At 34.8% G+C, this 51,295-nt stretch overlaps 2 protein-coding genes and 1 pseudogene across 2 annotated transcripts; all 3 read left to right on the forward strand.

Moving 5' to 3' along the window:
• Positions 1 to 9,464: 9,464 nt before the first annotated feature.
• Positions 9,465 to 10,157, forward strand: LOC149260109 (bidirectional sugar transporter SWEET3b-like). Its single transcript, XM_089456672.1, has 3 exons — positions 9,465 to 9,611; positions 9,733 to 9,855; positions 9,957 to 10,157. The coding sequence occupies exons 1-3, from the start codon at positions 9,465 to 9,467 to the stop codon at positions 10,155 to 10,157; spliced, it is 471 nt and encodes a 156-aa protein (XP_089312798.1).
• A 9,879-nt stretch (positions 10,158 to 20,036) lies between these two features.
• On the forward strand, positions 20,037 to 21,660 carry LOC149260110 (bidirectional sugar transporter SWEET3b-like). Its single transcript, XM_089456677.1, has 7 exons — positions 20,037 to 20,073; positions 20,252 to 20,288; positions 20,452 to 20,674; positions 20,814 to 20,975; positions 21,097 to 21,219; positions 21,321 to 21,515; positions 21,601 to 21,660. Exons 1-7 carry the CDS (start codon positions 20,037 to 20,039, stop codon positions 21,658 to 21,660), a joined length of 837 nt encoding a protein of 278 aa, XP_089312803.1.
• Positions 21,661 to 42,910: 21,250 nt separating this feature from the next.
• Positions 42,911 to 43,716, forward strand: LOC149260111 (bidirectional sugar transporter SWEET3 pseudogene; annotated as a pseudogene).
• Positions 43,717 to 51,295: the final 7,579 nt, after the last annotated feature.

Below are 51,295 nucleotides of genomic sequence, written 5' to 3' on the forward strand. Positions count from 1 at the left end.
TACAGTCAAGGATTTAGAGGCATAGCTGAGAATGCAAGGAATGGCTAGCACCAGCATTAGCATGGGCATGTTTAATACTCAGCTCCCACTATTAAATGGGAAAAACTATGACTACTGGGAAATAACCATGAGAGCCCTATTTGTCTCACAAGATCTATGGGAACTTGTTGACTATGGGTTTGAAGAACCAGCAGATAAAAATCAAATTAACAGCTTAACTCAGGGAGAGAAGGATCTGTTGAAGAGCAATAGGAAGAAGGATTCAAAATCCCTTGTATTTTTGTATCAAGCAATGGACCAGAGTGTGTTTCCAAGGATAGCAGCAGCTAAGAGATCCAAAGAAGCATGAAAAACCCTCAAGACAGCCTATCAAGGCATGGAGAAAGTGAAGAAAGCAAAACTACAATTGCTGAGCAAAGATTTTGAGAATCTGAACATGAAGGAGTCAGACAACATTGACTCATTCTTCACAAATGTAATTGGTCTGGTCACACAGATAAGGACTCATGGAGAGACTCTTGAAGAAAGGAGGATTGTGGAGAAAATATTGAGAGTCCTACCCTCAAGGTTCCATGTGATTGTCACCACCATACAAGAGACAAAGGATCTCTCAAACTTTTCAGTTGATGAGCTACATGCATCACTGATAACACATGAGCAGAGGTTGAGTAGAAATGAAAACTCATCTCTAGAGCAAGCCTTCAAGACCCAGATGTCATTTAGAAGAGGAAGAGGCAGAAGCCAAAACAGAGGTGGAAGGAATAGTCCAGCAAATGCTCAAGGAAGAGGCAACAATCCAAATCAGAACCAAGGCCAAGGCAGCAACCAACAAAGAGGACAACATCATGCTCAAGGACAAAGGTATGAAAATCCAATGTCCAATGTTATTGCTTTAAAAAATATGGGCATTATGCAAATGAATGTAGGAAAAAGCAGCATGATATGAGTAATAGACCAAATGCAAATATCACTAGAGAAAATATCAGCCAAGATAATGTGTTTTTAGCTTGTAACATGGCTGAAACAAACAGTGAAGATATATGGTTTTTAGATTCCGGCTGTAGTAACCATATGACAGGAAACATAGCCCTGCTTTCAAACTTAGATCAGAGTGTGAAATCACAAGTCACACTTGGGACTGATAGCAAAATTTCTGTTATGGGAAAAGGAGAAGTAAAAATATTTACAAAGAAAGGTGAGAAGAAAACCATAGCAGATGTCTACTATGTCCCTGGAATGAGATGTAACCTCTTGAGTATTGGACAGCTTGTTCAGAAGGGGTACAATGTTTTCTTTGAGAATGATGTATGCACCATCATGGATAGAGCACCCAGCAAAAGATGTATTGCTGAAGTAAAGATGACAAGGAACAGGATGTTCCCTCTCAGAATAAGGGCAGATTTGAAAAACAAAGAAGTAATTGCAGCAGTTACCCAAGAGGCTTTCCAAAGTGTACCAAAGGATGAAAATTGGTTGTGGCACTTGAAATTTGGACATGTCAACTTTGGAGGTGTTAACCTGTTAAGTAGGAAAGGAATGGTAAGAGGATTAGCATTGATAGAGAAACCAGACAACCTTTGTGAAGGTTGTATCTTGGGGAAACAACACAGAGAAAGTTTTCCATCAGGGAAAAGCATAAGGGCAAAGGCACCCTTAGAGATTGTCCACTCAGATTTATGTGGACTGATGCAAACCCCATCATTAGCAGGCAGCCAATATTTTCTAACATTCATTGATGATTTCACCAGAAAAACTTGGCTCTATTTCCTTAAGAACAAAAGTGAAGTGTTTGAAAAATTCTGGAATTTCAAGGCACTTGTGGAAAACCAAAGCGGGCTGCATGTCAAAGTTTTGAGAACAGACAAAGGAGGTGAGTATATCTCCAAGGAATTCCTACAGTTTTGTAGAGAAAATGGAATTCACAAGCAAATCACAGCTAGGTACACCCCGCAGCAGAATGGAGTTGCCAAAAGGAAGAACAGGACCATCATGGATATGGCGAGGAGCATGTTGAAGGCAAAGCATTTGCCAAATGATTATTGGGTTGAAGCTGTACATTGTGCATTATATATCTTGAATAGGTGTCCCACAAAAGCAGTGATGAACAATGTGCCGGAAGAAGCATGGAGTGGGAGAAGGCAAAGAGTCACCCACATGAAAATTTTTGGATGTGTGGCCTATGCACACATTCCGGATCAGCTAAGGAGGAAGTTGGACAGCAAAGGGGAGAAATGCATTTTCATTGGATACAGTGAGGAATCCAAAGCTTACAGGTTGTATATCCCATCTACCAAAAAGTTTTTTGTGAGTAGAGATGCTCAGCTCATTGAGGAGGAAGCTTGGGTTGGAAGCATAGAGAAAACAGTGAATGTTAAAAACTGTTTGTCTCATGATGAAGATGATGAGGAGGTGGCTGAAATACATCCCCAAATAGCAGTGCCAACACAAGGACAGCAAGGAACACCCTTGAGGATAAATGAGAGTGCTTCTCCAAACACACCACAAGGAGGAAATTCAAGTGCATCTTTAAGCACCTGCACTCCAAATGAAAGAGATAAGAACTTTAGAAATCTAAGTGATATTTATGATGAAGGAATGAATTCCTTATTTGCCTTGTATTTTCATGTTGATGACCCTATTCATTTCGAAGATGCAATTAAGGATAGGAAATGGATAGAAGCTATGGATGAGGAGATCAATGCCATAGAAAGAAACAAGACATGGGATTTGGTTAAGCTACCAAAAGGTAAAGAAGTCATTGGAGTCAAATGGATCTACAAGACCAAGTGCAATGCCGAAGGCAAGATAGAAAGGGACAAGGCAAGACTTGTTGTCAGAGGATACAAGCAGCAGTATGGGAGAGATTATGAGGACACTTTCGCACCGGTTGCAAGTATGGAAACCGTGAGAGCAGTGTTATCCATAGCAGCTCAAAACAAGTGGAAGTTTAACAAATGGATGTGAAGTTAGCATTCCTAAATGGACTGTTGATGGAAGAGGTTTACATTGAACAAACTCTAGGCTATGAAAAGAAAGGCGAAGAGCACAAAGTGTGCAAATTGAAGAAAGCTCTTTATGGGCTGAAGCAAGTGCCAAGAGCATGGTACAGTAGGATAGATTCCTATCTACTGGAGAATGGATTTGACAAATGTGAGGGATAACCCACTATCTACGTCAAAGAAAAGGATGGTAAATTGCTAATTGTTGTGGTATATGTTGATGATCTGATTTTTACAGGTAATGATGACTACCTCATTGAACAGTTCAAAACAGTCATGAAAGAAGAATTTGAAATGATTGACATGGGTTTGCTGAGATACTTCTTAGGAATAGAAGTAGATCAAAATGAAAATGGAATTTTTATCTCACAGGCAAAATATGTAAATGAAGTGTTGGAAAGATTCCATATGCAAGAGTGTAAGGAAGCAATCACTCCCACAATAATGGGATTAAAACTCAGCAAAGAGGACAGCAGCAAGGACTTTGATCCTAGTTTGTACAAGAGTATAGTTGGCAGCCTAATGTATTTGACTGCACTAGGCGTGACATAATGTTTGTTGTTATTTTAATTTCCAGATTCATGGAGAGACCAAAGGAAGCACATTGGCAGGCAACAAAAAGAATTCTGAGGCGTGTTAAAGGTACTAAGGTTTGGCATTTTATATACAATCTCAGAATGTTCAAATTTAGTTGGGTACACTGATAGTGATTGGGCTGGAAGTGTAGATGATCGGAAAAGCACTTCTGGTTATGTCTTTCACATGGGTTCTGGAGCCATTTCATGGGCTTCTAAGAAGCAGTCCATTGTAGCATTGTCTACAGCAGAGGCAGAATATGTGGCAGCTACAGTAGCAGCATGTCAAGCAGTTTGGATGATAAGGATGTTGAGGAGCTTAGGCCAAGAACAGGCAAAAGCAACAGTGATTTTTTGTGACAATAGCTCTGCTATTGCATTATCCAAGAATTCAGTGTTTCATAAGAGAACGAAACACATTGACACAAGGTTTCATTACACCAGGGAATTGGTGAGCAATGGAGAAATTGTCTTAGAACATTGGAGGACTCAGGAACAGGTTGTAGACAATTTGACCAAGCCATTGGATCAGAAAAGCTTCAAATTTTTGAGGAAGTGTTTGGGTATGACTGATAACCCAGCAACTGAAATTAAAGGGGAGTGTTGAAACAATTAATTTCACCTGCCGTGCGGAAGCATTAAACGGCAACCGAAAACCACTTCAGAAAACCATTGTCCCTTATCGCACCGCCTTTTTTCAAAGGCTATTTTTCCCTGTAGGCCTCCGACACAATCCGCTCCAGCCATGCGTCCACTGTACAAACACAAAATTGCCCATCTCCCGGACATTAAAGTTCGTTTAGGTTGTGTGGTTGTAGGACCCGAAAAGTGTCTGATCAAGTCAACGCACTTCGATCTCATTCAACCTACCAGAACATTAGTTTTTATTTTTACCGCCCGTTTCATTTAATGCATTTAATGCTTTGTCATAGTTTTAGGTAAAATATTTAAAGTTTTCATACGGCATGTATTTTTTTGTTAACCCATATGATGTGTGAGTGTTGACTTTTAATAGTAATTGCACACGGGAAGAAAAAAAACTGGTTCGCGGCAGTGAATAGAAAACTAGGGAAGAAGAGGGCTCGCGGATGCAAAGGAAATAACAGGAAAATCAATGCACAGCAGTGCGAATTCTTGAGGAGTATATGCATTGAAATGCATAATTAAATTTATGGTGTGGAGCACCAGCATAAATGAAAACTTTGGTTAAATGGGATGTGAAAAACCAGCAAGGCATGTAAGAAATTCTTCTTGGGTGAATGTGAAAGTTTTTTTTTTATTTTACAGCAGTAAACCCATGTAAGAAAATTATTTTTTACAGCAGTAAATCAATGTAATAATTTTTATTCTACAACAGTAAATGTAAAAACCCTTTTTACAGCAGTAAATGTGAATGAAAATTTTACACAGCAATGTAAAAATCAGTTGTAAAAGAGGCAGAGTTTTTTTTTTTGGTGAAAGTTTTTGGTGAATCCCTCTGAGAGAGAGGAATAAAATTGTATCAAGTAGTTTATAAATTAATATAAGTTTATTTTAGCTGAGAAACTCTGCTTTACCCATAATTTTTTTTTGGGGCTTCCCTATGTGAAAGATCCTGAGGAGAAAAACAGAGCATTGCTCTGTATTCAGTTAATTTGTGTTTGAAATTACCAGAAATTTTGAATAGTGTATCAGAGCAGATCCACGCTCTTTGAATGTGATAAAGAAGCTGAAGGAAGGTTCCTTTTGTTGCAGCAGTAAATCCTCTCCAGCAAAGTGAAGTCTGAGGCAAAAGAACCCAGGTATTCCTCAAAGTTTTTTTGTGTTACTGCTGAAAGAAACAATCAGTTTTTAAATATACAGTCAAGGATTTAGAGGCATAGCTGAGAACGCATGGAATGGCTAGCACAAGCATTAGCATGGGCATGTTTAATACTCATCTCCTACTGTTTAATGGGAAAAGCTATGACTACTGGGCAATAACCATGAGATCCCTGTTTGTCTCACAAGATCTATGGGAACTTGTTGAATATGGGTTTGAAGAACCAGCAGATGAAAATCAATTTAACAGCTTAACTCAGGGAGAGAAGGATCTGTTGAAGAGCAATAGGAAGAAGGATTCAAAATCCCTTGTATTTTTGTATCAAGCAGTGGACCAGAGTGTGTTTCCAAGGATAGCAGCAGCTAAGACATCCAAAGAAGCATGGAAAACCCTCAAGACAGCCTATCAAGGCATGGAGAAAGTGAAGAAAGCAAAACTACAATTGCTGAGCAAAGATTTTGAGAATCTGAACATGAAGGAGTCAGACAACATTGACTCATTCTTCACACGTGTAATTGGTCTAGTCACACAGATAAGGACTCATGGAGAGAATCTTGAAGAAAGGAGGATTGTGGAGAAAATATTGAGAGTCCTACCCTCAAGGTTCCATGTGATTATCACCACCATAGAAGAGACAAAGGATCTCTCAAACTTTTCAGTTGATGAGCTACATGCATCACTGATAACACATGAGCAGAGGTTGAGTATAAATGAAAACTCATCTCTAGAGCAAGCCTTCAAGACCCAGATTTCATTTGGAAGAGGAAGAAGTCAAGGCAGAGGAAGCAAGAGAGGAAGTGGCAGAAGCCAAAACAGAGGTGGAAGGAACAGTCCAGCAAATGCTCAAGGAAGAGGCAGCAATCCAAATCAGAACCAAGGCCAAGGTAGCAGCCAACAAAGAGGACAACATCATGCTCAAGGACAAAGGTATGAAAAATCCAATGTCCAATGGTATTACTGTAAAAAATATGGGCAATATGCAAATGAATGTAGGAAAAAGCAGCATGATATGAGTAATAGACCAAATGCAAATATCACTAGAGAAAATATCAGCCAAGATAATGTGTTTTTAGCTTGTAACATGGCTTAAACAAACAGTGAAGATATATGGTTTTTAGATTCCGGCTGTAGTAACCATATGACAGGAAACAAAGCCCTGCTTCCAAACTTAGATCAGAGTGTGAAATCACAGGTCACACTTGGGACTGATAGCAAAATTCCTGTTATGGGAAAAGGAGAAGTAAAAATATTTACAAAGAAAGGTGAGAAGAAAACCATAGCAGATGTCTACTGTGTCCCTGGAATGAGATGTAACCTCTTGAGTATTGGACAGCTTGTTCAGAAGGGGTACAATGTTTTCTTTGAGAATGATGTATGCACCATCATGGATAGAGCACCCAGCAAAAGATGTATTTCTGAAGTAAAGATGACAAGGAACAAGATGTTCCCTCTCAGAATAAGGGCAGATTTGAAAAACAAAGAAGTAATTGCATCAGTTACCCAAGAGGCTTTCCAAAGTTTACCAAAGGATGAAAATTGGTTGTGGCACTTGAAATTTGGACATCTCAACTTTGGAGGTGTTAACCTGTTGAGTAGGAAAGGAATGGTAAGAGGATTAGCATTGATAGAGAAACCAGACAGCCTTTGTGAAGGTTGTATCTTGGGGAAACAACACAGAGAAAGTTTTCCATCAGGGAAAAGCATAAGGGCAAAGGCACCCTTAGAGATTGTCCACTCAGATTTATGTGGACCGATGCAAACCCCATCATTAGCAGGCAGCCAATATTTTCTAACATTCATTGATGATTTCACCAGAAAAACTTGGGTCTATTTCCTTAAGAACAAAAGTGAAGTGTTTGAAAAATTCTGGAATTTCAAGGCACTTGTGGAAAACCAAAGCGGGCTGCATGTCAAAGTTTTGAGAACAGACAGAGGAGGTGAGTATATCTCCAAGGAATTCCTATGGTTTTGTAGAGAAAATGGAATTCACAAGCAATTCACAGCTAGGTACACCCTGCAGCAAAATGGAGTTGCCGAAAGGAAGAACAGGACCATCATGGATATGGCAAGGAGCATGTTGAAGGCAAAGAATTTGCCAAATGATTATTGGGCTCAAGCTGTACATTGTGCAGTATATATCTTGAAAAGGTGTCCTATAAAAGCAGTGATGAACAAAGTGCCGGAAGAAGCATGGAGTGCGAGAAGGCAAGGATTCACCCACATGAAATTTTTTGGATGTGTGGCCTATGCACACATTCCGGATCAGCTAAGGAGGAAGTTGGACAGCAAAGGGGAGAAATTCATTTTCATTGGATACAGTGAGGAATCCAAAGCTTACAGGTTGTATATCCCATCTACCAAGAAGTTTTTTGTGAGCAGAGATGTTTAGTTCATTGAGGAGGAAGCTTGGGATGGAAGCATAGAGAAAACAGTGAATGTTAAAAACTCTTTGTCTCATGATGAAGATGATGAGGAGGTGGCTGAAATACATCCCCAAACAGCAGCGCCAACACAAGGATAGCAAAGAACACCCTTGAGGATAAATGAGAGTTCTTCTCCAAGCACGCCACAAGCAGGAAATTCAAGTGCATCTTCAAGCACTTGCACACCAAATGAAAGAGGTAAGAAATTTAGAAATCTAAGTGATATTTATGATGAAGGAATGAATTCCTTATTTGCCTTGTATTGTCATGTTGATGACCCTATTCATTTCGAAGATGCAATTAAGGATAGGAAGTGGATAGAAGCTATGCAATTAAGGATAGGAAGTGGATAGAAGTGGATAGAAGCTATGGATAGAAGCTATGGATTTAGTATCATCAAAAGTCATGAGCCACCAAAATTTTAGAGCTCGATATCAAAAACTATGGGCGGCCAAAATTTTAGAGCTCGACAACTCTAACCTATATTTACAAAAAAATTTGCCTAATTTTACCAAAATCATATAGAAATTTTCATAATTTTCTAGGTGGGAAAATTTGAAACCTAATTAGACTAAACAAAACGGAACCAAACCAGATGAACCTAACCTAGTTGAATATCATAATCGATGCGGATCTATGTTTTCTTACCTTACTGTACTCGAATATTTACCCAGCATTTGTGATATTTTTATGCTACCATCTCATCTTTTGCTCTGTTGTGGAACAGGTGACAATATACGTGCAAGGACCCGCAGAGATCACGTTCCCGGAACACTTCAACGAATGGAAGTAAAATTTACACGAGAGCTATAAGTATGCACCCCACACTATAGTATCTTCACCCCCTCGTTTTTCACTTTTAAGTTTAACCATCCCGCAGACACAGAGTTTCGCGTTTCCAGAACATAGAAACGATGAATAACTTTATACGTCTAGGGGTTGGCATTTTAGGTTCGTCAATGCTACCATACTCCACAATATTATGTTAGCTCTCTTTTCTCTGTTATTATAAACGTCATAGTTTTCCAGTTGGACATATAGATTGAATGTTTAGATTCTAGTTCCTATTAAACTTACATGACTTTACAGGAAGTGCCATTTCTCTTCTTATGTACGGAGCATCAATGTAAGTGTAATAGTTATCACCGCATAACCCATATTATTAATTTCTGATATTATTTTAGTGTAATCGCCCTGAATAGTACTAGGTTGAAGCGAGTTATTCAAATGAGAAAGGCAAAGAGGCTCATGGTATTAATAAACGATGATAATAATTTAACCCTGAACAGAACCACATTCAAGAAGGTGATCCAAATGAGAAGTACAGAGAGTTTTTCAGGCTTTCCATACGCAATAGCGTTGTACAACTGCATTCTGTACACGTGGTATGGATCGCCTCTAATCAGCAATGGGTGGGAAAACATTGTTGTTATGGTTATCAATGCTGTTGGATTCCTACTTGAGTGCTGCTTTATTTGCATCTATCGCACTTTCGCTCCACCTAAGCCCAAGGTATTATCTTGTCATATTTATTTGCTGCAAATAGTTTTGAGGTTCCATAAGACCTATTTTTGTCAATCAACATGACATAGATCCTTGGTATCATTTGGCAGTTCAAAATCAGTTATTGTTCAATGAATATTTCTTGTAGAGGAAAATGGTAGGAATGGTTATAGGCATGTTGATGGTGTTTGGAACTATTGCAATAACTTCCTTTTTGGCTGTCCATGATCACAACAAAAGGAAGGCCGTTGTAGGAACTGCAGGATTAGTGGCAACTTCCATTCTCTACGCTTCTCCACTATCTGTAATTGTAAGCTTTACACTGCATTAGCTCTTTATAATGGCGCATACAACGTTTAGATTTAGTTATTGTTACGTGTACAACATGGCATTTATTATTAATATTTCCTACCGAGTTTCTTAAACTGCAGAGAACGGTAATTCAAACCAAGATCGTGGAATTCATGCCAAGCTCCTATTTCTCCTTCTTTGCTTTCCTTGCGAATGTGCTGTGGATGGTATATGGCGCTCTTAGCAAGGATATGATCATCATGGTAAGGTTACTACTTTATATCAGAGAATTCCTCTGTCGTATAGTGTTTCTTGTTCTCACTGACGTTATAAGATACAACTGAATCATACTTTGTTTTTGCAGGCACGAAACTTTGTCGGTGTGCCATTAGGGTTGGCTCAGATGATTTTATTCTGTGTTTATCGAGCCAAAAAGAGCCAACGCGTTGAAAACGAAAAGATGGATGGAGGCAAACAACGGGACTTTATCAAAGAGAGGAGCGACGTGGAAAAACCAAAATGCTCCTTGGATGACCAAGATATCGAAATGCAGTTGAATGTATGACCTCGTCGAAGCCGACCAAACTCTTTATCCTCTGCGATAAAATTTGCATCGTATTTTTGTTATTTTACACACTTGCTAGTGTGCAGCCATATTGAATTATGACTCGGCTTTCAGTCGGTGCATGATACCGAAGTGTGATAAGTTCATGTAAAATTATGTGGACTCTATGATTTATTAAAACAGTCCAGTTTCCATATCTGTCATTCAGCAATGTCCATAAATCTTGTGCAGTGTCCGTAAATCTTGTGATATCTATATAGAAGAATGTAAAATTTAAATCTATTATCATAGAATTTAATTAAATTTTGAACCAACGAAGCACAAAACATTTGGGGTATCCATATGCGTAAAGCGAAAGCAACTTTAGTGCAACTCTCACCTTCGAATGCGATGCACGCCCAAACTCGAATTTCAAACAAATTGCTTACAAATGCATGACGAAATCATGACTGAAATATGCCAGATAGAATAATGGAAAGTGAAAAACAGTAGGCTTGATGTAACATATGCAAGAGGACAAATGCCCTCGGCTATAGAACTCAAATAAATTATTAGCTATCCTTAAACATTAAATAACTTTTTAAAAGAAGTGACATGTAAAGTTCATATAATTTTCACAACTGCAGTATGTTGTTTTTTTGGAATTAGAAATGTATTAATTATTTCTTTTATATAGGTTTTGGTGGGTTATGTGGAGTTTAGAGTCTAAATATTGACAGTTAGTAAAGCATGTGAATTAATATTGGTATAAATATTATTAGCATTTAAAAAAAAATTCTACACTGTCGAATTCAACAACATTGTTGTGTGTTATTATAGGGGTTTATGGTTACTAATTTAGTGTTTAATTACTATAGCAATTTAATTTCCTCCTATGTCTAAGGAATTTGAAGAATCTTTTATCTAGGAATGATGGATGTTCTTGTAGAGTTGTTACCCAACCATTGCACTTAAGAGCCTCTACCAAGAACCATAGTTGTAATAGTGGAGCCCCCATCTTAAGCTGTAGCTCCATCTTAAGTTGTAGTCACGAGCCTAGAGCCTCGATTGTAAGCTGCTTCCCTAAAGTGTTGTCATGGTGAGCTTGAGTCATAGTAGTCACTTCATCATCAATAAGAACTTTATGTGACTCAACTTAATGCTGGGAAGTGTTTCAAAAACCATTGTTGAATGGGCCATTTGCAGAGAAAACTCTACCACTTTGAGCAAGGGGCTACCATCATATGTAGGAAGGAAACAATGGAACAAAGCAAGCAATAGAGAGATAAACCGAATCAAGGGTTTGTAAACCCACACTACTACATGTGGTGGGTGTTTTCAGACAATATTTAAGACAATTTTCGAGTCAATTGTCTTAACTTGAGAAAAAAGCAAACTTGTGTATTGTCTTAATTATTGTGTTTAAGCGGGTTTCTCAAAATTATTGTCTTAAAAATTTGTCTCTATAAAGACAATATAGAACATATATTATTCTTGTCTCTATAAAGATAGAGACATTAGTGCCTCTTAAGAGACAGTTTCATTTGTCTCTATAGAGAGACTTTCATTTTTGTCTATAGAGGGACTTTCATTTTTGTTTCTTTAGAGACAATTACATTTTTTTCTCTTCAAGGACAGTAGCTGAGATGAAAAACATACTATTTCTATATAGACTCTAAGTCCATAATTCCAACTATTGTTTCTCTAGAGAGAATATGAAAAAATATAAAAAAAAAAACAGAATCATTTCAAATTTTATTTTGAGGTGGTTTCAACATTTAATGTTCGCAAATAGTGATTTTAATTACTTGAAATATCTGTTCTTTATGGAAAAAAAAGGAATAAATTCCAATCTTTTTAAAGCTAACAATAAAGTCATTTTAAATATAAATGAAAAAACAATTTCCAAAACTTTACAGCTTTGGAAAGAAACCCTGAAAATCAGAAGGCAACGCACGTATATTTGTTGAAAATACATTCATGTCATTGAATTCGAACATGCAAGATCCTTAGTAGGAACTTCATTTCATAACATATTATGATGCAAAAAAAAAATGTTAAGGATTTCTCCAATATATAAGAGAGTTCACTCTCCAACATTTAAATCTGAAATCCTGAATCCCATTAAAAAAAATCAAAATTCACATTTCCTTAATTTCCTATCATCCCCTAAGGCCTAGTAGATTGTAGCATACAATTTAATTATAGTTCCATGCTACCTGAATGCTTCTGCTTTTTCAGTTAAAATGATCATAAATTTCATAATCCATAAAAATTTATTATGTTCTTAAGAATGCTTGCTTGGTTATTATCACTTCATCCTAGGAGACAAATGCATGGCAGAATGATGGCCACCCGACAGAATATTGGGAAAACAATGGGCTCGATGTCGTAGATGCAGAAGTTCAACTGCCCTCTCGCTATAGAAGACAAATACATTATTAATTCTGCATAAACATTTAATAACCTTTTAACATAGGTGACATGTAAAGTTCATATAATTTCCACCACTTAGGTTGCCCACACAAAAATTTACTATCTATTTTTAATGTCATTTAATTTGTCATGGGATATGTAAGGTATAATTATGAGGTGCACTTAACTTGCCTTAAACACTGCACAAGCAACCTTTCCTCCTCAAATTCTGAATCCATGTCGACTCCTACATCCCAACCATCATTTGAATTTTTAAGTAAATTTAGATAAACAAATTCATATAGTGATATCTACGTCGGGGGAACAAAAGGGTTTTTATAACAAAGGTGGTTTCAATTTCATCATTTACATGTGTATCTTCAATTTCTTCACCATGTTTTCTCTCTTCATCTCATACAAAATCATTATTTTCTTCGAAAATTTCTTTATTAAATTTGTTTATATTGTTTATGACAACTACACTCTTCATGTCTTACATTTATTATTCTACATCGATAGGCCCTTCCATGACTTCTTAAATTAATATTGCAATATCAAAATCCTCTAGTTCTTTTGTCACAATAATCACTTCGTCAACAACTGCAATCCTCTATTGATCGGTGTTGCTGACATTTTCACTTTATGTCCTTTGTAGAATATTTCAAGCTTCTTTGGATGTGGTTTTTGTAGCAATATTAGGAAGCATCCTCTCATCCAAGCCTTTTTGAATAAGAAACAATGATGTTTCATACTCCTTGTTCTCTTCAAGTTTCTACCTCTAACCTTGAGTCATGGCCTCATAGGCTACCTGGCTTGAGGGTTCTTCAAACCCATTCAAAAAAATGTCCCATAAATAATCTATTAGTATCTTAATTTCCCACAATTCATAATTTCTACCAAAGAAAATAGGAGGGGGTGGAAGATAAGGACCACTAAAAATATCCATTCTTTGATGAATATGATATTTTCCAGTATTTATCATGGTCTTGAGCTTGCAAAAAACCTTCAAACAATTACAATTTATATGCAAAACAAATGAGAGTTGTAGATTCCACTCTAGCAAACAACTAGGGCTCACAATGCTCATCCTTTCGATATGGTGGCTTCCTCAAATACCAAATGTTTCTCATCGCCCCCTCAACAAAAGAGTCTATGAAAGTAACATAACTAGGAGATTTTAATGGATATGGGTTTCCAAAATCCTTGATTTGGTGTATCTCTCAAATGAATTTGAAAATGGTCCTCTATACTAGGGTGTTTTTAATGGAAATGGGTTTACAAACCATTGTTTTGCTTTACCTCTCTATTTCTTTCTTTGTTGCATTGCTGGCTTCCCACATATGATGGTAGCCCCTTGCTCAAAATGGTAGAGGTTTCTATGAAAATGGTTCATTCAACAGCTGTAGTTAAAACACCTATCAATATCAAGTTGAGTCACTTAAAAGTTTTTGTAAATGATAAAGTGACTATTGTGATGCAAGATCACAATGGAAACACTTAGGGAGTTGACTTACAATCGAGGCTGTAGGCTCGTGACTACAATTTAAAATGGGGGCTCGAGTATTGCGACTATGGTTCTTGGTAGAGGATATTATCTCCAATGGTTGGGGTAGCAACTCTACAAGAGCATGATTCATTCTTAGGTAGAGGATTCTTCAAATTCCCTAGCCTGGTACCATTATGGGAGACATAGGAGAAAATTAAGTTGCTATAATAATTAAACACTAGATAAGTCACAACAACATCCTATAATAACACACTACAATGTTGTTGAATTCCACAATTTAGAAGAATCTTTAAAATGCTAATAATAATTATATCAACTTTAACTCACATGCTTTAATAACTATCACTTTATTTAGACTTGAAACACCACATAACCTACCAAAACCTATACAAAAGAAGCAATTAATACATTTCTAACTCCAACCAAAAACAACCTTGTACAATTGTGGAAATCATATGAACTTTACCTGTCACTTATGTTAAAAGGTTATTAAATGTTTAGGGATAGCTAATAATTTATTTGACTTCTATAGCTACAGGGAACTTGAACTTTTGCATCTACGGCATCGAGCCCATTGTTTTCCCATTATTGTGTCGGGAAGCCATGATTGTCTAGAAGGAAGTTATTTTCATCTTCCACCTTCTTAGTATTGCAAATCTGGAAAATTCTATGATCCTAGGGAGTCTTGGGAGTAGACGATCGCTTGGTGTCACTCTGAAGTTCACGAGATTTATTTCTAATCCTAGCAATATTCACTTTACTCTTAGATAATTTTGGTTATCAACGGTGGGGTTGATCACCTCCTTATAGTACCTTAGCTTCCTTTTATCCTCCATCTTCTTAACATCCCACATCTTGTCCCTAAAATTGGGGTTAATGGTATCTTTGATATTGTCCTTGCTTCCCATGATGATCTCCTCCTTAATCCCCCAAAGTTTTAGAAAATATTGAGCATCCTAATGCCACCCAAGCTTGGGGCACATGTGTGGGTTTTGACTAAAGTTAGAAGCAATTTTTGGGGGCCTCTTGGATTCCATATTGTGAAGATTCTTCTTATACATCAGATATGTAAACATAGTCGCACTTTCAATGGGGGACAGGCCAACTTCGATAAAGAGGATATGATACGGAGTATTTCCCTTCAAGTTGAGGTTGTAGGTTATGAACTGCTTTTGGATCATCTCAATATTTCTCCACAACTCCCTAGATATACTGCACACCCAAACTTCACATATCTATAAGATAACAGAGATGATGAGAGTCTCAAAGAGGAAATTTTTTTACTCCAAATGAAAAGATCAACTGCCTTACAATTGTTTTCTAGCACATAACAAGCTTTGAAACCTCCAATAATTCTTTTCTTGATGCTATAATTTGAGTGGAGCTGATGAGGAAAGTTAATACCCAAATATTTATAAGAAGAAACCTACTCAAGAAAATTGTTATCATAGACACAACTACCACGGGTGATGTTTTTACACTAGCCTTTAGTTGACTCGATTTTTTTTCCTCTCTCCTCCTCCTAGCACAAGGAAAAACCGCCCCCTGGTTCGACTTGCTGATGAGGCCCATACTTTAATATTTATATTATTATTTTAAATAATATTATTAATAATATTATTATTTTAAATAATAATGATAATAATAATACTTTTATTAGTATAAATCAGTAATATTCATTCATTTGTTAATTCAAGAAAATTTTAGGAAAAAATCACATAGAGAGTATTTGGTCAATGCATTTCGAACCACCGAGTGTGGTCCATCTACAGGACAAGATGAAGAGGCAGATCTCGGAGGAAGTTTAAATAAGATGATAGGTCAACCTAACGGTTAGAGGAAAACGACTATATTTGAATGGGGAGCGAAATTTATATATATATAATATTATAAACGAACCAAAATTCTAATTACATTAAATTTCTTAAATAATTAATAAATAATAATTTAATTATTTGAAATAAATATTTAATATATTAATTAGCTTATTCATTCCTTATTTATTAATGTATTTATTTATTTGATTATCCAAATAGGAAAAATTGTGTATAATAAAATAAAATAAAAATATAAAATAACTAAATAACTAAACTAAATAAAATATAAATAAATAAATAATAAAGAGGATAAATAAATATATAAAAATAAAAAGTGAGGGTGTGCATTAAAAAGAATAAAAATAAAAATATAACCAATTATTAATATATATATATATATATATATATATATATATATATATATATATATATATATATAGATATATACACACAAAATAAATAATAAAAGGGGATAAAAAAACAATAATAAAATGAAAACTATTTAAAATTATATAGAAAATAAGAAAGACGGTGTTAAGAAAAAAACATATTATTAATAATAATAATAAATGTTAATAGTAATAATTGAAATTCATCACAAATACATAATATTACTAAAAAACAATAAAAATAAATAATAAGAGAGGGGGAATCCTCTATAAAACAAAAAGGGATAAAAAGCTCAGAAAAAGAGGGGAAAGAGTAAGAGGAGAGGGTAGAAATCCAACAGTTACTAATTTTGAAGTCATCATCCCTACTAACGTTATTAGAGGATCCCTCAATTCCAATGGCTTCCTTAAACTTGCATTGATGAAATGAGAAATTTTTGCGAAGAGCTTAACCTCCACAATGCATATGTGATGCTTGGTCCTCCCAAGTTTGTTAGCAAAAACATGTTCTTTAACCCTTTGGTCAATAGACCAACCCATTTCTCCTATGTATGAGGACCCACACGAACATGTGATGACAAAAACACATTTCAAAATCCATAGGGTTCACCTGGTCTTTAACCGATTTTAGGGACCCTCTAATGGTGTTTAGGGGTCTAGAGGTCGAGTGAAAATTATGTTTCCTCAAGATTCTCACAATATTTTCTGTCGTCCCTTGGATGAAGCGGAGGTGAGCTTCTGAATGTCGATCAAATGTGTCAGTGTTAACCTTACGACCCTTACCATTTTTGACGAAAGCTTTAACAAACCTCTCTTCCTTGGGCTATTTTTAACAATTATAAATAATAAGTCAAAATTTGATAACTTCAATTCAAATTAAAAAAATAATTTCTATAACATGCAAATATTTACTATTATAATAATATTATTTACTATCCTAGGAAATTAAATTATTGAATTGTTTGAAAGTAGAAAAATAAATAAACACAAAATTTCATGGAAACATTCTTTAAAATTTTATGAAAAATTCTTTCAAATCTTTCAAATCACTATAAATTGTTTTTTAATATATTTCTAGGCTTTTATGAATCATATTTACAAAATTAAAGGGTTTATAATACTAATCCTATTAATATTATCAACATTTAATATATTAATCCTAGTGTTTAATATTCATGTTAGGGTTTACCCTGAATATGTATAATATTAATATTCCCTCTAGTTTATAATATTAATACCTTGTGTTCTCAATATTAATCTCTTGAATTTTTAATATTAGACTATTGGATTTATTAATCTCTTAGATTTTCTATAATAATTGGTTAGATTGATAATATTAATCCTTTAGATTTAATATTATTACATGGGTTTATAATGCATTGGATTTATATTGATATAGATAATATTATCATATTATTATAATATAATAATTATTTTTATAAATTGTAATTATAATTATTATAATTATTTCATTAATATTATAATATTATTTTATTATTATGGATATAATAATATAATAATAATTATTAAATTTATACCATTAATATCTATCAATATTTCAACCAAATTTATTAATATAATTGATATAATATATCAATTATATTTATCATAGTACGTATCACATGAAAAATTGTTTGTGTAATAGCTTTTACGATTGTTCATGGAATAGCTTTTACTTTGTTAGTGGGTAACATGATGGTAACATAAAACTGATTCAGAATGAAATATAATATAATATACTATATATTACCATTGATAGTATTTACATGTTTAAGGTGGACTCCTTAATTTCATAAGCATATTCTTATATTATTCTTTATTATCCCATAACTATTTTCTCAAAATATGGGGGTGACCCAAATCAAATATTCTGGGCTATTACCCTACCCATTTCGTGAACTATGCTACCTCGCCTTCTTTCTCACTACCCTGAATCCCACGCCTACCTTGGAGAATAGAGAACTTAGTTATAATTTGTATAGCCACATAAGAGCTAAGTTAGTTATAATTCCCAGATAAGAGCTCACTTACTCTCTCACCACCTTAACTTGGATATAATTCCCGGATAAGAGCTCAATTACACTCTCGCGACCTTACCTTTTTCAATGACATGAGGGAACACAAACTATGTGATTTTAGAATTTTATATCCTTTCATGCTTTACATTTCATGTTGTTTGAGTGTTGCGTGTACAATACTTGAAGGGTAATTAGATTTTATGATTTAGGAAAATAGGATTTTATGATTTAGGAAATGATGATTTTTATGATTAGGAATATTTGTTGTCGGGATAATGAGAGGACTACGTAAATTTTTAGGTTTATAATAACATGCTTTTTAATAGTTTTATGGTGAGTGTTTATAATAACCCATTTTACTTGGTAGTTGTATATCACGAGTAAAATACATTTCAATGTTTTAGGCTATGTTCTAAAAAATTAGTATGTAAACAATTTAATTTAAATGTAGCATAATGTTGAAACTAATTGGACGACATAGAAAATTTATAGTTATGATGATTTTAAATTTAAAGTGGATTAGTTTAAGATTTTAAGTCAAATTGATATTTCATCAAGAATGGGAAGACATATATACTTAATTTGAGCTACATAAATTTTATTTCAAAAAATTTAAATGTAAACTAATTAAATTTTTTGATCTATATTTCTTATTTTTATCATCAATAAATTTTATTATTTACAATATAATATAGGGGATATCATACTACTCAAAACCTTAATTTTATTGATTTCTATTTTTTTAATTGGGATTATAAGCTTATAAGGTAAAAAACCATACATAAAGGCACCAAAATAATAAAAATGAATAGAAAACATTTTTAAACTCCCAATTGAATGAAAATAATGCTTATGCGTACCTAGGCACAATGACGTAAAGAAAAGCCACGGGAAATTAAAAGGCAACAACCATCAAAGCATTCCTAAAGGCAGCACTCAGTGGCATTTCCAAACTAGAGCAAACCCTAGACAATAAACTAAAATCTGGGACACTAAACCCTAGACATTTGTAAAATTGTGGAGTTTGATATCATAAACTCTTGGCCACCAAAATTTTAGAGTGTTCTAATTGTTTTTATGTGAAAAATGGATTTAGTATTATTGAAAACTTTGGGCCACCAAAATTTTGGAGTTTGACATCAAAAACTCTTGGCCATGAAAATTTTGGAATTTGACATAAAAAATTCATGGCCACCTAAATTTTAAAGCTTTCTAATTGTGTTTTTGATAATGTAAATGGATTTAGTATCACCAAAATCCATGAGCCACCAAAATTTTAGAGCTCGATATCAAAAACTATGGGCGCCCAAAATTTTAGAGCTTGACAACTCTAACCTATATTTACAAAAAAATTTGCCTAATTTTACCAAAATCATATGGAAATTTTCATAATTTTCTAGGTGGGAAAATTGGAAACCTAATTAGTCTAAACAAAACCGAACCAAACCAGATGAACCTAACCCAGTGGAATATCATAATCGATGCGGATCTATGTTTTCTTACCTTACTGTACTCGAATATTTACCGAGCCTTTGTGATATTTTTATGCTACCATCTCGTCTTTTGCTCTGTTGTCGAATAGGTGACAATATACGTGCAGGGACCCGCAGAGATCACGTTCCCGGAACCCTTCAACGAATGTAAGTAAAATTTACACCATAGCTATAAGTATGCACCCCACACTATAGTATCTTCACTTTTAAGTTTAACCATCCCGCAGACACAGAGTTTCACGTTTCCAGAACATAGAAACGATGAATAACTTTGTACGTCTAGGGGCTGGCATTTTAGGTTCGTCAACGCTACCGTACTCCGCAATATTATGTTAGCTCTCTTTTTTCTGTTATTATAAACGTCATAGTTTTCAAGTTGGACGTATAGATTGAATGTTTAGATTCTAGTTCCTGTTAAACTGTAGCTGAACTATATAGCAACGTCACCGTCCGGTTAATCTTACATGACTTTACAGGAAGTGCCATTGCTCTTCTTATGTACGGAGCATCAATGTAAGTGTAATAGTTATCACCGCATAACCCATATTATTAATTTCTGATATTATTTTAGTGTAATCGCCCTGAATAGTACTAGGTTGAAGCGAGTTATTCAAATGAGAAAGGCAGAGAGGCTCATGGTATTAATAAACGATGATAATAACTTAACCCTGAACAGAACCACATTCAAGAAGGTGATCCAAATGAGAAGTACGGAGAGTTTTTCAGGCTTTCCATACGCAATAGCGTTGTACAACTGCATTCTGTACACGTGGTATGGATCGCCTCTAATCAGCAATGGGTGGGAAAACATTGTTGTTATGGTTGTCAATGTTGTTGGCTTCCTACTTGAGTGCTGCTTTATTTGCATCTATCTCACTTTCGCTTCACCTAAACCCAAGGTATTATCTTGTCATATTTATTTGCTGCAAATAGTTTTGAGGTTCCATAAGACCTATTTTTGTCAATCAACATGACATAGATCCTTGGTATCATTTGGCAGTTCAAAATCAGTTAATGTTCAATGAATATTTCTTGCAGAGGAAAATGGTAGGAATGGTTATAGGCGTGTTGATGGTGTTTGGAACTATTGCAATAACTTCCTTTTTGGCTGTCCATGATCACAACAAAAGGAAGGCTGTTGTAGGAACTGCAGGATTAGTGGCAAGTGCCATTCTCTACGCTTCTCCACTATCTGTAATTGTAAGCTTTACACTGCATTAGCTCTTTATAATGGCGCATCCATCGTTTAGATTTAGTTATTGTTACGTGTACAACATGGCATTTATTGTTAATATTTCTTACCGAGTTTCTTAAACTGCAGAGAACGGTAATTCAAACCAAGAGCGTGGAATTCATGCCCAGCTTCTATTTCTCCTTCTTTGCTTTCCTTGGGAGTGTGTTGTGGATGGTATATGGCGCTCTTAGCAAGGATATTATCATCATGGTAGGGTTACTACTTTATATCAGAGAATTCCTCTGGCGTATAGTGTTTCTTGTTCTCACTGACGTTATAAGCTACAACTGAATCATCCTTTTTTTTTGCACGCACCAAACTTTTTCGGTGTGCCATTAGGGTTGGCTCAGATGATTTTATTCTGTGTTTATCGAGCCAAAAAGAGCCAATGCGTTGAAAATGAAAAGATGGATGGAGGCAAACAACGGGACTTTATCAAAGAGAGGAGCGACGTGGAAAAACCAAAATGCCCCTTGGATGACCAAGATATCGAAATGCAGTTGAATGTATGACTTGGTCGAAGCCGACCAAACTCTTTATCCTCTGCGATAAAATTTGCATCGTATTTTCGTTATTTTACACACTTGCTAGTGTGCAGCCATATCGAATTACGACTCGGGCTTTCAGTCAGTGCATGATACCGAAGTGTGATAAGTTCATGTAAAATTCTGTGGACTCTATGATTTATTAAAACAGTCCAGTTTCCATATCTGTCATTCAGCAATGTCCATAAATCTTGTGCAGTGTCCGTAAATCTTGTGATATCTATATAGAAGAATGTAAAATTTAAATCTATTATCATAGAATTTAATTAAATTTTGAACCAGCGAAGCACAAAACATTTGGGGTATCCATATGCGTAAAGCGAAAGCAACTTTAGTGCAACTCTCAGCTTCGAATGCGACGCACTCCCAAACTCGAATTTCAAACAAATGGCTGACAAATGCATGACGAAATCATGACTGAAATATGCCACACAGAATAATGGAAAGCGAAAAACAGTAGGCTTGATGTAACATATGCAAGAGGACAAATGCCCTCGGCTATAGAACTCAAATAAATTATTAGCTATCCTTAAACATTAAATAACTTTTTAAAAGAAGTGACATGTAAAGTTCATATAACTTTCACAACTGTAGTATGTTGTTTTTTTTGGAATTAGAAATGTATTAATTATTTCTTTTATATAGGTTTTGGTAGGTTATGTGCAGTTTAGAGTCTAAATATTGACAGTTAGTAAAGTATGTGAATTAATATTGGTATAAATATTATTAGCATTTAAAAAAAAATTCTACATTGTCGAATTCAACAACATTGTTGTGTGTTATTATAGTGGTTTATGGTTACTAATTTAGTGTTTAATTACTATAGCAATTTAATTTCCTCCTATGTCTAATGAATTTGAAGAATCTTTTATCTAGGAATGATGGATGTTCTTGTAGAGTTGTTCCCCAACCATTGCACTTAAGAGCCTCTACCAAGAACCATAGTTGTAATAGTGGAGCCCCCATCTTAAGTTGTAGCTCCATCTTAAGTTGTAGTCACGAGCCTAGAGCCTCGATTGTAAGTTGCTTCCCTAAATTGTTGTCATGGTGAGCTTGAGTCACAGTAGTCACTTCATCATCAATAAGAACTTTATGTGACTCAACTTAATGCTGGGAAGTGTTTCAAAAACCATTGTTGAATGGGCCATTTGCAGAGAAAACTCTACCACTTTGAGCAAGGGGCTACCATCATATCTAGGAAGGAAACAATGGAACAAGGCGAGCAATATAGAGATAAACCGAATCAAGGGTTTGTAAACCCACACTACTACATGTGGGGGCTGTTTTCAGACAATATTTAAGACAATTTTCGAGTCAATTGTCTTAACGTGAGAAAAAAGGAAACTTGTGTATTGTCTTAATTATTGAGTTTAAGCGGGTTTCTCAAAATTATTGTCTTAAAAATTTGTCTCTATAAAGACAATATAGAACATATATTATTCTTGTCTCTATAAAGATAGAGACATTAGTGCCACTTAAGAGACAGTTTCATTTGTCTCTATAGAGACACTTTCATTTTTGTCTATAGAGAGACTTTCATTTTTGTCTCTTTAGAGACAATTACATTTTTTTCTCTTCAAGGACAAAAGCTGAGATTAAAAACATACACATACTTCTTCTATACAAACTATAAGTCCATAATTCCAACTATTGTTTCTCTAGAGAGAATATGAAAAAATATTAAAAAAAAAAACAGAATCATTTTAAATTTTATTTTCAGGTGGTTTCAACATTTAATGTTCAAAAATAGTGATTTTAATTACTTGAAATCTCTGTTTTTTATGGAAAGAAAAGGAATAAATTCCAATTTTTTTAAAGCTAACAATAAAGTCATTTTAAATATAAATGAAAAAACAATTTCCAAAACTTTACAGCTTTGGAAAGAAACCTAGAAAATAAGAAGGCAAGGCACGTATATTTGTTGAAAATACATTCATGTCATTGAATTCGAACATGCAAGATCCTTAGTTGGAACTTCATTTCATAACATATTATGAGGCAAAAAAAAAATGTTCAGGATCTCTCCAATCTATAAGAGATTTCACTCTCCAACATTTAAATCCCAATTCCTGAATCCCATTAAAAAAATCAAAATTCACATTTCCTTAATTTCCTATCATCCCCTAAGGCCTAGTAGATTGTAGAATACAATTTAAAGTATAGTTCCATGCTACGTGAATGCTTCTTCTTTTTCAGTTAAAATGATCATAAATTTCATAATCCATAAAATGATATTATGTTCTTAAGAATGCTTGCTTGGTTATTATCGCTTCATCCTAGGAGACAAATGCATGGCAGAATCATGGCCACCCGACAGAATATTGGGAAAACAATGGGCTCGATGTCGTAGATGCAGAAGTTCAACTGCCCTCTCGCTATAGAAGCCAAATACATTATTAATTATCCGTAAACATTTAATAACCTTTTAACATAGGTGACATGTAAAGTTCATATAATTTCCACCACTTAGGTTGCCCATACCAAAATTTACTATCTATTTTTAATGTCATTTAATTTGTCATGGGATATGTAAGGTACAATTATGAGGTGCACTTAACTTGCCTTAAACACTGCACAAGCAACCTTTCCTCCTCAAATTCTGAATCCATGTCGACTCCTACATCCCAACCATCATTTGAATTTTTACGTAAATTTAGATAAACAAATTCATATAGTGATATCTACATTGGGGGAACAAAAGGGTTTTTATAACAAAGGTGGTTTCAATTTCATCATGTACATGTGTATCTTCATTTTCTTCACCATGTTTTCTCTCTTCATCTCATACAAAATAATTTTTTTCTTCGAAAATTTCTTTATTAAATTTGTTTATATTGTTTATGACAACTACACTCTTCATGTCTTACATTTATTATTTACATCGATAGGCCCTTTCATGACTTCTTAAATTAATATTGTAATATCAAAATCCTCTAGTTCTTTTGTCACAATAATCACTTCGTCAACAACTGCAATGCTCTATTGATCGGTGTTGCTGACATTTTCACTTTATGTCCTTTGTAGAATATTTCAAGCTTCTTTGGATGTGGTTTTTGTAGCAATATTAGGAAGCATCCTCTCATCCAAGCCTTTTTGAATAAGAAACAATGATGTTTCATACTCCTTGTTCTATTCAAGTTTCTCCCTCTAACCTTGAGTCATGGCCTCATAGGCTACCTGGCTTGAGGGTTCTTCAAACCCATTCAAAAAAATGTCCCATAAATAATCTATTAGTATCTTAATTTCCCACAATTCATAATTTCTACCAAAGAAAATAGGAGGGGGTGGAAGATAAGGACCACTGAAAATATCCATTCTTTGATGAATATGATATTTTCCAATATTTATCATGGTCTTGAGCTTGCAAAAAACCTTCAAACAATTACAATTTATATGCAAAACAAATGAGAGTTGTAGATTCCACTCTAGCAAACAACTAGGGCTCACAATGCTCATCCTTTTGATATGGTGGCTTCCTCAAATACCAAATGTTTCTCATCACCCCCTCAACAAAAGAGACTATGAAAGTAACATAACTAGGAGTTTTTAATGGATGTGGGTTTCCAAAGTCCTTGATTTGGTGTATCTCTCAAATGAATTTGAAAATGGTCCTCTATACTAGGGCATTTTTAATGGAAATGGGTTTACAAACCATTGTTTTGGTTTACCTCTCGATTTCTTTCTTTGTTTTATTGTTGGCTTCCCACATATGATGGTAGCCCCTTGCTCAAAATGGTAGAGGTTTCTATGAAAATGGTTCATTCAACAGCTGTTGTTCAAACACCTATCAATATCAAGTTGAGTCACTTAAAAGTTTTTGTAAATGATAAAGTGACTATTGTGACGCAAGATCACAATGGAAACACTTAGGGAGTTGGCTTACAATCGAGGCTGTAGGCTCGTGACTACAATTTAAGATGGGGCCTCGAGTATTGCGACTATGGTTCTTGGTAGAGGATATTATCTCCAATGGTTGGGGTAGCAACTCTACAAGAGCATGATTCATTCTTAGGTAGAGGATTCTTAAAATTCCCTGGCCTGCTACCACTATGGGAGACATAGAAGAAAATTAAGTTTCTATAATAATTAAACACTAGATAAGTCACAACAACATCCTATAATAACACACTACAATCTTGTTGAATTCCACAATTTAAAAGAATCTTTAAAATGCTAATAATAATTATATCATCTTTAACTCACATGCTTTAATAACTATCACTTTATTTAGACTTGAAACACCACATAACTTACCAAAACCTATACAAAAGAAGTAATTAATACATTTCTAACTCCAACCAAAAACAACATTGTACAATTGTGGAAATCATATGAACTTCACCTGTCACTTATGTTAAAAGGTTATTAAATGTTTAGGGATAGCTAATAATTTATTTGACTTCTATAGCTAGAGGGAACTTGAACTTTTGCATCTACGGCATCGAGCCCATTTTTTTCCCATTATTGTGTCGGGAAGCCATGATTGTCTAGAAGGAAGTTATTTTCATCTTCCACCTTCTTAGTATTGCAAATCTGGAAAATTCTATCATCCTAGGGAATCTTGGGAGTAGACGATCACTTGGTGTCACTCTAAAGTTCATGAGATTTAGTTCTAATCCTAGAAATATTCATTTTACTCTTAGTGCTAGTCAAAATAGAGAGATAATTATGGTTATCAACGGTGGGGTTGATCACCTCCTTATAGTACCTTAGCTTCCCTTTATCCTCCATATTATTAACATCCCACATCTTGTCCCTAAATTTGGGGTTAATGGTATCTTTGATATTGTCCTTGCTTCCCATGATGATCTCCTCCTTAATCCCCCAAAGTTTTAGAAAATACTGAGCATCCTAATGCCACCCAAGCTTGGGGCACATGTGTGGGTTTTGACTAAAGTTAGAAGCAATTTTTGGGGGCCTCTTGGATTCCATATTGTGAAGCTTCTTCTTATACATCAAATATGTAAACATAGTCGCACTTTCAATGGGGGACAGGCCAACTTCGATGAAGAGGATATGATACAGAGTATTTCCCTTGATGTTGAGGTTGTAGGTTATGAACTGCTTTTTGATCATCTCAATATTTCTCCACAACTCCCTAGATATACTGCACCCCCAAACTTCACATATCTATAAGATAACAGAGATGATGAGAGTCTCAAAGAGGAACTTTTTTTACTCCAAATGTAAAGATCAACTGCCTTACAATTGTTTTCTAGCACATAATAAGCTTTGAAACCTCCAATAATTCTTTTCTCGATGCTATAATTTGAGTGGAGCTGATGAGGAAAGTTAATACCCAAATATTTATAAGAAGAAACCTACTCAAGAAAATTGTTATCATAGACACAACTACCACGGGTGATGTTTTTACACTAGCCTTTAGTTGACTTGATTTTTTTTCCTCTCTCCTCCTCCTAGCACAAGGCAAAACCGCCCCCTGGTTCGACTTGCTGATGAGGCCCATACTTTAATATTTAGATTATTATTTTAAATAATATTATTATTCTAAATAATGATGATAATAATAATATTTTTATTAATATAAATTAATAATATTCATTCATTTGTTAATTCAAGAAAATGTTAGGAAAAAATCACATAGAGTATTTGGTCAATGCGTTTCGAACCACCGAGTGTGGTCCATCTACAGGACAAGATGAAGAGGTAGATCTCAGAGGAAGTTTAAATAAGATGATAGGTCAACCTAACGGTTAGAGGAAAACGACTATATTTGAGTGGGGAGCAAAATTTATATATATATAATATTATAAACCAACCAAAATTCTATTTACATTAAATTTCTTAAATAATTAATAAATAATAATTTAATTTGTTGAAATAAATATTTAATATATTAATTAGCTTCTTCATTCCTTATTTATTAATGTATTTATTTATTTGATTATCCAAATAGGAAAAATTGAGTAAAATAAAATAAAAATATATAAATAACTAAATAACATAACTAAACTAAATAAAATATAAATAATTAAATAATAAAGAGGATAAATAAATATATAAAAATAAAAAGTGAGGGCGTGCATTAAAAAGAATAAAAATAAAAATATAACCAATTATATATATATATATATATATATATATATATATATATATATATATATATATATATACACACACAAAATAAATAATAAAAGGGGATTAAAAAACAATAATAAAATGAAAACTATTTAAAATTATATAGAAAATAAAAAAGACGGTGTTAAGAAAAAAACATATTGTTAATAATAATAATAAATATTAATAGTAATAATTGAAATTCATCACAAATACATAATATTACTAAAAAAACAATAAAAATAAATAATAAGAGAGAGGGAATCCTCTATAAAACAAAAAGGGATAAAAAGCTCTGAAAAAGAGGGGAAAGAGTAAGAGGAGAGACAGTTACTAATTTTCAAGTCATCATCCCTACTAACGTTATTAGAGGATCCCTCAATTCCAATGGCTTCCCTAAAATTGCAATGATGAAATGAGAAATTTTTGCAAAGAGCTTAACCTCCACAATGCATATGTGATGCTTGGTCTTCACTGGATGTTCCGCTAAAGCCCAGGATTTCGTCCTCCCAAGTTTGATAGCAAAAACATGTTCTTTAACCCTTTGGTCAATAGACCAAACCATTTCTCCTATGTATGAGGACCCACACGAACATGGGATGACATAAACTCATTTCAAAATCCATAGGGTTCACCTGGTCTTTAACCGACTTTAGGGAGCCTCTAATGGTGTTGAGGGGTCTAAAGGTTGAGGGAACATTATGTTTCCTCAGGATTCTCACAATATTTTCTATCGTCCCTTGGATGAAGCGGAGGTGAGCTCCTGAATGTCGATCAAATGTGTCAGTCTTAACCTTACGACCCTTACCATCTTTGACGAAAGCTTCTTTCTTGGGCTATTTTTAATAATTATAAATAATAAGTCAAAATTTGATAACTTTTTTTTTTTTTGTAAGTCAGAAGTTTATATTATATAACAAAATATAGTACAAAAAAATCCGCCAAAGCAGATAAGAAGCAGGGATTACAGTATATCATCACTAGACACCTGCTCAGAGGATTCAAAAAGAAAGTTCAAAAAGCACACCGCGCAGGGTGGCCCGAGCTAAACTTGTATCTATAACCGAGACTGCCGAAACATTACAGTCCATTACATTAACACAGAGAGAGTGAGAACGAAACATAGCAAACGACGAAGGCAGCAGCAAAAGAGACTACCCTAGATAAACTTGCCCATATGACTGATGGTGTCCAGACCCATCTCCCGAACACATTTGTCCACCCTTGCCTGCAGTGCTTCGATTGGTTCATGCTCCTGCACCTCGGTGGTGGCCTGCTGCGGAGTTACTTGAGCTGTGTCTACAGTATCCCTCAGGATCCTGATGAGCAGAGTCAGCTTCCTATTGACTGTTTGAACAGCCTCATGCACAGTAGTGATTCGGCTGTCCAGAGCTTTGTTGTAGTCGATTATTTTTGCCATTTGAGCCTCCGTGAGGTTCACCTCATTCACGATATGCTGCTTTTCTTTCTCAAGCGATTCCAGAGCTTTGGCGATGAGAGTCTTGGTTCGCCAGCTCTCTGCTTTAGTTCTGATAAACTGAGTTGCCCTCTTCGAGGGGGTGCCCGAATCCTTCATCCAATCCACCTCCTCTGCAATAGCCTCCTCCGTGCACCCATGTTCCTGCAGCTTCACCTTGGCTTCCAGATCAGCCATTTTTCGTTTGTTCTTAGCAGCCGTGTAGGTTTCATAGCTTCTCTTCGCCTCTTGAAGGTCCTGATTGGCAGCAGCACACCGGCAACTTCCCGGATCCATAACAGACTCTCTATACCTCTCCCAGCTAATGCAGTTGCCGCTACAAGATGCGTACTCGACACTATAATGAGGGAATATGGAAAAAACAGAGTGTCTGCCCTCGGATTTATAGTGTTTTCCCTTGTGAATCCTCCTGAGGAAGGACTTAATCCCGCTGGTAGTGGGAGTACTGATGAAATAAATTTGTGTGAGGCTCGCACACGCCAGGCCGTCACCAATCGAATTGGCTCGAAGGTGGCTGCTCATAATCCAAGTAAAAATATGCCAAGTGTACTGTACGTTTGATCGTTGCTGAGGTGAATATTGGTGTTTGAAAAAACCTGTTTGCCTGCATGTCTGGCCGTCCTGTACAAAATCTCGAGCCAGCCCGCCTCTTTTGATGTCACCATAAATGTTATTGATGCTACCCTATACGAAACCTTTCCATGTGTCTTATTTTTGATGCTGCTGACGCTACAAAACCTATAGCTCGATCTGTCATGATCTTTCGTCTAGCAGGCCTGCCGCCGCCATGAATTCCACCTTCGGTGACGTCCTATCATTCCATTACCTTGGTAATTATTGCTTCTTTTACCGATGTCTTCAACAACCTGGTGATTTGAACCGAGACCTTCACCGGTTAGGTGTTATCCGCTTGGGTCAAATCCTTTTCCGCCAATTGTGCACATGTCACTTTGATGTTGGGGCAATTTACCTCCTGCCAATAGCTGTCTAAGATCTCGTTCGGGTTGTCAATACCATGGTTTGCCAAGAAATCTGCCACCCCGTTTGCCTTTCTTCTGACTGTCTGAAGCACCATACCTCTCATTTCCGCTATCAGCTCCGCTATGCTTTCAGTAGCCTTAGCTAGCCTCCAATGTTTGGTGGCTTTACTGGCTCTCGTTCCTGCTTGTAAGCGTTTAGCAGCTGTGATAGCCAAAGAGGAATCCCCCTCAACAATGACACTCCCATGTCGGGTAGTTCTAAGAATTTTCAAGCCTTGCTCAAGTGCCGCAAACTCTGCTTCATTGTTCGTGCTTTCACCGAGAGCTCTGCAATAGACATGAACTATGTCCCCATCCTAATTTCGAATAACACCTCCAATCCCTGCTATGCCTGGATTGCCCCTCGAAGCCCCATCAAAATTCAATTTGAGGCCCCCTTCTGGCGGGCACTGCCAACTAAGGTATTGCGATAAAGGTTGAGTCCTGTTTCCCCCGGATGGTTGATTGCTGGAAGCGTCCAGTTGAAAGCTTTTCAATATTCGTAAGTCCTGATCCGAAGGTTGTTCATTCAATTCTATTTTGCATTTTGTTTGTATGAGCTGTTTAATGTTATTAGTGATAGTCTCTTTTGCATGTTCTATGTTTCTGACTTCCTCCTGAAAGATTCTATGATTGCGCTCTTTCCATATTTTTCATAGAATAAAGCCTGGGGCGCACTTCCATATACTTTCAACTCTTCGGATTTTAGAAAAATTCTCCTCCAGTTGATGATAGTATCCTGAATGGAATCTTTGTTCTGATCCGAAGCCCCAAGTACTTCTTCCATCCATTGCCACAGCCGGGAAGCCCATTCACAGGAATTAAAAAGATGATTCATTGTTTCTGCTTCCTCCCTGCACATAGGACATCTGGAAGGTCCCCTGAACCCCTTTTTCATTAAGTTTTCCCATGTCAGCGTTTTCTTCTGCATGAGAAGCCATAAGAACGTTCTAACTTTTGGCCATTGAAGATTGTCCCATACTTTTTCCGTCCAGGGCATTAGATTAGGCTGCTCTTCCCTCTCTATGATGCTCCTGGCTTCCTTCAAAGTGAAGTCCCCATTGCCTTTCGGTCCCCATCTGAGCTTATCATTTTCATCAGTGATTCAGATTTTTCTTTTGAGGATCTGTTGATTTAAATCTTGAATGCTTTCCCGCATATCCTCGTTGTGGGTTGAGTTGAAAACTGTCCATTCCCTCCAAACCGGGTCTTCACTGGTTGGGTTCCAGTATTGGTTGACTTTGAGTTTGCCCTCATTTTGATTTCTAATCTTCACGGGAAGCAGTTGAGGGGTGTCCAGTGTCGGGGCCTGTTGCCAGGCATCCTCCCAGAAGAAAGCCTGATTCCCATTTCGTATCTCCCAGAAGCTATAGTCCTGAACAATACTTCTATTGTCTCTGGCATGGTTCCATATAAGCGAACCGTTAGGATCTTCCTGCATTGTTATGAGTTCTTGAGTAGTGCTGTTCGGCATATACTTTTCCTTCCAATGAGTGGCCCAAGGGAGGCTTGTTTCTGAAACCCACTTCCACCAAATTTTTCCCCCGCAAATTCTATTAATTACTGAAGGATCAACCAAATTTAGTCCCCCTCTATCCTTAGGTTTACACAGTTTCTGCCAAGCTACTAAAGACCACTGTTTCTTTTCACTGTTACCGCTCCATAAAAAAGATTGCTGGATGATTCTCATTTGATTTAAATTCCTTTGGGAGCAGGAAGAATGGATAGCAAATACTGAGGGATAGCCTGCAATACCGCTTTTGTTAGTATTAATCTACCTGCAAAATTCAAAGCTCTGTTAGTCCAGTGTTTACACTTTCTTTCCATATTTGCTAAGACTTTCTCCCAGTGAACTTTTTGCCAAGGTTTCAGAGTTAAAGGGGCACCAAGATATCTTGAAGGTAAGGTGCCAATTTTGAACCCTAGAAGTCGAGACAGATGAGATTGGATAGCTCGGTGAGTATTGAAGAAGAAAATAGTAGACTTGGAGAAATTGATCTCCATTCCCGAGGCTTTGCTAAATAGATTAAGAATGTCCTTGTAAGCTAAAGCTTCTTTGACTGACGGAGTACCATGTAACATGGTATCATCCACAAACTGTTGATGAGTTGTGGCCGGAATGGATCTGATGGGTTGCAGCCCTCTGATGTGACCCTCTGCTTTTCTCTTGGTTATCAACCTGCCTAGGCCCTCCATTAGAATGACAAACAAGAAGGGGGAAAGGGGATCACCCTGCCTGATACCTCTGGTGGGGCTGAAGGGAGTGGAAGGGGCGCCATTCACAAGGATAGAATATCTAGGTGATCTTATGAGGGCTAAAACCCATTTGATCCACTGTTTACTAAAACCAAAAGCTTCTAAAACTGCTTCCAGATACGACCAGCTTACCTTATCATAAGCTTTGGAAAGATCTAACTGCATGAGCATTCCGGCTTCTTTCCGCGAATGAAGAGAGTGAATCATCTCTTGTGCCATCAAAATATTGTCTAGAATTTGTCTAACATGCAAATATTTACTATTATAATAATACTATTTACTATTTTAGGAAATTAAATTCTTGAATTGTTCGAAAATAGAAAAATAAATAAACACAAAATTTCATGGAAACATTCTTTAAAATTTTATGAAAAGATTCTTTCAAATCTTTCAAATCACTCTAAATTGTTTTTTAATATATTTCTAGGCTTTTATGAATCAAATTTACCAAATTAAAGGGTTTATAATACTAATCCTATTAATATTATCAACATTTAATATATTAATCCTAATGTTTAATATTCATGTTAGGGTTTACCATGAATATGTATAATATTAATATGCCCTTTAGTTTATAATATTAATACCTTGTGTTCTCAATATTAATCTCTTGAATTTTTAATATTAGACTGTTGGATTTATTAATCTCTTAGATTTTCTATAATAATCGGTTAGATTGATAATATTAATCTTTTAGATTTAATATTATTACATGGGTTTATAATGCATTGGATTTATATTGATATAGATAATATTATCATATTATTATAATATAATAATTATTATTATAAATTGTAATTATAATTATTATAATAATTTCATTAATATTATAATATGATTTTATTATTATGGATATAATAATATTTATACCATTAATATCTATCAATATTTCAACCAAATTTACTAATATAATTGATATAATATATCAATTACATTTATCATAGTACGTATCACATGAAAAATTGTTTATGTAATAGCTTTTACGATTGTTCATGGAATAGCTTTTACTTTGTTAGTGGGTAATATGATGGTAACATAAAACTGATTCAGAATGAAATATAATATAATATACTATATATTACCATTGAAATTATTTACATGTTTAAGGTGGACTCCTTAATTTCATAAGCATATTATTATATTATTCTTTATTATCCCATAACTATTTTCTCAAAATACGGGGGTAACGCAAATCAAATATTCTGGGCTATTACCCTACCCATTTCGTGAACTACGCTACCTCGCCTTCTTTCTCACTACCCTGAATCCCACGCCTACCTTGGAGAATAGAGAACTTAGTTATAATTTGTATAGCCACATAAGAGCTAAGTTAGTTATAATTCCTAGATAAGAGCTCACTTACTCTCTCACCACCTTAACTTGGATATAATTCCCGGATAAGAGCTCAATTACACTCTCGCGACCTTACCTTTTTCAATGACATCAGGGAACATGAACTATGTGATTTTAGAATTTTATATCCTTTCATGCTTTACATTTCATGTTGTTTGATGGTTGCATGTACAATACTTAAAGGGTAATTAGATTTTATGATTTAGGAAAGTTCGATTTTATGATTTAGGAAATTATGATTTTTATGATTAGGAATATTTGTTGTCGAGATAATGAGAGGACTACCTAAATTTTTAGGTTTATAATAACATGCTTTTTAATAGTTTTATGGTGAGTGTTTATAATAACCCATTTTACTGGGTAGTTGTATATCACGAGTAAAATACATTTCAATGTTTTACGCTATGTTCTAAAAAATTAGTATGTAAACAATTTAATTTAAATGTAGCATAATGTTGAAACTAATTGGACGACATAGAAAATTTATAGTTATGATGATTTTAAATTTAAAGTAGATTATTTTAAGATTTTAAGTCAAATTGATATTTCATCAAGAATGGGGAAGACATATATACTTAATTTGAGCTACATAAATTTTATTTCGAAAAATTTAAATGTAAACTAATTAAATTTTTTGATCTATATTTCTTATTTTTATCATCAATAAATTTTATTATTTACAATATAATATAGGGGATATCATACTACTCAAAACCTTAATTTTATTGATTTCTATTTTTTTAATTGGGATTATAAACTTATAAGGTAAAAAACCATACATCATAAAGGCACCAAAATAATAAAAATGAATAGAAAACATTTTTTTAACTCCCAATTGAATGAAAATAATGCTTATGCTTACCTAGGCAGAATGACGTAAAGAAAAGCCACGGGAAATTAAAAGGCAACAACCATCAAAGCATTCCTAAAGGCAGCACTGAGTGGCATTTCCAAACTAGAGCAAACCCTAGACAATAAACTAAAATCTGGGACACTAAACCCTAGACATTTTTAAAATTGTGGAGTTTGATATCATAAACTCTTGGCCACCAAAATTTTAGAGTGTTCTAATTGTTTTTATGTGAAAAATGGATTTAGTATTATTGAAAACTTTGGGCCACCAAAATTTTGGAGTTTGACATCAAAAACTCTTGGCCACGAAAATTTTGGAATTTGACATAAAAAATTCATGGCCACCTAAATTTTAAAGCTTTCTAATTGTGTTTTTGATAATGTAAATGGATTTAGTATCATCAAAAGCCATGAGCCACCAAAATTTTAGAGCTCGATATCAAAAACTATGGGCTCCCAAAATTTTAGAGCTTGACAACTCTAACCTATATTTACAAAAAAATTTGCCTAATTTTACCAAAATCATATGGAAATTTTCATGATTTTCTAGGTGGGAAAATTGGAAACCTAATTAGTCTAAACAAAACCAAACCAAACCAGATGAACCTAACCCAGTGGAATATCATAATCGATGCCGATCTATGTTTTTTTTACCTTACTGTACTCGAATATTTACCCAGCCTTTGTGATATTTTTATGCTACCATCTCGTCTTTTGCTCTGTTGTCTAATAGGTGACAATATACGTGCAGGGACCCGCAGAGATCACCTTCCCGAACCCTTCAACGAATGGAAGTAAAATTTACACCAAAGCTATAAGTATGCACCCCATACTACAGTATCTTCACCCCCTCGTTTTTCGCTTTTAAGTTTAACCATCCCGCAGACACAGAGTTTCGCGTTTCCAGAACATAGAAACGATGAATAACTTTGTACGTCTAGGGGCTGGCATTTTAGGTTCGTCAACGCTACCATACTCCGCAATATTATGTTTGCTCTCTTTTTTCTGTTATTATAAACGTCATAGTTTTCAAGTTGGACGTATAGATTGAATGTTTAGATTCTAGTTCCTGTTAAACTGTAGCTGAACTATATAGTAACGTCAGCGTCTGGTTTATCTTACATGACTTTACAGGAAGTGCCATTGCTCTTCTTATGTACGGAGCATCAATGTAAGTGTAATAGTTATCACCGCATAACCCATATTATTAATTTCTGATATTATTTTAGTGTAATCGCCCTGAATAGTAGTAGGTTGAAGCGAGTTATTCAAATGAGAAAGGCAGAGAGGTTCATGGTATTAATAAACGATGATAATATTTTAACCCTGAACAGAACTACATTCAAGAAGGTGATCCAAATGAGAAGTACGGAGAGTTTTTCAGGCTTTCCATACGCAATAGCGTTGTACAACTGCATTCTGTAAACGTGGTATGGATCGCCTCTAATCAGCAGTGGGTGGGAAAACATTGTTTTTATGGTTGTCAATGCTGTTGGCATCCTACTTGAGTGCTGCTTTATTTGCATCTATCTCACTTTCGCTCCACTTAAACCCAAGGTATTATCTTGTCATATTTATTTGTTGCAAATAGTTTTGAGGTTCCATAAGGCCTATTTTTTTCAATCAACATGACATAGATCCTTGGAATCATTTGGCAGTTCAAAATCAGTTAATGTTCAAACACCTATCAATATCAAGTTGAGTCACTTAAAAGTTTTTGTAAATGATAAAGTGACTATTGTGACGCAAGATCACAATGGAAACACTTCGGCAGTTGGCTTACAATCGAGGTTGTAGGCTCGTGACTACAATTTAAGATGGGGGCTCGAGTATTGCGACTATGGTTCTTGGTAGAGGATATTATCTCCAATGGTTGGGGTAGCAACTCTACAAGAGCATGGTTCATTCTTAGGTAGAGGATTCTTCAAATTCCTTAGCCTAGTACCACTATGGGAGACATAGGAGAAAATTAAGTTGCTATAATAATTAAACACTAGATAAGTCACAACAACATCCTATAATAACACACTACAATGTTGTTGAATTCCACAATTTAGAAAAAACTTTAAAATGCTAATAATAATTATATCAACTTTAACTCACATGCTTTACTAACTATCACTTTATTTAGACTTGAAACACCACATAACCTACCAAAACCTATACAAAAGAAGTAATTAATACATTTCTAACTCCAACCAAAAACAACATTGTACAATTGTGGAAACCATATGAACTTTACCTGTCACTTATGTTAAAAGGTTATTAAATGTTTAGGGATAGCTAATAATTTATTTGACTTCTATAGCTAGAGGGAACTTTAACTTTTGCATCAACGGCATCGAGCCCATTGTTTTCCCATTATTGTGTCGGGAAGCCATGATTGTCTAGAAGGAAGTTATTTTCATCTTCCACCTTCTTAGTATTGCAAATCTGGAAAATTCTATTATCCTAGGGAGTCTTGGGAGTAGACGATCACTTGGTGTAACTCTGAAGTTCATGAGATTTTGTTCTAATCCTAGCAATATTCATTTTACTCTTAGTGCTAGTCAACATAGAGAGATAATTATGTTTATCAACGGTGGGGTTGATCACCTCCTTATAGTACCTTAGCTTCCTTTTATCCTCCATCTTCTTAACATCCCACATCTTGTCCCTAAAATTGGGGTTAATGGTATCTTTGATATTGTCCTTGCTTCCCATGATGATCTCCTGCTTAATCCCCCAAAGTTTTAGAAAATACTGAGCATCCTAATGCCACCCAAGCTTGGGGCACATGTGTGGGTTTTGACTAAAGTTAGAAGCAATTTTTGGGGGCCTCTTGGATTCCATATTGTGAAGCCTCTTCTTATATATCAGATATGTAAACATAGTCGCACTTTCAATGGGGGATAGGCCAACTTCGATGAAGAGGATATGATACGGATTATTTCCCTTGATGTTGAGGTTGTAGGTTATGAACTGCTTTTGGATCATCTCAATATTTCTCCACAACTCGCTATATATACTGCACCCCCAAACTTCACATATCTATAAGATAACAGACAGGATGAGAGTCTCAAAGAGGAACTTTTTTTACTCCAAATGTAAAGATCAACTGCCTTACAATTGTTTTCTAGCACATAATAAGCTTTGAAACCTCCAATAATTATTTTCTCGATGCTATAATTTGAGTGGAGCCGATGAGGAAAGTTAATACCCACATATTTATAAGAAGAAACCTACTCAAGAAAATTGTTATCATAGACACAACTACCATGGGTGATGTTTTTACACTAGCCTTTAGTTGACTCGATTTTTTTTCCTCTCTCCTCCTCCTAGCACAAGGCAAAACCACCCCCTGGTTCGACTTGCTGATGAGGTCCATACTTTAATATTTAGATTATTATTTTAAATAATATTATTAATAATATTATTATTTTAAATAATAATGATAATAATAATATTTTTATTAATATAAATTAATAATATTCATTCATTTGTTAATTCAAGAAAATTTTAGGAAAAATCACATAGAGAGTATTTGGTCAACGCGTTTCGAACCACCGAGTGTTGTCCATCTACAGGGCAAGATGAAGAGGCAGATCTCAGAGGAAGTTTAAATAAGATGATAGGTCAACCTAACGGTTAGAGGAAAACGACTATATTTGAATAGGGAGCGAAATTTATATATATATATATATATATATATATATATATATATATATATATATATATATATATATATAATATTATAAACCAACCAAAATTCTATTTACATTAAATTTCTTAAATAATTAGTAAATAATAATTTAATTTATTGAAATAAATATTTAATATATTAATTAGCTTATTCATTCCTTATTTATTAATCTATTTATTTATTTGATTATCCAAATAAGAAAAATTGAGTAAAATAAAATAAAATAAAAATATATAAATAACTAAATAACTAAACTAAACTAAATAAAATATAAATAAATAAATAATAAAGAGGATAAATAAATATATAAAAATAAAAAGTGAGTGCGTGCATTAAAAACAATAAAAATAAAAATATAACCAATTATTAATATATATATATATATATATATATATATATATATATATATATATATATATATATATATACATACATACACACACACACAAAAAAAAAGGGAATAAAAAAACAATAATAAAATGAAAACCATTTAAAATTATATAGAAAATAAAAAGACGGTGTTAAGAAAAAAAATATTATTAATAATAATAATAAATGTTAATAGTAATAATTGAAATTCATCACAAATACATAATATTACTAAAAAACAATAAAAATAAATAATAAGAGAGGGGGAATCCTCTATAAAACAAAAAGGGATAAAAAGCTCATAAAAAGAGGGGAAAGAGTAAGAGGAGAGGGCAGAAATCAAACAGTTACTAATTTTTAAATCATCATCCCTACTAACGTTATTAGACGATCCCTCAATTCCAATGGCTTCCCTAAACTTGCACTGATGAAATAAGAAATTTTTGCAAAGAGCTTAACCTCCACAATGCATATGTGATACTTGGTCTTCACTGCATGTTCTGCTAAAGCCCAGGATTTGGTCCTCCCAAGTTTGATAACAACAACATGTTCTTTAACCCTTTGGTCAATAGACCAACCCATTTCTCCTATGTATGAGGACCCACACGAACATGGGATGACATAAACGCATTTCAAAATCCACAGGGTTCACCTGGTCTTTAACCGAATTTAGGGAGCCTCTAATGGTGTTGAGGGGTCTAAAGGTTGGGGGAACATTATGTTTCCTCGGGATTCTCACAATATTTTCTATCGTCCCTTGGATGAAGCAGAGGTGAGCTCCTGAATGTCGATCAAATGTGTCAGTCTTAACCTTACGACCCTTACCATCTTTGACGAAAGCTTTAACAAAACCTCCCTTCCTTGGGCTATTTTTAATAATTATAAATAATAAGTCAAAATTTGATAACTTCAATTCAAATTAAAAATTAATTTCTATAACATGCAAATATTTACTATTATAATAATATTATTTACTATTTTAGGAAAATAAATTATTGAATTGTTTGAAAATAGAAAAATAAATAAACACAAAATTTCATGGAAACATTCTTTAAAATTTTATGAAAATATTCTTTCAAATCTTTCAAATCACTCTAAATTGTTTTTTTAATATATTTCTAGGCTTTTATGAATCATATTTAAAAAATTGAAGGGTTTATAATACTAATCCTATTAATATTACCAACATTTAATATATTAATCCTAGTGTTTAATATTCATCTTAGGGTTTAGCATGAATATGTATAATATTAACATTCCCTTTAGTTTATAATATTAATACCTTGTGTTCTCAATATTAATCTCTTGAATTTTTAATATTAGACTATTGGATGTATTAATCTCTTAGATTTTCTATAATAATGGTTAGATTGATAATATTAATCCTTTAGATTTAATATTATTACATGGGTTTATAATGCATTGGATTTATATTGATATAGATAATATTATCATATTATTAAAATATAATAATTATTATTATAAATTGTAATTATAATTATTATAATTATTTCATTAATATTATAATATTATTTTATTATTATGGATATAATAATATAATAATTATTATTAAATTTATACCATTAATATCTATCAATATTTCAACCAAATTTATTAATATAATTGATATAATATATCAATTACATTTATCATAGTACGTATCACATGAAAAATTGTTTGTGTAATAGCTTTTACGATTGTTCATGGAATAGCTTTTACTTTGTTAGTGGGTAACATGATGGTAACATAAAACTGATTCAGAATGAAATATAATATAATATACTATATATTACCATTGATATTATTTACATGTTTAAGGTGGACTCCTTAATTTCATAAGCATATTCTTATATTATTCTTTATTATCCCATAACTATTTTCTCAAAATACGGGGGTGACGCAAATCAAATATTCTGGGCTATTACCCTACCCATTTCGTGAACTATGCTACCTCGCCTTCTTTCTCACTACCCTGAATCCCACGCCTACCTTGGACAATAGAGAACTTAGATGTAATTTGTATGGCCACATAAGAACTAAGTTAGTTATAATTCCCAGATAAGAGCTCACTTACTCTCTCACCACCTTAACTTGGATATAATTCCTCGATAAGAGCTCAATTACACTCTGGCGACCTTACCTTTTTCAATGACATCAGGGAACACGAACTATGTGATTTTAGAATTTTATATCCTTTCATGCTTTACATTTCATGTTGTTTGAGTGTTGCGTGTACAATACTTAAAGGGTAATTAGATTTTATGATTTAGGAAAATTAGATTTTATGATTTAGGAAATGATGATTTTTATGATTAGGAATATTTGTTGTTGGGATAATGAGAGGACTACGTAAATTTTTAGGTTTATAATAACATGCTTTTTAATAGTTTTATGGTGAGTGTTTATAATAACCCATTTTACTTGGTAGTTGTATATCACGAGTAAAATACATTTCAATGTTTTAGGCTATGTTCTAAAAAATTAGTATGTAAACAATTTAATTTAAATGTAGCATAATGTTGAAACTAATTGGACGACATAGAAAATTTATAGTTATGATGATTTTAAATTTAAAGTAGATTAGTTTAAGATTTTAAGTCAAATTGATATTTCATCAAGAATGGGGAAGACATATTTACTTAATTTGAGCTACATAAATTTTATTTCAAAAAATTTAAATGTAAACTAATTAAATTTTTTGATCTATATTTCTTATTTTTATCATCAATAAATTTTATTATTTACAATATAATATAGGGGATGTCATACTACTCAAGACCTTAATTTTATTGATTTCTATTTTTTTAATTGGGATTATAAACTTATAAGGTAAAAAACCATACATCATAAAAGCACCAAAATAATAAAAATGAACAGAAAACATTTTTTTAACTCTCAATTGAAAGAAAATAATGCTTATGCGTACCTAGGCAGAATGACGTAAAGAAAAGCCACGGGAAATTAAAAGGCAACAACCATCAAAGCATTCCTAAAGGCAGCACTGAGTGGCATTTCCAAACTAGAGCAAACCCTAGACAATAAACTAAAATCTGGGACACTAAACCCTAGACATTTGTAAAATTGTGGAGTTTGATATCATAAACTCTTGGCCACCAAAATTTTAGAGTGTTCTAATTGTTTTTATGTGAAAAATGGATTTAGTATTATTGAAAACTTTGGGCCACCAAAATTTTGGAGTTTGACATCAAAAACACTTGGCCATGAAAATTTTGGAATTTGACATAAAAAATTCATGGCCACCTAAATTTTAAAGCTTTGTAATTGTGTTTTAGATCATGTAAATGGATTTAGTATCATCAAAAGCCATGAGCCACCAAAATTTTAGAGCTCGATATCAAAAACTATGGGCGCCAAAAATTTTAGAGCTTGACCACTCTAACCTATATTTACAAATTTTTTTTCCTAATTTTACCAAAATCATATGGAAATTTTCATGATTTTCTAGGTGGAAAAATTGGAAACCTAATTAGTCTAAACAAAACCAAACCAAACCAGATGAACCTAACCCAGTGGAATATCATAATCGATGCGGATCTATGTTTTCTTACCTTACTGTACTCGAATGTTTACCCAGCCTTTGTGATATTTTTATGCTACCATCTCGTCTTTTGCTCTGTTGTCGAATACGTGACAATATACGTGCAGGGACCCGTAGAGATCACCTTCCCGGAACCTTTCAACGAATGGAAGTAAAATTTACACCAGAGCTATAAGTATGCACCCCACACTATAGTATCTTCACCCCCTCGTTTTTCGCTTTTAAGTTTAACCATCCGGCAGACACAGAGTTTCGCGTTTCCAGAACGTAGAAACGATGAATAACTTTGTACGTCTAGGGGCTGGCATTTTAGGTTCGTCAACGCTACCATACTCCGCAATATTATGTTTGCTCTCTTTTTTCTGTTATTATAAACGTCATAGTTTTCAAGTTGGACGTATAGATTGAATGTTTAGATTCTAGTTCCTGTTAAACTGTAGCTGAACTATATAGTAACGTCAGCGTATGGTTTATCTTACATGACTTTACAGGAAGTGCCATTGCTCTTCTTATGTACGGAGCATCTATGTAAGTGTAATAGTTATCACAGAATAACCCATATTATTAATTTCTGATATTATTTAGTGTAATCGCCCTGAATAGTACTTGAAGCGAGTTATTCAAATGAGAAAGTCAGAGAGGTTCATGGTATTAATAAACGATGATAATATTTTAACCCTGAACAGAACTACATTCAAGAAGTTAATCCAAATGAGAAGTACGGAGAGTTTTTCAGGCTTTCCATACGCAATAGCGTTGTACAACTGCATTCTGTACACGTGGTATGGATTGCCTCTAATCAGCAATGGGTGGGAAAACATTATTGTTATGGTTGTCAATGCTGTTGGCATCCTACTTGAGTGCTGCTTTATTTGCATCTATCTCACTTTCGCTCCACCTAAACCCAAGGTATTATATTGTCATATTTATTTGCTGCAAATAGTTTTGAGGTTCCATAAGGCCTATTTTTGTCAATCAACATGACATAGATCCTTGGAATCATTTGGCAGTTCAAAATCAGTTAATGTTCAATGAATATTTCTTGCAGAGGAAAATGGGAGGAATGGTTATAGGCGTGTTGATGGTGTTTGGAACTGTTGCAACAACTTCCTTTTTGGCTGTCCATGATCACAACAAAAGGAAGGCCGTTGTAGGAACTGCAGGATTATTGGCAACTGCCATTCTCTACGCTTCTCCACTATCTGTAATTGTAAGCTTTACACTGCATTAGCTCTTTATAATGGCGCATCCATACGTTTAGATTTTTTATTGTTACGTGTACAACATGGCATTTATTGTTAATATTTCTTACCGAGTTTCTTAAACTGCAGAGAACGGTAATTCAAACCAAGAGCATGGAATTCATGCCCAGCTTCTATTTCTCCTTCTTTGCTTTCCTTGGAAGTGTGCTGTGGATGGTATATGGCGCTCTTAGCAAGGAGTTACTACTTTATATCAGAGAATTCCTCTGGCGTATAGTGTTTCTTGTTCTCACTGACGTTATAAGCTACAACTGAATCATACTTTGTTTTTGATCAGATGGCTAAATACCTTTTGTTGATACCCTTAGAGAAAACACTTTCGCATCTGATACGATTCAATTATTTGATGTTCCCGTCGAATTGATATCAAATGATCTTTCATTCCTTTCTTTCCATAGAAAAGAAGGGAAAGGTAGGGATGACAGGATTTGAACCTGCAACATTTTGTACCCAAAACAAACACGCTACCAAGCTGCGCTACATCCCTTCTAATCATTAGACAATGTTATTTTAATTTTATTTTATAGAATTCGAAATATGTTTCCCACATTTTTCCACCTTCATTTCTCTTCGGTCTCATGAGTGAAAAGACTTTATACATGTAAGGTCTATTATCTAGAATATCACTATTCATTATGGTGATGAAACATCTTTTTCCTTTTCTATAAATAGGACCACAGCCCGGATCACATTATATATATTCATCAGTTCCGAGTTTTCTCTAGGATTCATAACTATTGATACGGTTGAATCACTTACACATTATGATCAATAAGGAGAATTTACAATGCAAGATCTAAAGACCTATCTTTCCACAGCGCCTGTGTTAGCTATTTTATGCGTCAGTTTGTTAGCCGCCCTATTGATAGAAATCAATCGTTTTTTTCCAGATGCTCTTATTCTTTCCTTTTTTTAATTTTTTTCCTCCCCTTAAAGCCAAGGGAAAAAGGATTATGCTAGATTGACTTCTCCTACCTCTTGGAGAAATTAGTGCATTCAACCCCAAAAAGGATCTAAGTTTAGGACTGGAAGGGGGTAGAATTCAAGTAGAAATATCGATCTAAAGATTCTTTCCACATTCAATTTTGTAAGTAAAACTGAAAACTCACTCCTAATCAATCACTTTTTTACTTTCAAATGTTTCACCGTAGGTTCTCTGGCTATCAACTTCTATCCCCTTTTCCCTTTTTATTTTTGAGGTCGAAAAGCAAAACCAATATTCAGAGTAAGTTTAGGGCCAAGAGCGGACATATAAGAGTAACAATTACTTTGGAGTGCACTAGTTGTACCCAAGATAGTGCTTATAAAAGGTTCCTGGGGATTTCTAGATATACGACTCAGAAAAATCGACGCAATACACCTATTTGATTGGAATCAAATAAATTTTGTCCCTATTGTTACAAGCATACCATTCATGGACAGATAAAAAAAAAGAGAATCCAAAATTGGACTAATATCTGTGGATAAGGATTTAGTCATTATTTCCTTCGTATCATGACCACAAAAAATATCTAGAAGATGATCCTCCATACCCAGGGTGAATGAGTTATAAACTAGATCAGCTATTTGATTAGTACCTTCGTAACCCAGGAAGGGTCGATATCCCAAGGAAAAATTTTGGATATGAGCTGGGGCTGAAATAACTCCACAGGGAATTTCAAGATGTTTATCAATATGATGTTCCATTTGAGTACCAAATATTGCAGAGGTTCCACACGAGAGATAATATCTCCTACTTCAGCATGGGTTCCACGCGAGAGATAATATCTCCTACTTCAGCATGATCATCTGTGATGATTATCTCATCACAAAAATCTTTAATTTTCTCTTTGAACCATTCTGCATCATGTTTACAATAAGTAACTGTACAACTCACACAAATTCCCATCTCTCTAGCAAGTATCTTAGTGATTGAAGCAGCATGAGTTGCATCACCAAAAACGACTGTTTCTTTCCCCGTAAAATTCTGACAATCAATATATCTTGAGAACCAAGCAGCTTCGGAAACGAATCGAGTTTGTCCATCGATATAGGATTCGTAATCAACCTTTTGCTCGATAAAATAGGAGCCGCCAAGGTCTCAAGAGATTTCTTTATCTGTCGGATGCACTCGGCCATATCTACAGCTCCCATATGAGTTGTAGATACATAAGGCATTCCAAATTCCTTATTCAAATACATTGTCGTCATTAAGCCCACTTCACGATAAGGAATTAAATTGAACCGAGCTTTCGATAAATTTTTCGGATCCTCTACAGATCCTCCTTCAGGAATTATTTGATCAATTCTGATGTCCAGATCTTTTAATAAACATCTCAACTCACGACAATCATGTTGATTATGAAAACCCAGAGTAAGAATCCCAATTATATTTACAGAAGGTGCATCTGTTACGAATTGATCCAATGTATGGGATTTCTCCAAATAATATCAAACTACCTGTTCCAAAGTCCTATCCGCTGCCTGAATTTCATTCACTTGATAATGATCCACATCCGCAAAAATGACGTTGCAATCGGAGATTATGGATGCTCTATCCACAAAGTTTTTTAAATCCTGTTGCAAGATACTAAAATTCAGAGTCTCTTGCTGGATATATCTGTGGTGCAAGATGGGAATAAGGATCAATTTGAGATAAGGTTCAATTTATGAAATTAGCCCATTGGATGTATGCTGGTCCTGCTCATATTGGAACTCTACGAGTAGCTAGTTCATTCAAAAATGTTCATGCCATTATGCATGCTCCTCTAGGAGATGATTATTTTAATGTATTGTGTTCTATGTTAGAACGGGAAAGAAATTTTACTCTTGCAACTGACTGGTATAGTAGATCGTCACGTACTAGCACGTGGATCTCGAAAAAGAGTTGTGGATCATATTATTCGAAAAGATAAGGAGGAAGGTCCCGATCTGATAATATTAACACCTACATGTACCTCTAGTATCTTGCAAGAGGATTTAAAAAACTTTGTGGATAGAGCATCCATAATCTCCGATTGCAACGTCATTTTCGCGGATGTGGATCATTATCAAGTGAATTAAATTCAGGCAGCGGATAGAAATTTGGAACAGGTAGTTCGATATTATTTGGAGAAATCCCATACATTGGATCAATTCGTTTACCATCTAGCAATAAGTTGAAGAACAACATGTATCAATGGATAATGAGGACCCATACTTACCATCACGGGGTCTTTCAGCAAGCATGATCATGTGTAACCCCTCTTCGATTCATTTTCTAAATGAGAAAAATAAAAAGAAAAAAGAACGACTGGATCCTAGATCTCTAAAAATTGGATTGGAATTGAAAACTTCGAAATTAACGGGTTTTTAGCCCACGGATAGCCAATTGACCAATTAAATCATCGTAACGAAGTTTATCCCTCTTGGATAGATAAACTAGAATTTGCTTACGTTTGCTCAAAATTTTCCACAAACCCCTTTGGGATGAATAGTCTCTTCCGTGCAATTGCAGATGCTGGGTAAGTCTTAGGACACGATTGGTTAAATAAAATACCTGAGATTCAACAGATCCTCTCTGTTTATTGGGAATCAGAGATGAACTAATGGACAAATTATTGATCATAAAAAAAACACAAATTTTTCCAGGGCTTAATTTTTTTTCGAGCCAAAAAAAGAATTAGATCCATTCTTTCATTTTCATGGTTCATATAATAATTCTGATTCGTTCCATCCGACCATAAGAAAAAATGGTTGGATTCTTCCTATCTCCTTGGAGGAACATCTGGTTTTAACCTATGGCAAAATATGATACGAGATGTAGCATCTTTTCCCATTGATGAAACAGAACGAATAGTTTGGTTCAATTTTTGCCATATCCTGAAACTCCATTGAATCAATCCATTCTTTTTTTCTACAAAAACAGAATTGAAGCAAAAAATTTATCAATTGACAGTTAGGGGATACATACGTATTCTCAACATCGCGGATCGACTCCCATCATTTGTATTGAACCAATATCTATTCATGCAAATAATATCCTCTAATCGATAACTAGGCCAAAGAAAACATTTAATTATTTGTGTTGTATCTACGCTAAGATGTTGGTCTCTTCCATGAGTTCTTCATCATTTTGTATGTCTTTTCCATTGGAAAATCCTACATGATCGTTCTCCAGATCAAACCGATGCAAGATTCGAAATTCTCTACGACGTTTTGGAAGAAAAATATCTTCTAAATTGAGGAACTAAAAATCTTTTTTTCATCCCCCAGAATTTTCCCGCGTTGCCCAGATCCATCATAAAAATCTCCATCTATACATTCTCTGGCGTTTTTTTTGTTAAACTTCAATGAAATACTTACGATTTTATACATCAGGAATTGGTCATCCACTACGCTTTATAAACGATTACCATTTTGCATCATGTTTACAATAAGTACCTGTACAACTCACATGAATTCCCATCTCTCTAGCAAGTATCTTAGTGATTGAAGCAGCATGAGTTGCCATCACCAAAAATGACTGTTTCTTTCCCCGTAAAATTCTAACAATCGATAGATCTTGAGAACCAAGTAGCTTGGGAAATGAATCGAGTTTGTCCATCGATATAGGATTCGTAATCAACCCTTTTGCTCATAAAATAGGAGTCGTCAAGGTCTCAAGAGATTTCTTTATCTGTCGGATGCACTCGGCATATCTACAACTCCCATAGGAGTTGTAGATACATAAGGCATTCCAAATTCCTTATTCAAATACATCGCTGTCATTAAGCCCACTTCACGATAAGGAATTAAATTGAACCGAGCTTTCGGTAAATTTTTTAGATCCTCTACAGATCCTCCTTCAGGAATTATTTGATTAATTCTAATGTCCAGATCTTTTAATAAACGTCTCAACTCACGACAATCATGTTGATTATGAAAACCCAGAGTAAGAATCCCAATTATATTTACAGAAGGTGTGTACGGAAAGAACACAATATTATTTGGAAGAACAAGGAGAACAAGATCGAGTCAAGATTATACAGAGATGATACAGATCAAATTGTTCTTCTTGCACCAAGGAGAAGACCCTATGCAACCATTAACTACTTTATAGAAATAAAGTGAAATCCTACCGGAACAGAATTTGTAACTAGCACTGCTATCCTCTCATCTAGCAAGCAAATATTTACCCCCGTGGATGGAAATACTTCTTGATTTGGTTCGATGTAAGAGTACAACTACATTTCCAAAATCCATGTTGTCTATTCGGAACAGGTTGACCCCTTCACTCTCTCGTGGTACAATCCTCTTCCCGCTGAGCCCTCACTTTTCCACCAGGTCCACAGAAACAAGATATAGGACTGATGCCGTTCATCAGTTCATCATATCAGATCAAAAATAACTTTCTTTTCCGTATACTCTCCCTGGTATCGGTTGCTATTCGTGTGGACTTACGCAGTCGATCAGATCATATCTCAGATAGATATGGATATATATCTACATCCAGTCCAGGAATAGCTATAATGTCTTCAAGTTCCTTATAACGTTGTAAAGTTTGCTTAACCCCTTGTGCAGTTTCGTAATGTTCTTCGCCTACGATCCAAGGTTGGAGCATAGTCGATGTTGAATCTAAAGGATCCACTGCTGGATAGATACCCTTCGCAGCTAATCCTCTCGATGGTATGGTAGTAGCATCTGAATGTGCAAATGTCGTAGCAGGAGCAGGGTCAATCAAGTCGTTAGCAGGTACATAAACTTCTTGAATCGAGGTTATGGATCCCTTTTTTCTGGAAGTAATTCTCTCTTGCAAAGAACCCATTTCCGTGCTAAGAGTTGGTTGATAACTCACGGCGGAAGGCATTCTGCCTAATAGGGCGGATACCTCTGATCTCGCTTGGACAAAACAGAAGATGTTATCAATAAATAATAGTACGTCTTGCTCATTGACATCTCGGAAATATTCGGCCATGGTTAGAGCAGTTAAACCGACTCTCATGTGAGCTCCCGAGGGTTCATTCATTTGACTATAGACCAGAGCCACTTTTGATTCTTAGATTTTTTGTTCATCAATTACTCCTAATTCTTTCATTTCCATGTAAAGATCATTCCTTCACGGGTACGTTCTCCTACTCCTCCAAATACAGATACCCCTCCATGAGCCTTAGCAATGTTGTTGATCAACTCCATAATGAGTACTCTTTTACCCACTCCAGCTCCTCCAAATAAACCAATTTTTCCCCCACGGCGGTAAGGAGCCAAAAGATCTACTACTTTAAAGCCTGTTTCGAAGATGGATAATTTTGTATCCAACTCTGTAAAGGCGGGAGCAGGTCTATGAATAGGAGATGTTATGCAAGCATCTACATGACTCAAATTATCGACAGGTTCTCCAAGAACATTGACCATTATTGATAATTCTGATAGATGGAGATCAGATGGCCGTCCATGTACCTTTATCTTTGGAAGCTAGAGCAGAAGCTCGTTTACTCATGTTTTCTGAGACAAATCTTTTGTCTCCAACTATCGGGGATCCTATTTCTATACCGACTTAGGATATGCTTCCTGGACTTTATATACCAACGGTCCAAAATAGTCAAGGTATTTATGGGAATAGGTACCATCCGTATCACTCAGAAAATAAAGCTTTATTGTAAGAAACCTTCCTCTTGTAGTTATGATGATGTGCTCAGAGCTTACCGATAGAAACGAATTGACTTATACAGCCCCTTATGGCTCCGGTGGGGGGAAGTGGATTTACATATCATTACCTCAGTAAACCAAGAAGCGCCTATCAAAGTTCAATACGAATCTTTGGGTACTTTCCACGAAATCCATGAACATTATCGAATAAGAAAAGGTAGAATGGGAGAAATCATTAATATATACATTCGAACAACTGTTGGTCGTACTCATTTCAATCGAGAAATGGAAGAAGCCATACAAGGGTTTGCCTGTTCTGAACACCCACATAAATCACTACCAGCTCTCAGGATCTAATGCTATTGATCTTATGATTTTTTCAATAGTGCAGATATAGAGATCGAGGAAGCCTTCGAATAACCGGCTTGAACCCATTGCTTAATCCTGCTCATGAAAATATGGAGATTTTTCCTTATGAAGGAACGAACTAGATTGCCCTTTGATAATTTCCCTTTTATAATAAAGTGATGGATAAAACTGACATTAAAAAGCTTATTAGCAGATTAATAGATCACTTCGGAATGACATATACATCAAATATCTTGGATCAACTCAAGATTTCGGGTTTTCAACAAGCTACTGATACAGCTATTTCATTAGGAATTGATGATCTTTTAAACAGCACCTTCCAAAGGATGGCTCGTCCAAGATGCGGAGCAACAAGGTTCTGTTTCAGAGAAACAGAATCATTATGGGAATGTACACCGTGGAAAAATGGCAAAAATTTACGTCAATCGATTGAGATATGGTATGCTACTAGTGAATATTTGAGAAAAGAAATGAATCCGAATTTTAGCATGATTGATCCCTTAAATCCAGTACATGTGATGTCCTTCTCGGGAGCTAGGGGAAGTACATCTTAGGTTCACCCAATTAGTAGGTATGAGAACATTAATGTTAGATCCTCAAGGACAATCATCGATCTACCCATTCGACGGAATTTACGTGAAGGGCTCTCTTTAACGGAATATATTATTTCCTGTTATGGGGCTCGTAAAGGAGTTGTGGACACTGTTGTACGAACAGTAGATGCTGGATACCTCACACGTAGACTCGTTGAAGTAGTTCAACACATTGTAGTACGTAGAATAGATTGTGGCACGATCCAAGGTATTTTCGTAAGTCCCATTCGAGGTCGAGAGAGGGACCCGTCCATGTCGAGCAGACCTCGTCCTTGCAAGAAATAATT

The sequence above is a fragment of the Pinus tabuliformis genome, chromosome 6, assembly GCF_031772625.1.
Source record: "Pinus tabuliformis cultivar Carrire ecotype Pingquan chromosome 6, CPIR1, whole genome shotgun sequence".
In the NCBI taxonomy this organism is placed as follows: domain Eukaryota; kingdom Viridiplantae; phylum Streptophyta; class Pinopsida; order Pinales; family Pinaceae; genus Pinus; species Pinus tabuliformis.

Excerpts from the sequence above, each read along its gene's own strand:
- LOC149260109 (XM_089456672.1), top strand. The coding sequence starts at position 9,465 with ATGGTTATAGGCATGTTGATGGTGTTTGGAACTATTGCAATAACTTCC. Across the intron at positions 9,612-9,732 it reads CTTCTCCACTATCTGTAATT|AGAACGGTAATTCAAACCAA; the intron begins GTAAGCTTTACA and ends CTTAAACTGCAG. Across the intron at positions 9,856-9,956 it reads GCAAGGATATGATCATCATG|GCACGAAACTTTGTCGGTGT; the intron begins GTAAGGTTACTA and ends TTGTTTTTGCAG.
- LOC149260110 (XM_089456677.1), top strand. The coding sequence starts at position 20,037 with ATGAATAACTTTGTACGTCTAGGGGCTGGCATTTTAG. Across the intron at positions 20,976-21,096 it reads CTTCTCCACTATCTGTAATT|AGAACGGTAATTCAAACCAA; the intron begins GTAAGCTTTACA and ends CTTAAACTGCAG. Across the intron at positions 21,220-21,320 it reads GCAAGGATATTATCATCATG|GCACCAAACTTTTTCGGTGT; the intron begins GTAGGGTTACTA and ends TTTTTTTTGCAC.